Below are 72,089 nucleotides of genomic sequence, written 5' to 3' on the forward strand. Positions count from 1 at the left end.
TGCCTCCCTGTCCAATTAAGTATGTTGCAAACTCACATGTAATTTGCTGTCCACACATAATCCTCCAGTCATGCATCCTCACTCAAATTGTTCAGAGCAGCAACAAAGGAGATTGTAGACACACTAATGCTATTAAATATTTGAAATAAATGTGAGTTGTGTTTGGACCATTACCCTTGTTAACATCTTGGAATCAGATTACAAGACACTTGGTGAGGGAATATCAGCTTTCTAGCCCTTTGTAGAATACCTTGTGAATGTGGTGCGCTCTATAATTCTGAAAAGTTTGGTAAGGGGGAAGTTAAAACAATCTGCAGATAGAGAGGATGAGGCCTAAGAGCTCTAAGCTCCCACAGCTGTTTTAGGTCACACTGAAGTTTGGGTTGAACAGCCGCAGATGAGTCATGTGCAGGTGGAGAAGCATAAACCCAGAACCCTCCTTTGTAGCATATGCCCCCTTCTCAGCTACTTATTTTCTGAAGTAAATGAAGTCACACCAGCTACGTATTTTACTTTGTACAGAAAGGTGTGCTCAGACTGGCGCCCGCATGAGTGCAAAGATAACAGAGGATATCCCCTCAACGAAAAAGGTTGCCATCTTAATGCTCTAACCTTTACTCCCTCCCCCACAGCCTTTGGGGCAGGGGGAGAGACTGAAAGCAGACACTTGACAATAGCAAGATTAAGCTGCAGACCAGAGCCGAAAATCAGAGCTAATCGGTGCAGACTGAGCCCCCCCCCGCCCCACTCCCCCGGCTTTAGCTTCAGGCACCAGGGAAGCGCCCTGGTTTTTCCAGCGGCTTGTGGTTCCTCCCTCCCCTACGCGTGAGGAGCAAAGAGCGTGTTGGGTGCGTTTCAGAGTCACATGTATAGTAGCCCAGCTCCCTGCAAGCCTGGGCCTGCCCCCAGCGGCTCGAGCCTGAGGACGCAGCGTCCCGCCCGCTCCCGCAAGCCCCACGTGGCGCGCCCGCACGGGCCGCTCGCCCCCAGCTAGCGCCCGCCCTGCCCCCTTTATCGCCTCCCGCTCTGACCTACCCGCCAATCCCAACGCGAGACGTGGCCGCTCTGCGCAGACAGGCCACGCCCCTTTCCTCCTCCCCCCCCCACCTCTCCTTTGTCCTCACCCCTCGCCAGGCCCACCCCAGGACTGTTGCAGCTGAAACTAGTGGCAGCTGGTGATTGGTGATCCCCGAGGCAGCCAATCGGAGAGAGGCACCTCAGGCCAGGCGTGGAGGCTGGGCCCAGCCCCCTAAGAGGAAGAGAAAGAAGGGGAGGAAAGGAAAAGGAGAGGTGCAAAGCAAGTCAGGTGGGGGAAGGTGTAATTTTTAGGGTATTGCAAGTACATGCAAGGATGAATGTCAGTAAAGTCTGCCTGTTAGTGCTTCTCCTGGGGCTGGCTCAGCTTGCTATATTAGCAAGATGCCAAGAAGAAGAAGAAGAAGAAGGTGGAGGTGAGTGTGTGATTAGTTCTGCTGTAGTCGATGAGTTTGACTCCGGTCTGAAACTGAAATGGGCTTGTGCTAGAAGGTTGTGGACTGTAAAATTTGAGGGAGGAGGGATTTGTAAAGGGATAACTACTAAATCTGCTGTACCCTGGGAGGGTACTGTTCCACAGATGCTTGAGGTCTCTTGTTGAATTAGGAGGAATAGATTAAAACTCGGGGAGGGGGAGGGAAGCAAGGGCTGGTTGGTAAGCAATTAAAAGAATTTGAGGATGTGTGAAAAGTAAAATGTTAAATAATGATTGAAAATGCAGGAAAAGATATGAGAAAATAAGGGCAGTTAGTGGATCACAGGGGTTAAAGTGTAAAAAAGCCAAAATCTCTGGAAGTTGTAATCCTAAATCCCTGAAGTTAAATAAGGAAAATGCTTGCTAGAGTATCTAAAGACTATTGATTTGCTAATTAGATAAAATTGCCACATCCCTTACAATATTTATGAAACTCATTGATTGCTTTTGACAGACTAGCTTGTGTCCTGTTCTTATTTGCATTGTAGAAACCCAAAGACTGACTGTTCTCTTTTTGTGCAAATATTTTATGCTTTGTTTTGCTTTCTTTATAGATAGGTATTCTGGAACTCATTGCCTTGGGTCTCACATTGACAGTGAAAATTCTATTATAAGGTTAGAAATTCCAAGGGAGAAATTAATCTCAATGCAGAGGGTCAGCATGAGGCCTATGCATTTACTAAAGAGCCAATCCCACAATTGAATGCACTGCACATTGATTTTAATAGCAGTACAAGGGGTGTGTCTGTGCACAGTCAGTTGTAGGCTCAGGGCCTGAGAGCTTTGAGGGATAACAGCTTAGGTGAATACTCTGTGACAGGGTGAATTTCATTTCTAAGACGTGTTCCAGCAAACATGTTTGTGAGTAAAACCTGTTTGCAGGATTGGGCCCTTTTGAGGGAGCGATGCAAAGTAAACATGGTTTTAAAATAAGCCTGAAGGTATAAAATAACTTCTATTTCTTTAGTCTTATTTTGCCAGAGGAAAAAATATATTTTTTAGTCTTTTTATGTTGCTGTAACTAGAACTAACTATTGCACTTGACCTTATGAAGCAAATAAATGGCCTGGAAAACAGCTCCAAATTGAAACGTTAACCTAACATTAACTGGATAATGCCGCGAAATAACTGTTTTTAAATGTGAAGAATTTCTTGCTTCTTAATACGTAACCACTACTTAAATTACTGTTGGTGGTGATTAAATTGTACTCTCCTAAACACACACATTTATTTTCCACTGGTGAACTTGAAATGAATCTAAACCTCTAATCAATAAGTAGTGATGGTGATTAGCCTAATGCAACTTATCTAAAAATTATTACCTTCCAAGTTAAGGAACTACCATCTTAAAAAGAGAGAGCTTTTATAGGAGGTAGAAAAGAATTAACTTCATGAAGTTGTGTGGAACAATCTCTAGGGGTCTTTTTCTCCCTAAACCTTCTCTTGGGCTATATAATGACAGACCTCAAAGCCTAGTTTGATTTAATAAAAATCCATCATAATTTGCTAACTCTGGTGGTTGCTTTCTTCAGTGTTTTACTATTCGTATGGGACTTCTACTTGTCCTAGGCTATGAAAATTATTACTTTGACTTGCAGCTCATTCTTCCTGTCTCCTCCTGCAACGTATAAAATGAAGAGCTAGCATCCTTTAGTATTCACTGTCTCCTTTCACATTAAACATAGCACTCCTTTCAGAATTAAAAGGAACACGGAATACTGAGGATATTTACAAGCTCTATATTCTGAGGTGGCTCTTATTTCAAAAAATAGTCTGTTGCATTTTTGTTTTGCTGAATCTTAAGTGTCTCTATCATCCATGCATGTTTCCTCACTTCCAAAATTAGATGAGACAAAGCTGCTTTGCATTAGAAATAATTTATAGTCTAGATTGGACTGAGGACATGATATAAAATGGTGGGGGTTCTGTTTTTTAGAAACCTTATTCAGACACAAATTAAAACAATAATCTTCTTGATTGTCTTCCAAAATGCTAGGCACTGTATGTAGTTTTGTTGGAGCAGAGATTCTGAGGTAATCATTTGGATCCCAATCTTGCAAATACTTGCTCAGGTGAATAGTCCCATTGAACTTAATGAAAGTACTTGTGTGAAAAATTACTCACCTGCAAAAACATCTACAGGATCAGGGCCTTGGGGGCAACACAATTATTAAGGTTCTCAAGCTTTGCTATATGAGGATCAGGAGAACTTTAATGTGGGAGGGTATATTCTACTCTCTCTGTTTTACTACTACTTTTGAATCAGCAATCAGGAGATACCTTTACTCTTCCTTAGGAAGCTTCTTTAGTATGACATTGTCCATGCTGCTTGGCTGCTCACCTGAACACTTGCTTTGGTCAGCTTTCAGAATACAGCTGTCTTAGAGTTTATTTCCCTGTTACCTGCAGAGGATTTGCTCACAAACATCTCAGGATGATATCCTGGTCCCACTGAAGTTAGTGGGAGCTTTGCCATTATCTTCAATGGGGCCAGAATTTTGCCCTCCATTCGCAGATGACTGGTGCACAGAGTACAGTACCACACTGCCAATATCAAAGACTTTTATATGTAAACTGGAGGTTTATTTTCCTCTGATATGCATTAGTTTAATAGTAATCCATTGCACACCCATAATACCCTTCATCTGTGGACCACAAAGTATTTTACAGTTCTTAATTCTCTCAAAACCCCTGTGAGATAAGTAAGGGATATATTTTCAAACCCTACTTTCACCACTGAAATGCAGACACCTGTCTAGGGATACAGCAGTTAAGTAATGTTACTCTGTATTAACTAAGTTTGTATAGGCAGTGAAGAAGAAGAATACTAAATATAGTTTAAGTTGCAAGGGACCAGAGGGGTGGTTTGGCTATGACCTTTCCTGACGTGAGCTTCTGCTTGGACACATGGGTTAATATTCTTACAGGTGGATTTATCAAGCTCGGTGTTGTGACCGAGTATCTGGGAGTCATAACCACCCTATCCTTCCTAAGCTGTTAAATGGGAGGGTGGTAGCAGGTGGATCCCAGTATGGAAGAGGGAGCACAGGTACAGAAAAGGTTGTGAATGACTTACTGGTTTTATTAAAAGTGCCATAGGCTCTGTAATGATTATAAGTTAGCAGGTCCTTGATTTTTGCATCACATTAGAAGAACATCTAGCACAGGGGTAGGCAAACTACGGGCCAGATCCAGCCCCTCAGGGCTTTGCATCCGGCTTGCGGGATTGCCACCCCCATGGCGCTGCGGGCCCCGCACCGCTCCTGGAAGCTCCCGGCACCATGTCCCTGCAGCCCCTGGAGGGGTGGGGGGGCAGAGAGCTCTGTGCACTGCCCTCGCCTGTGGGTTCCACACCAGAAGCTCCCATTGGTCGCAGATCCCCATTCCTGGCCAATGGGCGTTTCGGGTGTGGAACCCACAGGCAAGGGTAGTGCGCGAAGCCCTCTGCCCCTTCCCCCAGGGGCTGCAGCCACCTGGTACCGGCCGCTTCTGGGTGTGGTGCGGGGCCAGGGCAGGCAGGGAGCCTGCCTTTGGCATGGCGCCACTGCCATCCCAGAGCCGCTCCAGGTAAGCGGCACCAGGCCAGAGCCCACACCCTGAACCCCCCCCCCCTGCCCTGAGCCCCCTGCTGCACCCTGCACCCCTGCCCTGAGCACCCTCCTGCCCGCTGCGCCCCAGCCCCCTGCCCTGAGCCCCGTCGTGCGCCCCCGCACTCCTCCTCCGCCCCAACTCCAAGCTCCTTCCTGCACACCGCAACCCCTCCCACACCCTGCACTCCCCCGCCCCCCCCTCCACACACCAACCCCTGCCCCAGCCCTACAGTCATGGCCCTGCATGCAATTTCCCCACCCAGATGTGGCCCTCATGCCAAAGAGTTTGCTCACCCCTGTTCTAGCATGAGCATCTAAACTGGAAGAACTAGAACATACTACATTATAACTAAGGCTAAATTTTTATCACGGATATTTTTAGTAAAAGTCAGGGACAGGTCACAGGAAATAAACAAAAAAATCACAACAGCCTGTGACCTGTCCCTGACTTTCACTAAAAATATCCCTGACAAAAGGGTTGGTGGGCTCAGTACACAGTGCTGCTGGGGCTTCTGGGTCCCCCACCGATGTGGTGCATAGGAGCTCTGGGGTTGCACTGCCCCTGGGGCTGGGCTGCTGCGGGGTCCCCTCGCCCCAGGCAGCTGGTAGCTGCAGAGTCCCCCAGTGGCTGGGCAGAGGTGGGGGTCTGCTGGCCTCACGCCGCGGCTGGGCAGCTGCACAGGGTCCGCCTGCTGCAGTGGCAGAAAATGTCACAGAGGTCAGCTTCTGAGATCTTAGTTTTAATTAAGGCTGTGATTATGTCACAAAGAATCCTGCACAGGTGAATAAGTTTGTGAGAGATATTTTGTCTTTGATCTAACATTGAGTGTCCTTCCTTCATTTCCTATGCATATTTATTTTGAGGCTGGGCCCAAGCTCCAAAGTTCAGATTTGAATCCAAGACTGAACTGCCTCAGAGTTCAATGAAGTCTGGGTCAGATTCAGGATCTTAGCGATGGAGCCAGCTGTGAAATTTGCATCTAGATCCAAAAATCTTTAGTATTTGGATCCAGGGTTTTGTTGTGGGACCATATGTAACTTTTTAAAAAAACAAAACACTAAATCCTAAATAGGCCCTTCTTCTGATAACTGCCTAATAATGATAAATATGCAAACATTATCTATGTGATCCACCACAGTTATGCAAACTTCCAGCCAGAAATATGCATGAAGATCATCCAAGATGCACCCAGAGCTTGGGATGAATGTTCTGGTATGTTTCTTAAGACCTGTGGCAGGGTTGAAGCAACAAGTTTATTTGCTTGAAATTCCGTCCTCTGTGTGCTCGGTTCCCACTTAAGTGATCAGAAGTTACTCCTATTTATCAGAAGGTAGAGAGAGTTTAATCCTCAGTAATGACTTGTTGAATTTGCTGGTCACTTGGTGTGACTGTTTATGTGAGGTTTTATTTTGAAACAAAATTTGTTGTTTAACTGCCTCATCAATTTCTTTTTCAGGAAGCTTAAAGACAAACATAGACTTAAATTTGATTATAGCTATATCTCTTTTTCCTTCCGCACAGACCTCTGTCTTTATATGCAAATATTTATTTGCTACTTCTGCAATTTGAGCTGTAGTCTCTCAACAGGCTAGCCTCATTCTGTAACTGTCAGGGCACCTGACTCTTAAAAAATTTAAATCTCTAACTTAAAAGTTTCATTTGCTGGGTTGTGTGTGCAGGGGTTGTTTTTGCATCACATCTTTAGCAGGTCATATCCTTCTGAAACTGACAGCAGACTTGAAGGTGGACAGTCTAAGGAGCAATGACACTAGTGAAACTAGAGGCAAAAGTGGATAAACTCTACCACCAGCAAATTATAAGTCTGCGCTTGAAAGTGCAAGAGGTGGATTAATTTAAATCAGTGACTTCTTTTTAATCAGCTTTTCCTTTTGTACTTCAGTTATTTTATAAAGAAAGGTGCATTCTTATTGGTTGATATAACCATTAAAAATGTTGGTTACAACTAAATAGAGCCTTTACATTAGATTTAGTACATCTTTTTGCTACCTAGGAGGGTACACTGACTTAAGCAACTATATAGCTTAATATTTTCAGATTCTTAATTGTACATTTTAGTATGTTAGAAGAGGGTGAATGATGTATTGCTTATTTACTGGATAATTAACTTTATCTTGATTTATGTCCAGCTGCAGTAAGATGGTAACTAGAATTTAATTAAACACAAAAAACAGCATATACAATTTATTTTTATTAAAACATTAAACATTTTGAATACATAAACTTCTCTTATCAAAACATGTTTCACTTTTACAACTAAATGATTTATTAAACTGAGAAATTAACTGTAGTCAGTGAATTAAACTGACTATTTCAGGTCAGTCTGGGAAAAATTTCAAATATGCCCTTGCCTAAGTGAAAGTAACTGGAATATAAGTTCCTACTTGCCTAAGTCTCTTAAAAATGAGTCTCGTAAGTTTCATAGGCTGGCCTATTGTGCCATATTTATAAAGCCTGACCTCAAAAGTTAGATGTTTGTCCTTTTAGTCTTTCTTTATATAGAAAAGCAGCCTTGAACTCAACGTTTTTTATAGAAGCTCATGGGTTCAGCATATTTATTTTTATTTAAATATTTTAAGAGAGATAATAAGTTTAGACCTTAACATATTTTGTATTAAATTCAGATTTCATTTTAAACAGGTTTGTTTTCAAAAAGAAACTTATTATAATTTAAATAGCAAAATCAAAAGAAAATCTGTTGGGGGGAGGGTCATTTTTTATCCACCCTGGATATGATGCTTTTTTTGTTTCTGACAGTGAAGTAAAAGGGGCAAGGGAATGAAGTAGTGTAATATTACTGTCAGCAGTGTAGAATGATCTATGTGGCCTATCAAGGAGTTCTTCTGTAGAAAGCTATGAAGCGTTTTAAGGATACTGAGGTAATTACAGAAGCTGCAGTAAAATTAGACCTCCATTTAATAAACTAGTAGAACTAAGCCTGGACTCCTTATGTGCTTACTTATGCAAAACTTCCATGGTCTTGTGAGTTCATTTTGTGGAGGCTATATTAATTCTGACATTTAACTCTGAATGCTTGACTTTGCAACCTAAAGGGTGATGGGTGGTTGTAAGTAATGGTACACAGCGGGGTCCAGTGACTAGTGACAAGGCTAGGAGTCCTGAACTGACTTCCCATTTCTGCCGCAGAATTTCATTGTGACCTGAAAATCAAGTCTTGAGTGACTTGCTTCAGAAATGATGAGCACCCTCAATACCTGTGGAGACCTGATTTCATAAACTTGTTGCTCACTTGCAGCTCTGTTTACATGTTTACTGGAAACTCAGGGTGCTAAGCCGTTCTAAAAATCCAGTCCTTTGCGCCTCTCTCTCTGTTTCCCTATCTATAAAATGGATATAGTAATACTTTCGAACTCCCAGGAATGCTTTGAGATTTTTTTCATGTTTAAGTGCTTTGGGATCCGTGTGGGGAAATGCTTTGGAAATACGAAGCAATAACATACATTTTTCAAGTGCATTGACTAATTTTTAAATCCGTGTTTGCAGTTGCCGCTTGAGAGCAGGTAAAACAGGAGCAGTGTTGGTTAAAGAAACTTAATCTGCATCCAGATGTCTGCTACTCTATGATAGATAACCTCAGCAAGCCTTCTGGCTCCTTCAAGCACTCATTTCATCAGAAGCTGTGGTATCAGATACCCTTTAAAGCTGAATGTTAATTAAAAGTAACACACACCTACCTGAAATACAAATGGCTTTGGGGCTGAAGGGGAGTTAAAAACAGGAGAAACTTACTGAGCGATGCCACTCTCCCTGCAGTAAAACTTACCTCCTGTGGCCCTAGAAGCTACTGCTCTCTGGTCCAGTCATGCTTTCAGTTACACTGTTGAAAATCCAAGTAACTCCAGAGTACTTCAATGGACATCAGTGGACTTACACCAGCATAACTGAGAAAAGAATGTTGTCCATTATTATTCCCACTCCCTTGCCCGTTAGCCCTCATGTGTTCCTTTAATCCTGGATGCACAAACTCTAGATACAGCCAGAACATTTTCCCAGCTGGGAATCCTGCCCGGAACAGATAAGTTTGGCTAGGCACTTACATGGTTTCTTGTCTTACTACGTGCCAATCTGTTTGTTCACAAGATGACTGGACGTTCACCACGACATGGGTCAGGAAATTAATAATCGTTTTAATAGTGGGGCTCTGCAGTGGCAATACTTTCTCCTGCAGCTAATAAGAGCTTTGGCTTTGTTAGTGCTTGTTCTATTAAATGAACTCACCGAAAGTTCTTTAATAAGGCTTACTTTTTTTTGAATGATATCAGTGTTATCTGTTGCTGGTGTGGTTTGATCCCTCAAGTGGCTTCTTAACAAGAGAGGGAGCATCCTAATTCCAAACCAAGAATGAACATGGCAGTGGAAATAACATGCACAAACGAAAGCTAGGACAACCTTCACCCAGGATTGACTGGCTGCTTTCTTCTCTCTCTCCCTCTCCTCAATATCTGTAGATTTGAGGACTATTTAGTAAGTTCTACTGCCTCACGGTTGCCTCCTAAAACAAAACATTTAAACAAGGGGGAAATGCTTCAGATACATTCACTCTTAAAATAGCACTCTGAATAAACACTGAGTAGTAAAATGATGAAAGCTATAATGTTGTAGCTGGTATATTGCCCATTTATCCTAAAGCTGGCAACAGCATAATCAGCGGGTCAAATTCTACCTCGGTATAAATCCAAGCAAACACTTTAATTTCAATATATATCCAGAGTGGTGATCTGAGTTAGTCTCTTGCTGTCTTCCATCATTAAACGCTGTCAGGTAATTCAAGCTCTTTGTTTGTTCAGATTTGTCTACATTATCACACGGAATTTTACTGCATCTAGGACGTCTAAGGGGATTCCACATGGATGCAGGGGTTTGCACTAGAGCAGAGGTCGGCAACCTGTCAGAAGTGGTGTGCCGAGTCTTCATTTATTCACTCTAATTTAAGGGTTTCGCGTGCCAGTAATACATTTTAACGTTTTTAGAAGGTCTCTTTCTCTAAGTCTATAATAGATAACTCAACTATTGTTGTATGTAAAGTAAATAAGGTTTTTAAAATGTTTAAGAAACTTCATTTAAAATTAAATTAAAATGCAGCGCCTCCCCCCCCCGACCGGTGGCCAGAACCCAGGCAGTGTGAGGGCCACTGAAAATCCGCTCATGTGCCGCCTTTGGCACACATGCCATAGGTTGCCTACCCCTGCGCTAGAGGATCTCAATGCAGGTGCAAGGCCATAATGGGTGCAACACATAGAAAGTCTTTGAAACCATTGTATCTAGATAAAATTTGCAAGGTGGTGGGTTTGGGGTTGTTGGTTTGGTTTTTTTTTTTTTTTAATGTAATGAAAATCTTGTTGTGGATTGAACAATCTCCTGAACTGAGAACCAGAAAGTGAAACTGATTAGTATAATTTCAGTGAGCAAATGCAAGAATAAAATCAGTTTCCCATACTTTGGGAAAAAAATTAAATGAAAACAATTGCATACTCACCCACCACAACCTCGCCATGTGGTATTAAAGACTTAGATCCTAATTTATACATCTTCCATGCCTCACCCTACCTGGCTAGTTCTTTGTGTCCTCTCCCTCTCCGCCCTCCTGCCCCTCCCCAAGGAGGCATACCCCACAGTTTGGGAAATACTGATGTAAATATTCATAATGTCCTTTCTTTTCTCATGTTATATGCTTTGAACAGAAGATCAGTTGTGTTGATATTTAAAGTGTCATCTTCATTGGCATCTGAATTAGCATCTATTAAAATGCCTAGGACACCACACTTCAGAGCTATTTTTCAGGCTCTCTGCAAACGCTGGCAGTCATAGCTGCATCGGTTACATTCTGATCATAGTCTGCAAAGTGTTTCATTTTGTTTTTTACTTTTAAAAAAATATAATTTTTAAACTGACAGTGTTGCTTTATCACTAAACTTGAAACAACCTAACATGAACTGCCCCCCCTCACACTTTTCTAGAATCTGTTACAAAAGAGGAGGAGGAGGATGAAGATGATGACGATGAGGATGATGATGATTCTGAAGTTAAAGAAGAAAATGGTGTTTTAGTTCTGAACGATGCAAACTTCGATACCTTTATTGCAGACAAAGACACCGTGCTGTTGGAGTTCTATGCACCATGGTAGGTTCGAAACTTGCAGCATTTTTATATCCCAAATGGATATGTCCATGGGGTTCAAACCCTCCATTAAATACTTTCTTCAGGAGTCAGTCACATTTATTTTAGTATACAGATTTCAGCTGGGTTTGTGTGATCCACGTATGGCTTTCAGTGGACAGATTTGTCACTTGCAGCTTAATAGCATGCAGATCTACATAGCTAAAATCACAGTGGTCTGGATTGTGCCAGTTAGGCAGAACCTAGAATGAGGTGTGACGTAGAGCAGCATGATTGCAGGGGGAGCACTGGGAGGCATTCTACCCCTGGGAGGTAGAACTCTTCCCCAGCATACTCTAGGAATATGCCTGCAACTGCACCTATGTATGAACTGCAGCCTGTTTCTTCTGACTGCTGGTCACACTGTAAGTAGTCATGGCTCTAGCCGCTTGGGGGACTGTGTAGCCCTGGGGGAGTAGAGACAGAGCTGCTCTGACCACAGCCGTTGCAATTGTGCCTGCCTCTTATGCACATCATGTGGGAGAATAAGGAAGGAGAAGGCCCCTTGCATCCTCCCCACTGCACACACAGGTAAGGTCTGGGCAGAATTCAGCGCAGCGTCAGAAAATAGATAGGAATTCTCAGTTACCCCCTTAATGCATCTGAAGTTGGGACTGAATTGGGAGGCAAAGGGCGCTTCAGATTACCTTAGTATATAGTTGCCTATATTCCAAAGACATGCAGGGGTTCCCCACTGTGAGTAGGTGCAGCCTGGCTTTGCTTCCCTTGGTACTCCATGGCCCTGAGAAGCAGAAAGAAGCCTTAATACAGTGCACTCTGGCCAGCCTTTAATCATCTCCCTCCATTGGGGACTGGGAGCAGGGCTAAGACACTAGTGATTCTCTGGTTGGGGAGCTCCCTGTTCAAGGGTATTATCATGAGGCTATTTCTGCCCACTTTAAGGCGACTTGACATTGGTGGAACAATGTAATAGGGATATGGTATAACTAAAAATTGGCCCCCTTAAGGTTGGCATTTTTAACAGTGTTTTGCTGTACATCTCAGTAGTCTAATTCTGCAGATACTCAATTTACATTGGTGTAACTCCTCTGAGTTACCTTGGATTTATATTGATACAACTGAAAACAGAATTTAGGCCCGTATATTTAATCTAGTGCATTTTACACCACAGACAGAAATAGGCTAAAGGAAAACATGGAGGCAGAAACTGTTTGTTAGCACGATGCTGAGTTAGCACTGCTGCAGGAACCTTTTGCATTGCCTGACTGTTTTTATTTTTTAAACTGTAATTTAACAATGTATTAACATAAAAGCAGCCAAGAAAATTAAATGCAAAACCCTTTTTTTGAGTGAGAAAGATGATCTCTTCTTAGGGTTAAAGTTGAAAATTTGGTCCCAGTTATCATTTAGATGAACCTATCTAGCTTTTTATATTGGCTTCCATCATGTAATATCTGAATAGAATCAGGAAGAGATGAATTCCCACCTTTGTAGCTGGAATCTGCCTGCATTTTTTTTTTTTTTTTTTTTGTAGGGCATAGTTATGTATGTTTTGATGGCCATATCTTTGTAATGGACAAAGATGGAAACGCTTTTTTCTTTTAACTTTTTTCACCTGGCCTTGATGCTAAACAAAACTGATTTAAGATTTTCCTATGGAAATAAGACTAGCTCTCTCTCTGTCATGCAGGCTGTCCCAGCAGCCCCAGCCCCTATATGGATTTCTAGGATGTCCAGACAGAGAGGGTGTGCAATGTTGTCATAGGTGGATGGCACTCTGTTAGGCACCTTTTATTTCTTCTTAGCTGCTGACTGAACATGCTCCATAGTGGTCCCCCACACACGCGTGCTCACACAGTTGTGTTTATTCCCCCCCCCCCCATCATTACCAATGACTTTAGCAAAAGACTTCAGTGGGGTCAGGATTTCAACCAAAGTCTTTAATGATGGTTACATCTATGCCAGGATTCACAGTTCTGTTGTTTCTGCTGTAGCCTTATTCAAATAGTGGTTACAGTCTTTATAATGGAGTGGTTTGGAGGTCGATAGGGGGAGTTGGTTGCCCTTTAACTCAAAAATAGCTGAATGGATCTTGCTTAAACTTTCTGAAACTCCTCTTCAGGCATGGACAACTTCAAATCAAAGCATGAGTGTTTCTTGATATTAAAAACAGAGGGCATAATGAAGACTATGGCTGAAAGTCAGAGTCTCAAGAACTTCCATGTAGCCAGCACTTCTTAATAATCTTACCATTCAAAAGTGCTTAACAATATCAGTTAAATAATATTAATGTAGTTACTGGGTGGGCAAGTACAGCAATAATTTTGGACTCCAAGATAGGAGTATGAGACCTGTCATACTGGATCAGACCATTGATTCAACTAGTGCTCACCACCCTTTGTGCTCTTGCTTCATACAAGAGCCATCCACGGACAACCTGATCACCGAACTTGACTGTTGCAGTCTCTCTACTGGTGGGCCCACACATGCACAGCAGTTTAAGAACTATTTGCTGTTTTGACTGTGGTTTTTCTGTTTGTTTGTGTGTTGTGTGGGTTTTTTCCCTGTCTTTGCTGCAACATTCTAAAACCACTTTGTGTGCAATATAGTTCATTTTTTGTCTCCTTATCCTGCTTCACCTGAAAAAATGTCACCTTTTCTGCACAAGCAACGGCTTGGATTAGCAACTCATGGAGTGGCCTGATCCCTTCCCATCTTATCAAGAGGCAATTCTCACTTCTCTTCCTTACCTCATCTCAACCCATTCATAAGTGACCTTGCAGATCATAAGGATAAGCCTGCTCAAGATTCCTAGATTGTGACCAGGATAAAGAACTTGACATGAGTAAAATGCTGATGGGAAATTTTAGGGGTTTAGTCCTCTGGCTGGTATTAATGGAAATCCTGCCTCTATACTGTGCACTATTATAAATATATATGTAGAGCTTTCCTTTTTCCATAGTGAGGAGGGGCAGTGTTCTAAGTTTAACTATCTTATGGTAACCATTGTGACTGTAAGAACTGGAGAGATTATGTATAGAAGGGGCAAACGTTCCTAAAACAATACAGTTGGACACTCCTATCCTAGATTTGAAATCATAGCAGGAAAAATAACACACTAATTCTGAGGTCCTCTTGTGGAACGCTCTGTGGAAATGCAGAGTAGCAAAATATACCTTCAAGTTCACGTCTCTGATTTTACAGGTGTGGGCACTGCAAGCAGTTTGCTCCAGAATATGAAAAGATAGCCAAAACGCTGAAGGAAAATGACCCTCCCATTCCAGTTGCCAAAATAGATGCTACTGCAGCCACTGCTGTGGCAGGTCGTTTTGAAGTTAGCGGCTATCCAACCATCAAAATTCTGAAGAAGGGGCAGACAGTTGATTATGATGGATCCCGAACAGAAGATGGTAAGCCGTGTTCTCTCTGAGTTCAGTGTAATGAAGCAAATGGAAGGGGGAAGTAGCACCTTACTGCTTATAAGTGGAGCTTTTTAAACACGCTGATCCATTTGTACGATCTGTTCCTGAGTGCACAGAACCTTCCTTTCAGCTGAATTTTAAATGGAGGAATGTTAAGGCCAAGATAAGGGGGTGGGGGTGTGTGTGTGTGGTGTTTGTTTTTTTTTAAGGGTATTTTGAACAGCTTCATGTTACAGTATGACTTCACCAGGTATTGGGTGTCACTGATACCCAAAGGATTCTCTCTCCCCTCTCCTCCCCTCCCCCCGCTTTACTAATGTACAGCAGTTTGGCTGTTAAAGTGATACTCTTTCATGCTCTGAGAGAGGCCAGCTAACAGTAGTATCAGTATTGATATATTGGCAATGGCTGTGAAGCCGCTACTTATTTGACGCTTAAGGAGATTATACTGTACTTCTCTCCAGGCTGAGATAAAAGCTGGCTCTTCCAGAGCTGCCGTTCCAAAATGTTCAGTAAGAAAAGGAGACACTGAAATAACTTGTTACAATGTACTGTATTTGCGCTCTGTAAACCTGGAGGAGCATGAATTAAAATACTGACATTTTGTTTATTGTTTGAATTTCTGTGGGGTCCATTAACAAAGAAGTAGGGGACAAAAGGAGCTCAAACAAGTAAGGGTATACCTAGGATTAGAATTCAGGAGTTCCTTGGTCCTAGCCATCTGCTCAATCCAAGATAATACTCGGTCACTAATGTCTCAAATTCTTGGTGATCTCAAATCTTCCTCTTAGACTGACGCTATAGCACTAGGAAAGATACGGATGGCATGGATATGCAAAATTACAAACTTTTGTATTCAATTGTCTTTCAGCAATTGTGACTAAAGTTAGAGAGGTTTCGGATCCAAATTGGACCCCTCCACCAGAAGCTACACTGGTGTTGACCAAAGATAACTTTGATGAAGAAGTGAATGATGCTGACATAATGCTGGTGGAGTTCTATGCCCCATGGTAAGACAGAATGCGAATTTCTCTTCTTTCACAGATGTGGCATGGCTGTAAAACTGGAAGGGAGGGGCAGCTGGGGGCTCCCACCTGTCGAATTTCATTTTCCTATAAACCTATCCCTTCTTAAAATGGCTTGCTTGCTTACTTGACTGCATTCTTAGAATGGTATTCTGTTTTGAATGAGTTGTGTATTTAAATGGGAATACTCATAGATACTAAGGTCAGAAGGGACCATTATGATCATCTAGTCCAACCTCCTGCACAACGCAGGCCACAGAATCTCACCCACCCACTCCTGCGAAAAACCTCTCACCTATGTCTGAGCTATTGAAGTCCTCAAATCGTGGTTTAAAGACTTCAAGGAGCAGAGAATCCTCCAGCAAGTGACCTGTGCCCCATGCTACAGAGGAAGGCGAAAAACCTCCAGGGCCTCTTCCAATCTGCCCTGGAGGAAAATTCCTTCCCCACCCCAAATATGGCGATCGGCTAAACCCTGAGCATATGGGCAAGATTCACCAGCCAGATACCCAGGAAAGAATTTTCTGTAGTAACTCAGATCTCACCCCATCTAGCATCCCATCACAGGCCATTGGGCCTATTTACTATGAATATTTAAAGATCAATTAATTACCAAAATCATGTTATCCCATCATACCATCTCCTCCATAAACTTATCAAATTTAATCTTAAAGCCAGATAGGTCTTTTGCCCCCACTGCTTCCCTTGGAAGGCTATTCCAAAACTTCACTGCTCTGATGGTTAAAACCTTATACTGAACTCGATATTTTAAAGAGCTCTTCCTCATGAAAGTTGGGGGGAGCATAGTCACATAGACCTGGGTATATTGCATAGTGTTTGACTCCACTATAGCATGATTCATTTCTGACCTTTATCACCCCGTTATTCCAGTCCTGAGCTTCTGTTGAGGATAAAGTTAGCTGCTATTTGTTGGGGTTTGTGGCTTGTTTTGGGGGTTTTTTTCCCTCCCCACAAGCTCTGACAAAATCATCGGTCACTTTAAACTCAAAACTTAGTCCATTGCTGAGATTTAGTTCTCAGCAGGTGAAAAGCTAGAGGAGTAACTCTCTGTGCAACTTATCCTCCCTGAGATATACCATGTTTAATAGGCTGAGGGCATGTTGTGATATGGTTAAAGCCAGGTCAGTTACAGCCTTAATTAAGAAAGCACCTCTCTGAAGGAGAATTTTTTCACCAGGGGAAAAAATTAAGAATGTCTACATCCCTACTTATTTTCCATTCTGGAAATGTGAATTTACCCACTTCATATGCTTGGAAAGTAAGAAGCCACATACTAGATATTATTACCTATAAAATACACACACACACCCCCCGCTTGTTTTTTCTTTAGGTGTGGACATTGCAAAAGGCTCGCTCCAGAGTATGAGAAAGCTGCCCAGGAGCTCAGCAAACGCACACCCCCAATTCCTCTAGCTAAAGTGGATGCCATTGCTGAAACAGATCTCGCAAAGAAGTTTGACGTCTCTGGCTATCCAACTCTGAAAATCTTCCGCAAGGGCAAGCCTTTTGACTACAATGGCCCACGAGAAAAATATGGTAACAGGTCTTACTATTTTGAGTTAGAATTGGGGGGGTGGGGCGGAAGGATGAACCACAAACACTTCGAAAAAGTCTTGTGTACATTCAGCTGTTGGCGTAGCTGGAGAGAGAGAGGCATGGAAAACTGCATTCTCTCCTTTGCCTAGGCTAACAGGATTGACTGAATCTCTTAGAGCCCTAGGTCTTCTCTCTAGGGCCCTACCAAATTCACGGCCATGAAGAACGCGTCACGGACCATGAAATCTGGTCTCCCCCCATGACATCTGTTCTTTTCTGTGCTTTTACCCCATGCTGTACAGATGTCATGGTGGAGACCAGCGTTTCTCAAATTGGGGAGTCCTGACCCAAAAGGGAGTTGCGGGGGTGGGTGTCTCAAGGTTATTTTAAGAGGGTCGCAGTATTGCCACCCTGGCTTCTGGGCGGCCTGAGAGCGGCGGCTGTTGGCCGGGCACCTAGCTCTGAAGGCAGCACCCCACCACCAGCAGCGCAGAAGTAAAAGTAGCAGTACCACACACACACACACACACACACACCTACGATAACTTTGCGACCTCCCCACCACAACTCTTTTTTGGGTCAGGACCCCTCCAATTACAACACCCTGAAATTTCAGATTGAAATAGCTGAAATCATGAAATTTACGATTTTTTAAAATCCTCTGACTATGAAATTGACCAAAATGGAGCATGAATTTGGTAGGGCCCTGCTTATAGCCCCTTTTCACGTGGGAGACCAGTCAAACCAGTTTACAAAAACAAGAAGTTATATATAGGTGACACAGCAGTGCCAGTACGGGCAACCATTCCACTGCACTGATATGTGTGTCACTTAAGTGCTGACAGGGTTAAGTGCTGTTCTTAACCAGATTAAAACCCAGGAGGAATTCAAGTCAGCATTTTCAGCATTGTGTTTTGGATGCTCAGTTTCAAATAAACGGGGCTTGGATTTTCAGAAGAGCCAAATAATCGCAACACCAATTGAATTTGGTGGAAGTAGCAGTTGCTCAGCTCTTCTGAGAAGCAGTCCTAAATTGAACACCTGAAACGAGAGAGCCTAAATCTTGATCAGTTAGCGTTTTTGTTGCTGTAGTGCATCTGTTCAGAAAGCTTGATCTCCAACTGAAATGCGGTTTTTACAAGATTGAAATTGCCACAGACGCACAATACCTGAATCTTGCTTTCAAGTAAATCTTCTGAATAACCCTTTTTTGTGTTTGTCCCAGGTATTGTTGATTACATGATTGATCAGGCTGGTCCTCCATCCAAACAGATTCAGGCTACCAAACAGGTACAAGAATTTCTGAAGGATGGTGATGATGTCATAATCATTGGCATCTTTAATGGAGAGATGGACAAAGCCTACCAGCTGTATCAAGATGCTGGTAAACTATATTTTTCAAATACTAAGCTAAAAGCATTTCTGTGTTCTCCCATGGACTGCCTAGCCAGGAGTGTTCACCTATTTCTGCTGAGTTTAATTTTTATTTTAGCTTTTCAGTTTACCTTTAATCCTTAGGAAACTAGCTAACATCTCAGGTAGAGGTCTTCTGAGGACTAGCTATTTCATAATACTTTGGGACAACTCTGGCGTGCGTTGTGCCGGGAAGGAGGGAGGATTTCTGTCTGCTGGTAGCTGATGTACTCTAAGACTCTTGAGAGAGACCAATCCTGACCTCTCTGCTCCCCTGCCTGCCCTCCTGACATCTGCTGCCTCCCTCCTGACTGTTCCAGATGACATTTGCCTCACACTTCCTTGAGTAGGAAGTCAACAGGAAGAAGCCGGCTGTATGGCTGCAAAAGGAGGTCAGGCCAGGTGTGGGAGAAGAACTGACGCAGAACCAGCAGTACAAGTGTGTGGAGAGGCAAGGCTGGTAGCTGAGAGGCAGTTAATGAATTGGGGTGTATGAACACCGGGTGGGGGCAGTGGGGCGCAGAGGAAGCTCAAAGCCAGAGTGGTGGGAAGGATCTTCTTTTCCGTCCACTGAGGAAAATAAGCTTGGAGAAGAGGGGGCTCTATCTTGTTGTCTGGGAATGGGGAAGTATTGAGGATGGGTGTGCCTCTTTCCAGTCCCTCAGTGCAGATCATTGACAATCCAGTTACTCCTGCCCATTGCTCTGGGAAGAGTGCAGTGTTTAAATATACAAGAGGCCAAACATTACTGCCTCCCTCCCTTTGGGGGAGGAAGGCTGGACACAGATCATTTGAACCAGTCAGTGCCCCTCTTGGCATCCACCAAAGGGGGATAGAGAGCAGCAAGATATTCCCTCTTTCCTTTCCCAATGGCAAAGCATACTTGTTAGCTCTTACTGCTCTGATCACCTGCATGGCAGTACAGTTTCACAATTAATCTGGCCATTCCAACACAGCAAACTGTTGCACAGTCCCACATTTAGGAGAGAGCCAGAAACATTACTTTGAAAGGTGCATATTCCAAAATATATTAAAATAAATATTGTAAAGCAGCTATTTGAAGTTGCTCAGGGTTTTGGAATACTAGAATAAATTTCAGGGGAGATAGATTGGCGGGCAGAGTTCAAGTGAGGCGCAGTCCAAGGTGCATGCTAAATTTGTCTCCAGATTCTCACCTGTCGGTGGAAATACAGTAATACCTGAGGCGGTATAAAATTCTAAAAGTTTAGTCTCTAAGGTGCCACTACTTTCCAAATCATGGGGTAAGGGAAGAATTTCTTTAAACTAGAGTTAAAGGATTTTAATCTTTGGCTATGTCTACACTGCCCTGAAGCTTGGATTACCGAGGGGGGGTGGAGGGCGGGGTACCAAAATGCTGTGTTGTAACTCCTGTGTGGATGCTCATAGACTCTGAGGTCAGAAGGGACCATCATGATCATCTAGTCTGACCTCTGGCACATTGCAGGCCACCCACTCCTGTAATAGGTCCCTAATCTCTGGTTGAGCTACTGAAGTCCTCCAGTCATGGTTTAAAGACTTCAAGTTACAGAGAATTCACCATTTACACTAGTTTAGTTTAAACCTGCTCTGGGCATGAAGTAAAAGTGTCATAAATATAAAGGGAAGGGTAACCACCTTTCTGTATACAGTGCTATAAAATCCCTCCTGGCCAGAGGCAACATCCTGTTACCTGTAAAGGGTTAAGCTCAGCTAACCTGGCTGGCACCTGACCCAAAGGACCAATAAGGGGACAAGATACTTTCAAATCTTGTGGGGGGAAGGCTTTTGTTTGTGCTCTTCGTTTGCGTGTTTGTTCTCTCTTGGGATTGAGAGAGACAGACAGAAATCCATCTTCTTCAACCCATCCTAATCCAAGTCTCCAATATTGCAACCAGTATAGGTAAGCCAGGCAAGGCGGATTAGTTTCTTTTGTTTTATGTGAATTTTCCCTGTGTTAAGAGGGAGGTTTATTCCTGTTCTCTGTAACTTTAAGGTTTTGCCCAAAGCGGGATCCTCTGTTTTGAATCTGATTACCCTGTAAAGTATTTTCCATCCTGATTTTACAGAGGTGATTCTTTTACCTTTTCTTTAATTAAAATCCTTCTTTTAAGAATCTGGCTGATTTTTCCATTGTTCCAAGATCCAGGGGTTTGGGTCTTTGATGATTTTGTAACCAATTGGTTAGGATATTATGCTCAAGCCTCCCCAGGAAAGGGGGTGTGTAGGGTTTGGGGGGATATTTTGGGGGAAGACGTCTCCAAGTGGTCTCTTTCCCTGTTCTTTGTTTAAAACTCTTGGTGGTGGCAGCGTACTGTTCAAGGACAAGGCAAAGTTTGTACCTTGGGGAAGTTTTAACCTAAGCTGGTAAGAATAAGCTTAGGGGGGTCTTTCATGCGGGTCCCCACATCTGTACCCTAGAGTTCAGAGTGGGGAAGGAACCCTGACAACACTAGTTTAGTTTAAACCTGCTGTGGGCATGAAATAAAAGATTCCTAGTCTGCATTAATGTAATCCTGTTTGAAGAGGATTAAGTGAATGCAAACTAGGAACCTCTAAATTAGTGCCTGTAGCATCCACACGAGGGAGTTACAGTGCAGCACTTTGGTACACATCGTAGTCCAAACTGAAAGGCTGTGTCAACAAGCCCTTGGGTGCAGTGTCTTTTAGTTGCTAATTATTTCTCTTCCCCTCCCCCCCCCCTTTAATTTCTCAGCTAATGGTTTAAGAGAAGATTACAAGTTTCACCACACCTTCAGCAGTGAGATCGCAAAATTCTTGAAAGTGACTCCTGGAAAACTGGTGGTCATGCAACCTGAAAAATTTCAGTCAAAACACGAGCCCAAAATGAATATTTTGGATCTTAAAGTGAGTAGTTTTCCAGGCTATTAGGAAAAATGAAGTCTGCTTGCTTGATTACAAGTATGTATGAAGACTCTGCTCATTCATATACATGAGCAGTTCATATCCTCAAATTGGAGTTTAATAGTCCAGTAAATGTAGATATTTCCTTAAGATTATAAGGGCCTGATCCAAGCCCCACTGAAGCCAATGGAAATCTTTCCACGGACTTAAGTGGGCTTTGGATCAGACCCTAACTGTTTGGTTTGGTTTTGATTTTAGTTACAGTGGGCCTGATTTGTCCTTGCTCTGGTTTTATGCTGGTGTGACTCCACTGAGTTCAGTGGAGTTACTCCTTCTCTCACTTAAGCGAGTGAGAATGGAACCAGCTTTTTTTGCCTCCTAAAATGGCATGAAATCACTCTAATTGTGCCTTTTCCACCTCCAAAGGCTTCATGAGGCCACACCAAAGGCATAAGCTACTTCTCCTGTTCAAGGACCTCAGAGATTTATTGTGCATGTTTTATATACAAAATACATCTGTATGATAATAGTTTAAAAAAAAAACCCCAAAAAACAAGTTCATTTTACATTTCTAAGTGCAGCACTCTTTTATTTTAAACAGGATTCTACTGATGGGTCTGAAATAAAGGATCACGTGGCAAAACATGCTTTGCCACTCGTTGGTCATCGCAAGACCTCCAATGATGCTAAGAGATATGCTAAGCGTCCTCTAGTGGTTATCTACTATACTGTAGACTTTAGTTTTGATTATCGTGTTGGTGAGTTTAACTCTTGTGAGCGTCCCCCAAAATAATTGCCTTTGGGGAAGAGAGAAATTGCTAATCCTTTTGTGTTCTGATGATTTCAGCTACCCAGTACTGGAGAAGCAAAGTCTTAGAGGTGGCCAAAGACTTCCCTGAATATACTTTTGCCATTTCTGATGAGGAGGATTATTCTTCTGAAATAAAGGATCTGGGGCTGATTGACAGTGGGGAAGATATTAACGCTGCAATCCTGGATGAGGGTGGCAAGAAATATGCCATGGAACCAGAGGAGTTTGATTCTGATGTGCTCAAGGAATTCATTTTGGCATTCAAAAAAGGTAAAACCCCCAAAACACAGGGTTGGTGGTCTCTGGGGATGGTGAAGGGACTGCACACATGGGGGCAGGTTGTGTTTTTGTTTTGGTGGTGTTTGGGTATTTTTTTGTCCTGTTCTTCCCCACCACAACCCTCCTCCTGGATCTGTTTCTGAGATTGTGGCCACAATATAAAGTTATACACAGCCTCAAAACAAAACTCTGTGTTAGACAGGTGATAGCTGTCTCTTGCCCCCTTCTTGCATTTGTATCTTGGTTAACTTTCAGGTTTCAGAGTAGCAGCCGTGTTAGTCTGTATCCGCAAAAAAAGAAAAGGTGCCACAAGTATTCCTTTTCTTTTTTTGGTTAACTTTGTGTTGCTCAGACGACACAATGGCATCTAGACAATTCTAGCTATGTACTAACACACGGTCAGTCACTTGAAAGGGTTGGTAAGCCCCAAATTTTCTTATATTTGCTCATGAAATATGTATGTTCAAATGACAGCAGTCCTTTATTCATATTCATTGCTAGTATAATGAACCAGTATGTGTCTATTAATATGGTGATGAACACCAATATAAGAAAGGAGAAGATTTTATCAAGGAAATGGATTTCACTGTCCATATTCCACCAGCTTCTTATATTAAAAATTAACTAGCTAACCCAGGTTTCAAACAGAGAATAAATTTTATTCAGATGGTGAAGATCACATCTTCCCTTGTTTGAATGGTGCAACTACACTCCTTGCTGGCCACCAATGGTTGAAATCAGGATTTATCCTCAGAATATTAAAGCCTCTCTCTGGAGGAGATTTAATTCAGTCTAATGGTGGCCTCTTTTGTTGACTTCGCTTTTTGTTTCTTTTCTAGGAAAACTGAAACCTATTGTGAAATCCCAGCCAGTACCAAAAAATAACAAAGGGCCTGTGAAGACTGTGGTGGGTAAAACATTCGACACCATAGTAATGGATCCAAAGACTGATGTCCTAATAGAGTTCTATGCTCCCTGGTGTGGACACTGCAAGCAGCTGGAACCTGTGTACACTGAGCTGGGTAAAAAATACAAGAACCAGAAAAACCTAGTCATTGCCAAGATGGATGCTACTGCCAATGATATGACAGATGATCACTACAAAGTGGAAGGATTCCCCACCATCTATTTTGCTCCCAGCAACAACAAAAAGAACCCTATTAAATTTGAAGGCGGGAATAGAGACTTAGAGCATTTGAGTAAATTTGTAGAGGAACATGCAACCAAACTAACCAGGACAAAAGAAGAGCTTTAGATGAGATGAGGGTGGAGAAAGAATTGTTTGTACTTTATAGGTAAAGCAAGTTACTCACAAAATTTGTTGAGGGAACAATTCTGCAGTTTGAGCAAAGGGGATTCTTGGGCAGAAAAAACATTGCAGTATCTGATTTTTGTATTACAAAAAAATCATTCTGGACACTGAACTTCTGTCCGACATGAATGTCTTTAGGCTAGTTATAATTTTGATCTTTGGAGGAAAAATACAGTCTTTATTTTTTGTGACTGCCTTTGAGCTTGATTATTTTTTTGATTTACAGTGCAGTTTGGTTTTGGGTATTTTTTTATCTCTAAGATTTATCCAAAAAAAAAAAATCTGCCAAACAGGCTTGTATCTGCCTCTTCGTGTTTGTTGGGGTTTTTAAGTTCTTTCTCTATTTGAATTTGAACAGCTGTTTCATGTGGCTGTATCACTTTCTGTCTTCGAGGATGAGAAGGGAATTTTAAAATGGAGACCATTGTCTTATCAAGATCAGATGCAAACAACAAAGGTGCTAACTCAATGTGATTCTGCACCTGTCTGCTTTTGCTTTGTGTGTTGTTTTAGGATTACACTTCAAAAACATGAGGCTGTATCTGTTTATCAGTGGCTTCCTCCCCCACCCTTCACTCCTTTTCTCCTGTATTGAATATACTCTTAAAAAGTGAAGTGTAATGCTTGAAGTAGGAGTATATGATGATGTGTGTTGCTTACTATTGTAGTGCAGTCTAGAGAGAGGCTTTAATATTTTGAGACTAAACCCTGATTTCAACCTTTGGTGGGGCCAGCCAGAAGTGTAGTTGCACCAGTTCAAACAAGAGAAGATGTGATCTTTACCAGCTGAAAAAACTTACCTCTGTTTGAAACCTTGGCTAGCTAGCTAGTTAATTTTTAATACAACAAGCTAGTGGAATGTGGCCAGTGAAACCATTTCCTTGATAGAATCTTCTCCTTTCTTATATTGGTGTTCATCACCATATTAATAGACACATACTGGTGGGTTTCAGCATTATGGGCTTTTGTTCATAGTGGTCTTTTAAAGAAAATGGACAGATTCCCTTTATGTAACAATGCACTCTTATATGCCTATCTGCAGTGGGTTGCCACAGAACTAACTGCAGCTGCTGTGGACAGTTTTTCAGGTTCTCAGTCCTAAAATTCTTGAAAGTGCTCCTCAACTTTGCATGTGCAGGTTTAGATGTGTGTCCTGATTTATTTTTTAAAGTGCTCAGCATTCTTTGGAAAAAACAGGCTGCAGGTGTCTAATGTTAAACATCCAAAATTATTTTTAAAAAACAAAACTTAAAAATCTGGCCTGAGTAATTTTTAGAAGGTGGCTCTTCTGGGAATACCACAGAGCTAATTAACCCCCCCCCCCAAAAAGGGGGGAGGGCAAGGGGGCAGGTGTGTTGAAGCTCAAGAAGTATATCTGTACTAGTGACCCTTCTCCTTATTTGTGGTTCAAATGTTTGGGTGCCATGTAGACTCTTAAAAATCCATATAATCCACCCAGAAAACAGACCAGAGTTTAGTGAATGATTGTTCAAAGGTTGGGCTGAAAAAGGGAAAGAATGGTGGGAAGAGGAGGCTGGCAATACAGAGTCTTGAGAGGCATAGGGGCTGGAGCACCCACAGGGAAAAATTGGTGGGTGCTCTGCACCCACCGGCAGCCAAGCTCCCCTCCCTGCCCCACCTCACCTCCACCTCCTCCCCTGAGCGTGCCATGTCCCTGCTTCTCCGCCTACCTCCCAGTGCTTGCCGCCGCAAAACAGCTGTTTCGTGGCAAGCTCCGGGAGGGAGGGTGAAGGAGCGAGAATGTGGTGTGCTCGGGGAGGGGGAGGGGCTGGGATTTGAGGAAGGGGTTGGAATGGGACAGGGAAGGGGCAGAGTTGGGGCAGGGATTTTGGGGAAGGGGTTGGAATGGGACGGGGCAGGGGCAGAGTGGGGGTCAAGCACCCACTGGCGCCAGCAGAAATCGGCGTCAATGTTGACAGGGACCTTTTGGCTTGCTTACTTTAAAGAAAGCTGCCCAAATCTCAGGTTTAATAGTTTTCCTAAATGATACTGATGAAAGCCAATTAAGGGGCAATTGCCCATTGTGATTTGGAACAAAGAAGCTTCTGTCATGCAATTTCTGACTCTCTCTTGTATCCTTTTTCCAATGCCAGACCCTGTGCTTGATTTTTGATTTTTCCCCCCCTTTGTTATATTGGAGGGAGGATTGTAAAAACCCCGGATTGTAATGTGCTTGAAACAAGTGCCCTTTATAGGAAGTAAGTTTTAAAAATAAAATCTCTAGGAGCACTGTATCTCCTCTCTTCTCAGAGGTTTAATATTGCAGCTTGCTCCATATAAGGTATTTCCCCACAGAAAACTCTCAGTATAACACTGTTTACAGGCAGATCTTCGATCCTAGCAATGTTGTTCTCTACCATTGGCTATAATGACCCTTATACCCCCCAACTTTTCCTTCATAACTCGTTTGTTAATTCTCCACAATGTCTGAAAGAAAACTAAGATCTGCTGTAACATGCAGATTCGTGCTCCTATCTTATTCCCTCTGTGCTCTCTTATTGGAGCAATATGACACTCCACTGCCTGTTTTGGGCTATTCATTATACTCATGTTATTCCTGAGCTGTCAGCATACCTAGGCAAAAATGAATATCTCATTGTTCGTGTAACAGGAGTTTTATATTCCACCTGACTTCCTTTTATTAAAGAACTGAATTGAAGCTAGTGAACACAGATTGTGCTGCTGGGATGTATTCAGATACTGCAGTGATGATCACAGGACAAGAACCTATATAGAATATTCTTGTTCAAATATTGTGGGCTGTTGAGTGGCCTTCAACTCCTATTTATCAGAACTAAAGGTGCTCGCCACCCCACACACAATCAGGTCTGAGTCACAGCTTTTAGGTACTATGATCACTTCCTAATAGGCCGCCGTGACTATTCCCTTTCTTATACTGTAAAGTGAAGGAGGTTGTCATAGGCGGAAAAGAGACCTGAGAGATTCATAATACAAGCGTGGAGATGGCTTTTGTAGAAGGCCGTGCTTGTAAAATGTGAAAGATACAACCCTTTGAACTCTAGTGTCACACCAGAAATCGTGTTAGTTGTGGGCCCTCCTAATGTCCCCTGATGCCACCCTGCCACTGTTGCAACTCTGGCAGGAACACGCTCTCTCCTGTGTGAAAAGGTAGGTCATTCTCTATTCCCACTGTGTGTTCCTGATTACTGCCAGTTGTGATGTGAGCACCTGGGTATTCGAAGCAGGACTGCAATCTTACACTTACTGTACAAGCTGATAATATTTGGTCAAGTAAGCCCTTCTGGGCTTCAGGATGTGTGATAGAAGAAAATTAAGTAGGGAACCCTCTATCTCTTCCCCACCCTCTTGAGTCGTTCAGTCTCTACATGCAAATGGACACAGATTTTTTTTCTTTGCTCGGTTCTTAAATATTTCAGCTTGTCTGAACTGACAAACTCTCTTATTCTTGCCGAACAAATAGTATTGGTCAGCTTATTGGGTTTTTTTTATGCCATCCAGCAAGATTTACTAGTTGAAAGCCCCTTCAGCTCTTATTCCAAAACAAATCCATTTTAATTATCTGTTAAGAGCCAGCAAGGAAAATAGGGACTAATCCCCTGTTTATAACTGGAAGGGTGAAACTGCAACACTTGTCATTCAGGCCTAAGGCTTCTTTCCTTTTGTGCCTTTACAGTCCCTCTGAACAGACAAAATAGGTTGAATTTTGTTCAAAAGTAAATAAGTAGTTTGTTAAAATTTAAAAAATTGGTGACCCAGGAAAGGTGGTTACGCTGAGCCACTTGGAGTCACTATAGGTTATATGCTTAAGTTAGCTATAAAAAATGAGGTAAAAGTAAATACCTCGGAGCAATCTGAGGGAGTTTTTCATAGCACAAGGAGCTGATGTTTAAACTCGCCATCAGCTGGACAGAAAGAGGGCTCCTAGAAGTCCAGCTGGTGATCACTTGAAATCATCTCGGACTATGGGTGACTATATTTGAAATGTCCTAAACTTAATTGCATGTGTGCATGCTTAATATCTAATAAATAGTAGTTTTAAATAAGAGAGCACACTTGCTTTTATCAATCAGATGGAATTGCTGAGTTCCCACTGATTTATTCCTGGCACTGCCTTCAGAGCATCAGGTAAGTTACTACTGCTTTGGGTTCTGAAAACCCCGGATAACAGATTTGGCAAGCCAGGAGTGGTGGAGAGGAAGGGGACGATTGATACAAATGGTTTGTGTGTTTGGCATAGGGGAGGAGGACACAGAGCAGGGTTGCAAACCTGTATTTTTCTGTGGTGTTGTCCCGACTTGATGTACAGGTACATTCCATTACTGATTCAGGGCTCAGGCTAATAAGCCTGGTTGATTGAGAAAATATGTCAGAAGGACAGATCATCTGGAAAGTTAGATAGTGTTGGAACACAGCTTGATTGATTTTTTTTTTTTTTTTGTACAGAAGCATGGTAATGGTTTTTGTCAGTCTGGAGCCTTTATCAGTCCCAGAACGTTCCATATAGCTCTGGAAGCAATGGGAAACCTAGGTTAGTGTGAGAATGTGGGGGGCGGCAACAGTTTTGGCTGAGTTGCCAAAGGAGTCCCAGGATAAGACCAAGGCAGGTCACAGCGAATGTAAGAGACAAAGCTGTGCTCTCAGAGCCATGTTGGGAGAGCTAAAGGGAATAGTGGCTAGGATCAGAGGGAGTTGTAGCCTAGGAGGGGGGAGGCAAGTCAGAGGATCTTGACTTGTACCCTCATTATGAGTATGAGAGGGATGGTCCCCGTGAGTTTCCTTTTCCTTTGGACTCTTCTGGGCAGTCCCTGTATGGTTCCTTGATTGAAACAGTGGAAGAGCTGCAGATACCCACACCTGCAGCCCCCTTGGTCAGAAAGATTGGCCATCAAGGGGGTAACCAGGGAGGGGAAGAATGGGTAGGGATTAGAGCCACAGGGAAATTGATTGGTCCATTAAAATGGAGCACGGCCTTGGAATGGATGGCAAGGATAGCTGGCACCCCCGTCTCACTTCAGTGGATGTGGCAGCAACTCCCATTCTCTGAGCCAGGATAGGGTCGAGGGGTACGGGTTCACTGATGCTTTGGCCCACGGAGCCCAACTTCTAGATTTGTTGTTGCTGTCTTTTGTTTGACTTAGGTTTTTGTTTCTTCCTAAATTATTATTCCCACACACACCATTTTCCCCTGTTCCTCTTGCCCCCTTTCTTCCCCCTTCTGCTGCTTCTCTTCTCTCTCTCCTCTTTTTCCCCCTTCTGCTTCTCTCTCCCCACTTAGCTGCCCACCCCCCCACCACCTCTGCTGTTTTTCTTCTTGTGTGTTTTTGTTTTGAAAGGGTTAATGCCACAGCTGAAAGTATTTTACTGTCCTTGAAGATAGGGTTGCCAAGCAATAAGACTGCTTGGAAGCAGTTTTGACAAAAGCAGTAATTAAAAGAAGAATTGGGCCCATTGCTGTTTATTTCACAGCCATAAGGATCTGTGGCTCTGCATGAACCAATCTCATTTAAAGCAAGAGCCCTCCCATTTAAGATTTTAAAGGAAGGCAAGGGTTAAAGAGAAAAGAAGAAGGGAGACAAGCCCTACAAAAGCTGGGGCAGAGTCCATATCCCTAGTATGTGGAAATTTGGAGAGAGGCTGTTGTAACTTAATTCTGGGATACAGCTTGAAACCAAACCTGCTAGAACAATTTAACCCCTGCACAATCAGACTGTGTAGAAGCTTGAGTCCAAGGCAATGTGACCCTGACTGGCTACTGGGAGATGTCTATCTGTTTTATTGGGAGTGGTGAGCATTAGATGCTTGGTGTGTGTATTCTGTTACTATATTGACATGTACGTTTTTCTGTTCACTGTGTGAAGGTTCTTCCACCGGGAATAGGCATGTGTCCTGAGCCCATGGAGGGCGGAGCCCGGAGCCCCAAATTACGACCATAAATTGCTTAGGCAATCTAGGTTATTTAGACTGAATTGACAGAACCAGACACATAGTTGGACTGAATACAAAGCAAAGGTTTGAAACCTAGTGGCAGACATCAAAAAAGAGGACCAGGAAGGGTGGGGGCTAGCTGAGGAGCTCACCCTCCTTACTAACCACGTATTAGAATGAGGTCCGTCCCCAGGGGGACAGGATGCCTTCCAGGGAAAGGAAGAACTTTAGTCCACTTATAAGGGGTTTAAAGAATACTGTAATGGCATGAAGCCGAAAGCAGAGAAAGATATGATAAAGGCAGCATTAGGGAAAGCTGTCAGTAATCTTTCAAGTTTAGTGTTCATCCAGAAAAAGTAGCCGTGTTGCAGGGATTGTACTTGGTGGCTAAGTCTTTACCAGCAAAATGCAACACTTAAGAAATGTAATGCAAAAAGCATAAGAATTAGCTCAGTGATGCTATAAAAACACAGCACTCTAAGAGAATGGAAGGTTTAAGATTACAAAACCATGTTGCCAGTGAAACTTTAAAAGCTATGGCAGCAAAGAATGGTATAAAGCTAAGATACGATAAAATTGATGCAGAAATCCAAGTTACGGCCCTGATCCTCAATCCCAGAAGCAGTATAGGTATCCAAAGGAGGCAGAAGCCAACCTGAAAGAAACAATTGATGGGCTTTTGAGCCAAAGGGTTTTTAGTAGAACAATCAAGCTGCCCTCTGGCCCATCCTTAAAATTGATGGCAGGACTTGGAGGCTGGGTAGGTGGAGGGTCCGCTGCAGCTCCGCACAGCTGGCTGGACTCCACACTAGCCTGACCAGGGGATGGGCCTCAGGAGAAAGGCGGTGGGGTCTGCCCTGGTGAAAAGTTGACAGGCCAGTCCATCCCCCCCCGCCCCACCACCACCACCCTTTCAAAAAGTGGGAAGGCCCTGGTCTCCCCTGGTTCCAGCGCCACTGGCTGGACCTTATGTCTCCAAACTTTAGAGAGAGAATTTGCCCCCTGTGAAGAGGAGATTTTGGCACTAGTTTGGGCATTTACAGCATTGAAAATAAATGGTGCGATTGTCCCCTGTGTTGCTGAAAACTGCCCACTCCCTAGTGAAATATGCCCTAAGCAAATCAGGGCTAGTGAATTTGCTGAGCATAAATGGGCGATCAAAACACAGTTAAAAGTTAGAGGCCCCCCCCCACAGGGAAAAAGGGGGAGGGGGAAAAAAGGGACTTAGGCCCAGATGGGGTCCAAGTACAAGTTAATAAGTTTAGTTAAATGTTTAAATTTATGCTTAAATCTATACATCCCGCTATATAGGGAGGAAAGAAGTTTTGTTTTGCTCATTGTTTTAGGATTGTTAAGTGTGTGGATGCTGAAAGACCTTAGAGATGATGCATTCCTGTGGGCTGTTTTGACTGGCATTTGGATTGCTGGCCTACTCCTCTGATGGTGTGAATCCAGAATCTGTTGTGCCCACAGTGTGGGAAAACTTCCTGAGGATGACAGTGGTGTGCAAAGTGAATGACTTAGTGGAAACTGATGTTGACCCTGGTGACTTGGTGGCCTCCTGGAATTGGTTAAATATCAATGAGACACAAGTAACCCCACCCAAGACAGCCCTTCATTGTGGCATCTGCAGCTGTATCTGCTGCTGGAAGGAAAAAAGCAACACCGACATGGGACTTCGAGACTGCAAATTGGTGACAAACTCTAGTTTAAATTTGAGTTATTTTTCCACCTGTAAACCCTTTTGTGTTCATTTATGAACTGGCATCCCCAAGTGGACAGCACCAGGGGAATAGACAATTCATTTTAGGCTGAAAAATGTCCCTTTTGTACCCGAACATTGGGCAGGGAAGTCTGGGGGAGGCAAGACTACAGATAGTGACACCAGGAGGGGAATGGGAGGTTCTTTTGCCTTGCGCTTGGAAGGCCCTGGGTCCTCAGAAAAAAATATTTAAAAAATGTTTGAATAATAGGGTGGTTAAAGAGTGCTTAGGTAAAAGTTACTAATATATAGCCCACTATAACAGAAAAATGGCTCCTTCAAAAACCCCATAAAATAAAAAATGTAAATTCTGAAACCACCTGTAATTTAATCAAAGCATATGTGGTTCAAATGAATATTAAAAAAAAATAGTCAAATTATGGTCAGTATGTAAATATACAATAAAAACAATAAAATGTATTTAAAAAAGGTATTGTGAACCTGACCTTAGCAGACATCTCGGCAATAGAACCCCATTGTGGAAAGTTTGTCCAACGATTATATAAGGACTGAAGGAATTAAATAAAGCTTTATAATATTCCCAAACCCCACAAAAACTGGGGGGGAGGGAATATTTTGGGAGCAATTGATACTGGGGTAAAAGTTCTTAATAGTATAAATTAAAAAATGGTTATAAATAAAATAAATGCCATGGAGCGATACCTAAAAAATTTAGCCATGCCTCTGAGGGTATCCTTAAATCAGCTAAGCTGCATACAGGTTATTTAGACTGAATTGACAGAACCAGACACATAGTTGGACAGAATACAAAGCAAAGGTTTGAAACCTAGTGGCAGACATCAAAAAAGAGGACCAGGAAGGGTGGGGGCTAGCTGAGGAGCTCACCCTCCTTACTAACCAGGTATTAGAATGAGGTCCGTCCCCAGGGGGACAGGATGCCTTCCAGGGAAAGGAAGAACTTTTAAAGGAATAAAAGCAATCCTAAATAAAGGATCACCTCTGCCTCTTGCAGGCTGTTGGTGCCCTCCAGAGTAATGTTTCTTGACACTGACATGCATGCAAATGTAAATTATTAAATAATAATTATTTGAAAGGGTATAAGCAGAATAGTCCCATTGAAAATTGGGAGCGTTATTTAAAAAAAAATCCACCAAGAGATTAAAAAAGCTGTGCAATCCTGGTTTTGAAAAAATGGTAAACTTTACCATAATACAGTGATTTCTTTAAATCCTATGTTTGTTTTACTAATGTCTGATGCAGAAATAATGGGTCTTCCCATTGTAGCCTTAAACCTCAACATTAGTCAAATAGTAATGAAGCCCATGGATTACAGGTTACCGGTAACCAAAAAAAAAAGGCCCTGGGATTAAAAAAAGCCTACTTAAAATAATGTAAAATTAAAAATAAATTTCCACAAATATCTTACAGCCATAAAAATGTATATTTAAAAATAATTGTAAAAAACGTTATGCTATTAACCCATTTGTTAATCAGTCTGGAATTGTGAACGTGGGTGTTTGTGTGAGTGTGGACGGTGCTCAGGTCAGTGGGAGAGCTTCTCCGCCGCCATAGCTACCGTTGCTCAGGGGGGCTGGAGTAATTAAGCTTAGAGTGCCACAGCTGCGTTGGTGCAGCTGCGCTGCTGTAAACTTTCTCGTGTAGCTGTAGCCTCAAGGTGTTTGGGGGGATTTATTTATTTATTTATTTAAAACCAATTTAGCTAAACTGCTGCAAAACTCTATGTGGATGCTCTTAAATCAGTTGTAAAATGGCTTATACTGAAATTTGCTTACGTCAATTCCTTACAAAAAATAACTTGAATGCACCTAACTTGGATCCCTGGGCTCCTCAAAGCCCCCCTCCCCCCAGCCCATGGAACGAACATCTTCCCCCAACCGTCAGTGGATGTCAGATGTGCACCCCTGCTCTTTCCCACGAACAAAGATGATCCCACGTGCCAATGCAGGGATGAATAAGAGAACACTCCTCACTCCCTTGCACAGCCACATCTTGCCCATAATTCTAAAATGCATTTTATACCTGTTTTAGGAATCCCATGGAGTTCCTAAGACCTGTAGAAACCAGCATGTAGACTTTTGAAGACTACACTACACAGTTGTCAGTTTCTTGAATTATTGTCATGCATACTTCCTTCATTAGCACTGGAGCTTCCATGCTAGGGCACCTTACTTTATACAAAAGTACCATGTTACATGGGCCTTTGCAGTATGCACTGTTTCAACGTGTTTAGTCATCTGAGCAACCTCTGGGTTAATGATAAAATTTAAATTACATTTTCACTGCATATGCTGGATAACACTGCTTAAGTTGAACCTCTTGAGAGATGAAGGTCCATTGCCATTCTCCAGTTTGCACTCTGCAAGATGAAATATGGGCAATGACTTTATTCTTTGAATTATTGAGGATACTTAGGATTGAAAGGTGGAGAAATTAGCTTTCAGAAATGTCGCTACAATATAGCGTGGTTGCAGAAAGGAAGTATGAGATAAAGTTGCATTTTACCCAGCAAGGCAAGGATGCAGGAAGCTTCATCACACTTTCGCTATTAGTGATCCAGTCCATTAGAAATAAAGTTTCAACTGAATTTTTACGTACTTTAGTTCTGAAGAGCCTCGTGCCTCTTCACCATTGCTGCTTACTATGCATTTCAACCTGATTTTGACTGATACATGCTCACTTTGTCAAAACTATATAAATCAATCTGAAATTCTGTGTCCTTATAGAATTATCTGAGATCCCATAAGATCAAAGCCCAAGGTGATATAGCTACACTGTCAAGGTTCCTCCCCCACTCTGAACTCTAGGGTACAGATGTGGGGACCTGCATGAAAACCTCCTAAGCTTACTTTTACCAGCTTAGGTTAAAACTTCCCCAAGGTACTAATTAATTTTATCCTTTGTCCTTGGAATATCCACTGCCACCACCAAACTCTAACTGGGTTTACTGGGAAACATAGTTTGGACACGTCTTTCCCCCCCAAAATCCTCCGAACCCTTGCACCCCACTTCCTGGGAAAGGTTTGGTAAAAATCCTCACCAATTTGCATAGTGACCACAGACCCAAACCCTTGGATCTGAGAACAATGAAAAAGCATTGTTTTCTTACAAGAAGACTTTTAATAGAAATAGAAGTAAAGAAATCACCTCTGTAAAATCAGGATGGTAGATATTTTACAGGGTAATTAGATTCAAAACATAGAGAATCCCTCTAGGCAAAACCTTAAGTTACAAAAACAACACACAGACAGAAATAGTCATTCTATTCAGCACAGTTCCTTTTCTCAGCCATTTAAAGAAATCACAATCTAACACATACCTAGCTAGATTACTTACTAAAAGTTCTAAGACTCCATTCCTGGTCTATCCCCGCCAAAAGCAGCGTACCAACAGACACAGACCCTTTGTTTCTCTCCCTCCTCCCAGCTTTTGAAAGTATCTTGTCTCCTCATTGGTCATTTTGGTCAGGTGCCAGCAGGTTACCTTTAGCTTCTTAACCCTTTACAGGTGAGAGGATTTTTCCTCTGGCCAGGAGGGATTTTAAAGGGGTTTACCCTTCCCTTTATATTTATGACATACACATAGGGAAAACAGAGCAGCCGGGCATAGTAAAGGCAAATTATGATCTAAATGGTCTTACATTTATAAGTTTTAAGGCCAGAAGGGACCATTAGATCATCTCGTCTGATCACCTATGTATCACAGGCTACAGAAGTGAGCTATAGCTCACGAAAGCTTATGCTCAAATAAATTGGTTAGTCTCTAAGGTGCCACAAGTACTCCTTTTCTTTTTGAGAATTTCATCCAGTTACTCCTCTCTGAAGCCTAATAATTTGTGTTTGACTAAAGTACATCATCTAAAAAGGCACCCACTCGATATTTGCTACATGACCCTACCACTGCTGACACTGCAACAGTCTTTATGGACGTGTCCTTGTGTCTCTTTGATTTCAGTAAAGTTGACGATATCCCCGGTGGCATTAGTAACAGTATTTAGCAAATTTCTGTTTGGGGAACTCAGTTGTCTCATCTGTCACAGTAAATGTCTCATACACTTCCTATGGTTATTCCCAAGAACAGTGGTGAAGTGTGTTGCAATATAGGTTTTTGGGGTTTTTTTAATTGTTTGATTTTTTGCTGTGGCAAGAAGATATAACAACTAATGGTCACCTAGAACTACACTAAAATAACTAGGTTACAGCATAGCACGCCACCACCAGGCGAAACTCCATAGATACCTTAGTAATAGATTTGCTTCCATTTGTTTCCAGCCCCTTCCAAATGAACAGAAGGAAAAATCTCTGTTTGCACACAAGTGAGTACTTCAGATTCCAGTCCATAGAAGGCATTGGTTTGTACATTAGCCAGTTCATTACACTATATAAGCAGACTTGCTTAATCCAATCACCTTTTCCACTTTTCTGCCAGGTTGCCTTTAAAATTCAGTGACTGTGGTCGGTTAACTGATTGGATTCAGACGCTATATAACAGGCTATTTGCCTAACAGTTTAAATCAAGGAGACAATAGGTTCCGCTCAATCTCTTCTTTTAGTCACTGTGACAATCAGAGTCCAGACACCGTAGGGGGAGAACAGGTTTAAACAGCCAAAAATGAGCAGTTAAAACCAACTGTTTGCAGACTTTATTGTTGCACTATAAAAGTATATTGCCTAAGGTCTTTTATAAGCCTGTAATGTTCTGACCTGATGGTCATTATGAGATATGTACACAGACTGTGGATATAAATTTATATATTTGTGTATATAGAAGACTGAGCTCAATCTGTGCTACTTGAGCTCAGTCTTCTATATACACAAATATATAAATTTTATATAAAAACTTGAGCTACACCTTGCACGTGGGGCGGCACAATCTAAAGGGGAGGACATGTGATTGCCCCATAGGTCTCCTCTGCCCAGTGACACCCCCTTCCACCCTGCTCCCAGCCCAGGGCCGCCATGCTCTCCCTGCCCCACCAGAGCTACCTGCAGGGTCAGCGGGGTGGGGGCTCTGTCCTTCTCCCGCTGCTCCTGCCCCGGGGCCTGTTCGGCCGCTCTCCCTGTCAGCGCCTAGGCAGGGAGCAGTAGGGAGAAGCTGGCCGATCTGGGTCATTGCTCTGTGCTGCCTGAGAGAGAACCTGGCTGGGTAGGTGGCGGCAGCAGCTGCCCGCTCCCCACCTGGACCTGGCTGCTGAGGACAGTGGCTGAGTGAGCTGGAAATGTGCTGGGTGGGGGGAACCTCCAGCTTGCTCAGCCCCTGTCCCCAGCAGCTGGGCCCTGGCAGGGAGTGGGCTGTCTCCTCCCCAGCCGAGCTCTCACAGGCAGCTGCCACGCTGCAGCGACCCAGAGCGGCCAGCATGAGAAGTGACTGGTCCTGTCCCTTTAGGATGGCCACATTTCTATTTGCAGAGAAATAGAGGTGTGGGAGGGGGCTCCGGGCTGAGGCAGGGGGTTGGAGTGTGAGAGGGGGCTCTGGGCTGGGGGGTGCGGGCTCCTGGGTGGGGCCAGAAATGGGGGTTCAGGGTGCTGAAGGGGGGTCTGGGATGGGGCAAAGGGTTGGGGTGAGGGCTCTGGGGTGGGGCTGGAGATGAGGGGTTTGGGGTGCAGGAGAGGGCTCCTGACTGGGGTGGGGGTTGGAGTGTGGGAGGGGGATCCAGGCTAGGGCAGACAGTTGGGGTGTGGGAGGGGGGAAGGGTTCTATCTGGGGGGGGTGGGCTCTGGGGTGGGGCTAGGGTTTAGGGTGCAGGAGGGGGTTCTGGGCTGGGGCAGGGGGTTGGGGGTGCAGGCTCTGGGCAGTGCTTACCTCAGGAGGGTCCCGGGAAGCTGCCAGCATCTTCCTCAGGCTCCTAAATGGAAGTGGAGCTACATGGCTCTGCACACTGAGCAGAGCTGCCAGCGTCCCTTTTCAACTCGGCGTTCCAGTCAGAAACCGGACACCTGGCAACCCTATGCCTCTTCCACTCCCTGCCCAGACCCAGCTGCCAGGGACAGGGGCCGAGCATGTGGCAGGTCAGGGGACAGCTGCAGCAGGACAGGGACAGAGCCTCCTTCATGGCAGGCCAAGCAGAAATCTGGGGGTCACTTGACCCTGACTGCTCCCCTTACGCATTACGGATGAGCAGTCTAGCAGGGAGGGGCACCTCCCACGTCAGGTGTTTACATGAAACCAGCTTCAAGTAACTATCCATTGTCCAGCCCAGGAAAAAAGACAATGATGGGGTATGGGAACGAAAGGAAAGTCACTGAGACAACTCGAAATTGAACAGAGCATCACAACGTCAAGCCAACAGGGAATTCCCCAATCTGAATAAACATGAGTCACGATGGACTGAGAGGAAAAATAAAAAGCCCTTTAAAAGTAGAGCTGAAGCTGATGGGGGGGGGAGGATATTCAGAACTTGGGGAACAATCTCAAGGCAGGAAGCTGTTTGTGAACACTAGATCCCTCTCATACGTAGGGGGGTATGCTCGAAAACTGTTTTAAGGCAATAGGCAACTTTTATTAGTAAAAGGATTTTATCTAATATGGACGTGTAAAGCCTGAGGTTGCATCTTGATTATTTTCTGTGCATCTTGTATAGCTTTGCTTTCCCTTCCTATTTCGTCTTTGATTCTGTGGTTTTTCTGTTAAATAAACATTTTGTGTATTTCCATCCCATGCACATTTCTAGTGTGCAAACTGTGTGGAATGTGCATCCCCCAGTAAGCTGGTATCTGGGGGGCTGGTTTCACGCCAACTGAGGTGAGAAATCAGAGGGGAACAGTCCAAGCGTCTGGTCATTAAGAACTTGATGAAGATGGATTTGGGGAGACCTGAGACTGGAAGGGCTGTTGGTATTACCCTGGAAAGAGTAATTGAGCTGGTAAGACCAGGGTGAAACTGTACGCTTGTGGGCAGGCTACTGGTCGCAGGGATCTGAACCACAGCTGCACAGCACAAAGGCCCCCATGGTTACAGGGCAGGGACAGAACCCCTTGGTGGTCTGCGTGGTCCCCAAAATGTCACATTCCCCTCCTTCCTCGCCTCACATATCACACTGCCATGCTATACCAATTGGTCTTCTCCCACATCTCATGTTCTTTCCATTCCAAACCATAGTGCAATGCAATGTGATGGGTACCTTAGACTCTTATCTGTTTTCAGGACTCTTGTAATGATATCATAGAGTAAATAATCCATGCACTACTAGAAGATAACCAAACAAAGAAAGCGGTGGTAAAGATCAAAAAGGCTTGTTTTCTTTGATAACAATAATGTGACAACAAATGTCAGTGGTGCATAACCCACAGTCATGTCAACATTTCTTTTATGTCTAACAATACATCTTGATTTTGCCAATGTTTAGGTCTCTCAAATAACAAGTATGGGCAACTTATTGAAACCTGCATCAATAAGTATTATTAAACATTTATATTGCAACAGTGCCAAGAAGCCTCTGCCTGAGGAGAATCCATTGGGCTATGCACTGTACAATTACAAAGTAAGTGATCATCTCTGCCCCAAAGACAAGATATAATTGGTGGATGAGACAAAGAATCAGGTGGAGAGGGCCAGGGAAACAAAAATAATGTCTTAGCCAGTCATTAAGAGACATCACAACTCATCATCTACATAACTATTATCAGATGTTGTAGCTAGATCTATAAAAGTGTGTGGTAGCACTAAAATGTACAAGACTTTAATCAAGGGATATGTTGAAGAGAGAAAAATCATTCAGTTTGAGGTTACAGACATAATTGTGTGGTTGTCCCAATAAATTTGAAAGCCCACTTCCTAATGTTAAGATTTTTCTCTTTTCAGACTATCCCTGACCAAATATATATGTACATTTGTGATCACACAGTGTTATAGATGTTGGCAAAACAAAAGTGCTTTTTTTTTTGAGGATTGCAAAAAAATAGGCAGTTTTATGTAAGTTTAAAGGTGCCATTAAACATGGAAACAAGGTGGGTTTTTATGTTTTGCAATGCACATGCTCATAAAACAGATTAAGTTTATCATGTGCAACACTTATAATTTCTTCACACTTTACAAAACAGGTTTGAAGCATAATCATATAAAATGATTGTACATGACATTTACATTAGAAACATGTATTACAATAGCTATGGCTTCCATAAGCCTGTTCCTGTTCATCCCTTAACCAAAAGCTGCCCCATAGTTGGGACATCTTCCTTGCCTCACAGCAAGACAGAGCAGAATTCCCAAAGTGCATTGCTAAACACAAGACAAGTGCGTCTACAACAGGCAAACACAGCCGCATTAAGCTGAGGTGCTTCACAAACTGTACTCAGGTTACCTCAAAGAGTTAGCCACTTTGGGACAGATGCACTCACAAATATAAAATATAATTGTGCTGTGGGCGCATTTGTGGTTTAACAAACAAACAAAAGAGGAGTTACTCACTTCTGTTCCCTTCTATTTAAAAACAATCGCTGTCTTCTGAGACTATCTTTTTAGTTTTTAAATTCAATGTGATATGAACAGCCCTGGAGAATAGGGCCCTGTCTACAATAGAAACACAATCATGTCATGGTTAGGATGCAATTGTCCCCGATCCAAATACAACAGAACATTTCCATATGCCATCAGGCTATTCAGAAATATTTAGCAGATTATATTCCTTTTTTCACAGCCAGCAGGCAGGGTTGAGTAAACTGAACTATTTTGCTTTGGCTGGAAGTCTTATTGTAATTTATTGATCTACTTAATAAAAATAAAATACAGGGCAAATTGAGATTATAGGTACTATTTTAAGGTTTTGATAATAAAACTGAAAGCTCAATTTTTAAATCACATCACATTTTCTGTTTCTGTTTTGACTGAATGAAATGTAAATAGCATTAAGAAAGCAAATATTTAACAACCCTAGATACAAAAGACTAGTCAAGTGCAGTAGTGGGAAGGGGGGAAAGAGAGAACAAGGAGATCAATCTGTAACTGACTGTGAACAATCAATTGAGATAACCCACTACCTTCGGACCAGCCAAGACAAAATACTGCCTAAGCAGGTATTTAAAGCTCGTGTATGCCAATTTCTTTCTTATTATAGTTAACTCAAAGTTATATTAGTGTAATGCTATGCTTACAACAGCGCTCATATATTTCTTATTGTCATAGGTGAGAAGGACATGAGAGCAAAGAAAAGGAAAACTGCAGGAAGAAAACAACATCGGTTGGGAAATCAGATCTTCACAGCTGCATGCTGGGAAACCGGTATGCAAACTACAAGTAACCCGTTCAAACGGCTCTGCCGACAAGCCTGCCTGGGCTTTGTGCGTGCTGCCCAATCAGATCTCTTACTGCGTGCATTTCTAGCCCAGGGCGTGCACAAGAATAAATGAACTGCCGCTGTGCGTGGGAAGCCGAGCGCGGAGTTTATATGTCATACTATCTTTAGCCAACAGGTGGCGCTGCTCTCCCAGGAGAGCGATTGCCCCGAGCCACAGGCTGGCTCCCCGCTCGGAAACAGCGGGTTTTGCATAAAGCTTCAAGCTGTTGCCATATCCCCTTTCACAAAGCAGCCAACAAGGGGTGGGGGGGGGGATCCAATTCTTCAAATAAGCTGGAGGGGCATCAGAGGGACATTTGTCCATCTGGGTGAATTTGGGGGCATTTTAATGAGAATTAATGAGAATTAATGAGAATTTAATTTTAATCTCTATTATCGGGAGCTCAATAGGGTTAGGATTTGGATAGTGACCCATGACCAAAGCTATTGGTGGGTCTATGGCTCAACTCCCTGGTTCAGCATTTGGCTCAGCCTAGCTGCAGGGTTTACTGGATAAGGACAACATGAGACCCATTGCCTACTACCCCTTCCTGGACTTCAGGTAAGTCTGTGTACTCAGGGGACATCTCCCCCCTTTCTTTTTCTAGGGCATATGGCCAGGGGCCCCTGGCTTCTCTCTCTCTCCATTAGGCAGCTTGTGACTTTTCCACTTTGTCCTTGCTTTGGGGGTGGTGGAAGGTTGGAGGCTTCCCCTTTCAGCCTGTGTTCCCCAACCACTACCTCCTTGCAGTCATTGACAGCTATCACAATTTTATCAAGAGTCTCCTGACATTTGGCATTTTCCCCTAAAGCCTCAGCTCCCGGAGTCATGTGAATATATGCAGGCTTGGCAGAACTGATTTATATATATATATATAAATGTCAATGGATAACATCCACATTTCTTTTTAAGCATTTTTTAAATTTTTATTTATTTAAATAAATAGTTACAGGATTTTTTCTGGGGGGTGTGTGTCGGACAATAAAGTATTTAATGACAATATAACTTGAGATTCGAAAAGTTAAAGCTTTGTAACCACTAAAACTCAAATTATCAACATTACATGTCAAAATATACAAAGTAAATATCCTTAAATCGAACGAAGTTTGTAAGCCACGTTTTTCTTACTTTGCCTATTTGTAAATTTCCATTCTTATCAACAGAATATTTTTCATTGTTTTTGTGCATATGGTGAAATTGATGTTTACAACATTTACCAATAAAAATCTAATCCTTCCAAAGCCTAAATACATAAGAATCGCTGCCTAAAAACAAAAAAAAGTCTTTAGCTGTCATAGTTGCAGAGAAAAACTTGAAAATGTGATTTGAGTGAATGCTAAAGAGTCAAAAAAATGGAAAGTAAACAAGAACTCAAAATTAAAACATAAAAAACTAATGATATTTAAGACAATCTTACTGTTTTTGGAGGGGATGATTTATGAATATTTGGAGTTGGCCACACTGCATCTGTAGCTCACGAAAGCTCATGCTCAAATAAATTGGTTAGTCTCTAAGGTGCCACAAGTCCTCCTTTTCTTTTTTCACACTGCATCTCGTAATCCAACATGCCAATGTACCTCATCCCCTCCACCCTCTCCCCCCAGTAACCCCTTCAAATACCAACAGGACATCCTTGCTGGAGAGAGGTGTTTGTTTATTCTGACATTAAAAAAAATTACACACATTAAAAAAGCCCACTTAAACCAATGAGCTGGTGCTTCATATACTGTATATAATCGGGGTAGGGACTAGTAAAGAGTAAACTTAAAAATACATCAGTAGTAGAAGCATCAAAGACATCTCAGTGTGATATAAAAAGGACGCAAGCAGTAACATTACTCTAGTGAGCAATTATAAGAGATACAACTCTAAACTTAAAGATGACAACACAAGATAGGAGCTTGAAGTTAGGAATAAAGGGAGAAGAAAAAAGTTACCCTAAAAATATGAGATGTAATGTAATCAGTCCAAGTCTTTAGTGGGTTTTAGGCAGCTGCTGTATAATGAGATAATATTGCTTTGTAAGTATTTTTGCTATATGTGCACTTCACATGATTGGCAAGAATACCATTATTTGCAGGTATTTTAATTGCCAGGAAATCTAATAGCGTACTCATGGTCTGTGGTCCACTAGCAGAAAATTAAATTTGCAATAGTCTGTCCAACACTGAAAGATTGCAAAATATGTAAGAGTCATCCATTTTTATGCTTTCTAAAAAAACCCATAGTTAGTCTGAGTAACTCTGAATGCAAATTATCCATATCAGTCACAGATTTTTAAAAGTGGATTTTTGACACAACCAGAGATACACAATAGTGTTTTTTTAATCAAGAGTTATCCTCCAGATGGATAGTAACAGCTCCTGTAGGCACCATAGTCTTTTGTGCCAATTCAGCTGCTTGTGTACACAAATGAAGACCTATTCTGAAACCAACTTCCAAATAAGTCTTCTTTCCACCTAATGAAAATGAAGCAGGTCCCATTTCAGGCTCAATATCTCAAATTGAGAGAGTCACACCAGGCTTTTGGGTTTCAAACAAAAATATCCTTTTGCAGGAATGATTTTTTTTATTTAATTACTTTCCAGCAGCCTCATTTGTTAATCTCTAAGGTGCCCAAGTACTCCTTTTCTTTTAGCAAAAACAAAGTCTGAGCACATCTCCTGAGTCCTGTCTCCAGCCACTTCAACTCAGAATCAACATACAAAACAGAATACACACCCGAGCCTCAGATTCATTCAGCCAACTGAATGTCCCTACCGAGTAGGGTGACCATCTGTCCTGTTTTTAAAGGGACTGTCCCATTTTTGGGGACTTTTTCTTATATTGGCACCTATTACCACCCACCCCGGTCCCGTTTTTTCTCAGTTGCTATCTGATAACCCTACTACAGAGGGACAGCTAGGCTCAGGTGTGGAGGGTAAAATAGGGCCCAGCTGGGGCCACCCCTCCTGCAGCATTCCCTAGGCCCAAAACAGTGCAGGAAAGACCCCACACATCAAACGCTGTCGGGCCATTAGGACCCAGGTGGTACTTCCTTCAGTTCCTCCATCACATAGCCTTAGGGGAAAGTGCAGAGAAGAGCCAGCCAGAGTCTCCAGTTGGTAGGCACAGAAGCATACAAAGTAGGGACTTCTGGACATTCAGAGACCTTGCCACAGTTTCATCTAGATTTTTTCTGCCCCACGCTGATTGCTCCAACCCTCCCCCTTGCTCACAGTCTCTGTCACGTCATCTTAACACCTCACCTACCCCTCTTACTCTCTTCTCCCCTGCTCTTCCCTTTTCTTTCTGTTTAGCTGATCGCTTTCTGAGTAAACCCACCAAAACCAACAACAAACAATTGGGGCACTAACATGCTGTTTGCTACTGTCCGATTGTTCACTCTCCTTGTGTACTTGTGGCACCTTAGAGACTAACCAATTTATTTGAGCATAAGCTTTCGTGAGCTACAGCTCACTTCATCAGATGCATACTGTGGAAAGTATAGAAGATCTTTTTATACACACATGCTTTTCTTTTTGCGAATACAGACTAACACGGCTGTTACTCTGAAACCTCTCCTTGTGTGTTCTACCCATTCCCTGACCTGGTGTCTGTCTTCTCTACTCAGACTGTCAACTCTTCCAGCCAGGGACCATCTGCTCCTCTGTTTCTACAGTGCCAAGAACAATGGGGGTCCCTTTTTTGGCTGGTCCTTAGGCAATACCATAAAAAGCATGGTTAACAATAAGAAGATCCCTGCTAAGGAGAGCCTCATTTATTAGAAGACTAGGCCCCATCTGTTTTCCACCCCAGTCCTGATCTGATCACAACTGCCTTCCCTGCTCCCATAATCAGTGTAATGAGAGGAAAGCAGTTGTGCTAAATTGACCCCAGCTAGTAGCTACCTTTATTTCCATTGGGACTGTGATTAATAAAGGAAGGTTTTTTTCTGGACTTAGGGAGTTTTTCCTCAGATTTTCTACAGGCCTGTATATGCTCATTTCTACTGAGGATTTAGTTTTTACAAAATAAGAGGTTGCTTTTTAAAGTCAAGAACATCAACCCTATTGAATGCCTCCTGTTTGGTTGGGCTTCTCTATAAAGCTGTTTGAAGCTTTTCAAAATGCCTTGTTGCAGCATAGATCCTAGAGAAAACATGACATGGCAAAAGGCTCTGTAATGGCTTTTGTGAACTCAGTTTTAGGGGCCCATTCCAGTTCCTACAGGTCGAGTCCCAGTGTTAAAAACCACAATTATCAACTGACCAGTTGTGAGCAAACTTAGAATAAACACCAGAAAGTGAAAGAGCACAGAACTATTCTCTCTCAAACCTAGAAGTGGCCCCTCTAGGTCAGGAGGAGTAAGGCACAATTATGCATAGGTAGAGAGGAGCCAGGAACCTTGCAGGCAGTGATTAAAGTTGATTGTAACAAGAAGGGGAACTCACCACACTGCCCAAAGGGGAGGGGGAACTGTGGAAAAGCACTGTTTACCCAAGATAGGGAGAGTGGAGGAAGACCTGAATTCATCCCACTGCTTGTCCTGCCACGATCCATGCTATACCTGTTCCATGAATATAAGACTTCAGTATCCAGGGCTGTTAATTCAGTACATATCAACAGGGCTCTGCCCAGAACATGGGGATCAAATAAAGCAGCACATTTCCACAGCACTAAAACTTTGCTTAAAACTTGGAGCGAAAATTAAGGTAAACCTATGAATTCTTCAAGAGCGACCTCTAGTATATTTGTTTCAAAGTCCTGGTTAGGAATGTTGAGGGGGAATATTCCCTGGAAAAATGCCTCTTCTACTTTGGTGTTTTATGTATCTATTTTTTTAAGTTTTTCTCAGGTTGAAGAAACCCTTAAGTAAATTAATTGCTAGGAACTATAATAAATTGGTAAGGCTTAAAGATCAGTGCTAAATTGTTTGGGCAGGTTACCGCCAGTGGTGTTTTGACTTCATTTGGGAGAAGGAACTGCAGTGCCCTTATACCTCCAAAATTTAAATATTCATGATAGATCTTTATCATGATTTCCAGAGATTAGTCTGCAATAAAAGACTTGATCCCAGGAATCAGGGTGCTGATCTCCTAAACTGGTTTTGGTATCAGTTATTCTCCCTTTGTCCCATGGACGGTATTGATGTATTTCAGGAAAGTCATTGTTTTTTAATCTTTGTTTTTCATCACTACATATTGAATAAGCTTTAAGTTGTGGGTTTGTTTGTTAGTTTTTAACTTGTTTATGAGAGGGTCATGGTTGTTTTCTTCCTGGAATCAATTAAAGGAAACCAAATATGGTCAGAGTTTGTAGCTTGCCCTCTAGCTATACAATAGCCCTTTCCCCATGGTAGAATTTATTGACTACTTAGAGTCTAGTGTTCTGTTGCTGGTGACTGTGGAAAGTTTTGCAAGTGAATTGAGTTCATCCTTTTTAAATTCTATTTGACTTTTTCATAAGGATGAGGTTTGCATTTCTGTGAGTATGTTTTACTATACTGTTTCAGTAGCAGTTAAGTTTCAGTCAGCATGTGCAGTAGGTCTCCATTTTGGTTTTTATAGTTTTGGACAGCTGGGTCTAGATCTTCAGCTAGTGTAAACTGCATAGCTCCATTAACTTCAATTATTACCTATTATTTGCATTAAAAAAGTACCTGAAGGCCTCCGTCAAGATCAGGACCCCACTGCTAGGTACAGAACAAACTTATGGTAAGTGACAGTCCCAGGGCCTGAAGAGTTTACAGTCAATGAAGCTATGCTCATTTACATCGGAGGATGTCCTTAGGTAATACACCAGGTTGGAATGTGGATTTTCTGCATGGAGTGATATATTACTGGTCCCAGCCCTGGCTTCTGTATACACGAGACATAATCCTCTCAGTTGTCTAGAGAATAAAAATCCATATGAAAAATATTCTCTCCCCACATCTTTTTTTAAAAAGAAAGTGCATACCCTCCTCTCTCAGCCCCCCTGCCAAAATAGATACATTTTTAAAATGATCTTTATATCTTTCTTTTTAAAAAAAGATGTGGGGAGAGAATATTTTTCATATGGATTTTTATTCTCTAGACAACTGAGAGGATTATGTCTCATGTATACAGAAGCCAAGGCTGTGATCAGTAATATATGAGATATAATGATCAGGGCATAACTTTTTCCTGTACAAGGTTTGAGTGTCAGTTTTAAGAGAGGTAACTTTTGGTACCTGTTTTCATATTGTTATTACAATCTGATTTTCTGGAGGAGAAAGAAGTGTGAGTCCATTTACTGTGACTAATCTCAGAGCAGCAGCCGTGTTAGTCCCTCAGGTGCCACAAGTACTCCTGTTCTTTTTGCGGATACAGACTAACAAATTTATTTGAGCACAAGCTTTTGTGAGCTACATGCATCTGATGAAGTGAGCTGTGCTGTGCTCAAATAAATTTGTTAGTCTCTATGGTGCCACAAGTCCTCCTTTTTTTGTTACTACTCTGTTTTTCTTTTGCCTGTTGTGCTGAAACCACTTTCCAGAGGATTAGTTTCATTTTTTTTCCTTTTGGGAATGAATTAAAATGACTTTATTTTTTGTGGATTAGTTCTATAGTTGAACAATTCTAACTTTTCTCTTTAGGCAGCTCATCCTGAAGAAATGCCTCAGGTCTTTGAAGTGGACTTGACGATACTTTGTAGTTACCATTATTATTTGTAACAATGAACAGTCAAGCAAATAATTTATTATTAAATTATTTTTTAAAACAAACACTAGTGAAAGGATAAAACTTTCAGATAGTTTACTATATATAAATGTTTCTTCTTCTCTTAGCAAAAGGTTTCCCATTTGTTTCAATATTTGTTCATTTTTTTGGCTCAAGTATGTATACATTTCTTTCCAAACTACTGTGTGCATCATGGAATATGCACCAATAATGATGCAGTAAGAGGAAAAGGAGTACTTGTGGCACCTTAGAGACTAACAAATTTATTAGAGCGTAAACTTTCGTGGGCTACAGCCCACTTCATCGGACGCATAGAATGGAACATATAGTAAGAAGATTATAGACACACATACAGAGAAGGTGGAAGTTGCCATACAAACTGTAAGAGGCTAATTAATTAAGCTGAGCTATTCTCAGCAGGAGAAAAAAACTTTTGTAGTGATAATCAAGATCGCCCATTTAGACGGTTGACAAGAAGGTGTGAGGATACTTAACATAGGGAAATAGAGTCAATATGTGTAATGACCCAACCACTCCCAATCTCTATTCAAACCCATCAGAGCACAGTGAATGCTATTCCTATCTAGGAGCCCTAATGCTGCCCCACCTGGGGAAAGAAGCAAAGCGTCAGCATAATCACAGAACTTCAGTCTCCAGGCCCCAAACCCCTTCCCTTGGCTTTTCCCTGCCCCCATTACACAGCTGAGCCGCACTGATACCCAAGCTGAAACGTATGCATGCTGGTTGTGGCCTCCCCAACCTGTATACCCTAGTGCCATGGAACCACAGACATTCCTCTGCCAGAAGGTCTTTTACATCGGTGGAATAAGAGACAGGATTGGGCCCATAATAAGGCTCAGACAGAATATTGGCTCCTTTTCTACCTCCACATGATTCGTGCACTCACTGCCCCCTGCCATGTACATTGGCCAAACCGGACAGGCATTAAAACATATAAGCAAGATTCACAGTTTTGATAGGTTATGACCAGTAAAACCCTATCTACCTACTTACCTCTCTACGTTTTTTTAATACCTCCTCCATCTCTGTAGTACCTGATGACCTTCCATAATGTATATGACTACATTCACTGACATTCTCATAGCCTATTCATAGTCGTCATAGTCATTCCTTCTACACTTAGTCGATCTGCAGTTTAAGCTTGAGGATCAGAGCTTCATTCAAACTTGTTGGGATATATCTGGCACTGATGTAAATAAAAGTTTTGGCTAATGAGGGTTCAGACCATTGAGATTTTGCCATATTATCTTGGGGTGAAATACACCCTGGTGCCAACGGCCCAAACAAGACCCGCTGTACCTCCCAAGTCCCAGGGTGGGATTATGTGAGGATAGCCTCTGGCTAAGTGGCTGTGTAGTGGTTCTCTGTACCTCTTGCACTCCACAGGGAGTGCTTATGTCAGCCCCACGCAGGTCAGAGCATAAGGCAGCAATAGAGCAGGCCAGGGGTCCTGTGCTTACTTCGTGCATCCAGTGACGCTAACACCCCATGCAAGCAGTACAGGCTGTTATTCTAGCCCATAAGTAGGAACCGTGTCAGCAAGGTTGGGTTTTTGCAGTCCCCTGTCTTGACCTCAGGATGTGGATTTTGCTACTACCAATCCCTTACATATTTTACTTGGATAAAGCTCAGTTATCATGGCTTTATGAACATATAGTGAATTTCACCCTGTGCAATCCCTAGGATCTCAGTGTCACCAGTTATTCAGTTTCCTCTTGAGATATGCTAAAAACCTTGTTTAGAAGAACTATAAAGAAGAGCTGGCCATCAATCTCCTACTAATCTGGCTGAGAAACAGTAACGTCAGACACCCAAGCATCTTTGAATTCTGCTGTGAACACTTGATCTTGCTGGTAAAGAATTGCAGAGAGCTACTGCATATAATCACTGTCTCATGATTTGAGACTGAAGTAGCATATAATAGTCTCTGTCAGTTGCCATGACACAGAAATGAATATGGATGTCACCTCAGGGGAGAAACTAAGTGCATTATTTCCACTCCAATCATAGTGCTAAATATTCATTTCCTCATAGGGAAAAAGAATAGAATTGATGCTGTCATAGTTTCTTTTGCTGTGATGTAAATATGTTGACTCTCCAAAGAAGAATACCTGGCAGAACAGCTCCTGCATTGTTAAACTCTGGATGGGGACATAATTTCACAAAACAAGGCAGAGCCATCCTGAAAGGGTAGCTGGTCCTTTACATTACCTTCACAATAGCTTGGCTGCCTGTTAGTAGGGGGCACTTTCACACTGTTCCCAGGGGCATGCACAAGGTGCAGCAAGCAGGGGCACGGGCCCCCGCAATAATCCGTGAGGGCACAGAACTCCTCCAGGGCCACAGAAAGGAGAGTGGGCTTCTTCGGCCCTGGGGCTGCGGTGCGGGCACAGAACATGCCCCTCCAAAAGCGGTCAAATTTAAATTCCTGCGCATGCCCCTGGTTGTTCCAAAACAGTCAACATACACTTCATACGTTCAGTAACTCATTCCCTTCCCAGACACTGGCTTTATTAACACAAAATAAGCAACATCAGCAGCAGATTTGGGTGGCTATGATGTAGCCATGGTGGTGTGTAGAAGGGACTTCTATCCTGAACAGTCTATCCTAGATGGTCTTCCTTTGACAGAGACCGTATGAAAGAATTTAGGCTTCTTAAATCTCTCAAAATTGCATCTTCCAACCTCATTTGTGATCTGCCTTGTGCTCTACTTCCTTCAACCTCAGCTCTATAAACCTTCAGTAAAAGCGTACCTTCTGCTCTAAACATTGGACGTGACCCCATGTTAGGATATAGATATTCAGGCCTGTCTCTAAAGGCTTATACTCTAAAAATTTAGGTGTATTCTTATCACTTGGCTAGCTATAGAGGTATAAAAGAAAGAATCAAAATCACTGTCTGCCAGTGTAAGGTCCTTCTCTTACTGTGACAGTTTGAGGCCCTGTTCTTAGGCTAAGGCCTTTGGCTAAGCAACAGAGGCAGCCATAAGCTGGGAAGCAAACGGTCACATCCTCACATTCCAAACTAGTCACACTGAAATAAGGTGCTATTCGGCTGTTAGGAATACAATCCTGTCCTGATAGTGCCTATCGCCTCCAGAGAAAGGGAAGTGCCTAGAAAATGTAAAAGGAAACTTAGTTTGATAGCATCCTGTCTGGCAAGAACTCACTTATCAATAGCTGGGATGTGAAATCCTCACTTACGTATTGTTTTGTTGTTATAGTTCCCACTTTGCTATTGTTTGTCTGTATAATCTCTGTCCGGTTCTGTGATTGTTCCTGTCTGCTGTATAATTAATTTTGCTGGGTGTAAACTAATTAAGGTGGTGGGATATAATTGGTTACATAATCCTGTTACAATATGTTAGGATTGGTTAGTTAAATTTCAGGAAAATGATTGGTTAAGGTATAGCTAAGCAGAACTCAAGTTTTACTATATAGTCTGCCGTCAATCAGGAAGTGAGTGAGTGAGTGAGTGGGTGTGTGTGGGGGGGGGATGGGAACAGGGAATGGGGGTGGGGAAATTGGAATCATGTTTTGCTAAGGGCAGGAATGGGAACAGGGACACAGGTGTGAGGCTCTGTGGTGTCAGAGCTAGGAAGGGGGACACTAAGGAAGGAAACTGGAATCGTGCTCGCTGGAAGTTCACCCCAATAAACATCAAATTGTTTGCACCTTTGGACTTCGGGTATTGTTGCTCTCTGTTCATGCGAGAAGGACCAGGGAAGTAAGTGGGTGAAGGAATAAGCCCCCTAACACACCACCCTTGCAGTCATCTTGTTCACAGTTGCCAGGATTGTCTATGTATCTCCTTATGTGAAGCAAAAAAAAACCCAACCTGTATTTTGAGAATATGCTATTACTTTTGACACTGAAAACTGTTTAGTTTCCTATCCTCAGCTGTTTTTAATGGCCATGTGTCTGCTCCATAGAAAAGGGTTGTCATCACTACTGCATTGAACACTCATATCTTACTTAAACGTAGTGACATTTCAGCCAAAGCCATCTCCGCAGGGTTGTCTCTTTCCTAGGGTTTCTCCTTCTACTAGATTCCAGTAACCAGAAGGGAAACGCCTTCCTCCTTTATGTCCATGGTGAGTTGAAGAGCTGCACCTTCCCTAGTGAGACAGAAGGAGTCAGTATCTCCCTGCAGGTTTCCAACTCTTGATAACAGGATACTTCAGCAGAAGAACAAAACAAACCAGCAGCCTAGGGAGCCCAGCAGTGCCAACATGATGATTATTCTTATGCTCCAGTCGCATGTGGTTACCCATTGCTCCGTGGTGGTGACCCCTTGCTCCATGGTGGTGACAGCTCCCCTGTATTAGAGCCCTGGCTGGGGACAAGGCAGATTCCCCTCTCCTCTACTTAGCAGAAAACCTCTACCCACTCTTTCTCTAATTCCCTGCACAAATACACACACCAGCTCTGGGATATGTTACCTATCTAGTATCCTCACACAGATCACAGTGGTATTGAACACGTCCTCCCCAGAGCTAACATGACATCAGAGGTTGGAGGATATGGGGAGAGAAAAGGTTACATACTGTACTTTTTCCCCCACCCACAAAAAACAAAGCTGATACTCTCCCAATCTGGCTGTGGGGGTAGGGAAACTGTATCAGAAGCAGGGCTTCTGGACAATGGCAGAATCAGGACTCCTGGGTTTGAACCAAATTGGGTATATTTGCTGCTGGTGGATTTTACCGATTACAGTTCAGTACTAGAGAGGTATTTGGGCACTACAGCAAAGACAACTACATAATACTTAGATCAGTTAATACCAGCTCCATTACTTACTGTACATACGGGCTTAGTGATTAGAGATCTTAAACAACGTGTTATTTTTACTTCTTTATTTTACAATAGAGCATTTCAGTTCCCCTTTAAGCAAATATTAGACAATGGATTTTACCAGCCCTCCTTTTGTACACGTCTGGCCAGATGTATGTTTGTGTGAGTCTGCATGGAATGCAGATAACTAATTTTTCAGGGTCCTCCAGATTAGCTTTGACAAGAGCAGATAAATACAGGTGTGTAACAATACAAATGGAGAGGACGAATGAGGTCAAAAGAAAGTATTTTTGATTGGCATATGCATGCATTTGTGTATCCCAATCCAGATGGAGAACGGGATGAGCGTATATCATCACATGGAATTCACTGAGAGAGACTCTGTCACAGTCACAGGGCTAGCTGCACTTCTGTCCCCTTCCTGGCATCTCCCACACCCCTTCACCTTTTGTGCCTTTTCCCCTCCTGGGGTGGAATTCCACAATTCTCCCACTCTTAGGCTGGGCCTGGGGCTACAGTACTTTGTGCTTACTCAGCAGGTGTGATTGTCTTTTAGCACAGCACAAGCGCTGACTTTTCAGCTTTCCACGGGAGTGCTCCGCCCCCACTCCACCTCTTCTCCCAAGGCCCAGCCTTGCTCTGCCTCTTTCCTCCCCAAGGCCCCACCCTCACTCCACCTCTTCCTGCCCTCGCTCCTCCCCTTCCCCCCCCCCCAGTGCCTCCTGCAGAAAAGCTAATTAGCGGCGAGCAGGAGATGCTGTATGGGGGGAGAGGAGCTGACTGGCAGGGGCCACCAAACAGCTGATCAGGTGGTGGGTGCTGACCCACTGTTTTTTTTCCGTGGGTGCTCCAGCCCCCGAGCAACCACAGAGTCAGCGCCTATGGTGTTTGGTACCTGCAGTTCTTTTCTTCAGGCATCTGTGACGAGTAGCAAATAGAGTGACCAAACAGCCTTCTTAAACCCAAGTATTGTTTGTTTTGCAGTAGGAACACAGCAGTTAGAGAGATGATTTTAGAACAACATGCAGACTGTATGCATAGCTAGCTTATCTAAAGGCTTACCATAACCTACCTGATGGTAACCTAGGCAGGCCTAACTTCTTCAGACAATCCATCCATTGCTTTAGTCTGGTTCCCCCAAACTCTAACAGATACAGCGACTTCTTGCAATACCCTTGGGAGATCTTATTGAATTAGGTTTAAGTATCTTTGCAGCCTATTGTATTAAGTTAATGGTTTATGTATAACTGTGGGCCTGGATTGTATGTAACTTAGTAAAAGGACTATTTTGAACAATGTGTCAGACAAGAATGGACTTTTGAAACAAAAAGTGCTAAATGGTTTTCCTGGGGACTATCTCAGAGGTGAATGCAAATACCCAGCCTTTTGAAACTATGCCTTGAGGAATGAGTTACTGTCTGCTTATCACCTGTAACATGAGGTCAAGATAAAAGGTCCAAGCTGCATAAAAGAAAGATGAACAATTTGTGATAACTTTGGTTCTGAATCTGAGACAGTTACAAACTTGCAACCACAGGGAAAACCTAGCTGTGGGTTTTGAAGGACTAACACCTACCAGAGCCCAAAGTTGGAGCTGGTGTGACCGCTAGTAATAGTTTTAGCATGTGTGTAGGTTCTTTCATTGTTTTAAATATGTCTTCTCGATAATACTTTCACCTTAACAATAAATATTTTTGGTTATAAAGAGCTGTGTAGCACAGCCTCTGGAGAGAAAGCAAAGCACAGATACTGGCCTTTTAAACAGTCTGGCTTGCTGGGAATATCACAGTGTAGACAGGGAACTTTGGAAATATCCTGGTCAGGAGGGAGAGAGCTATGGGTCTCTGTCCAAAAGAGGTAATGGCTGGGAGCTGGAAGTCTAAAAGGGGGTGCCCTTGGTGACCTGTGGACAGGGAATATAGGTGCAGTTGCCCTGAATTGTGACAAATGCCCCAAACAACCTCTCTACCCCCCTTGAGAGAGACCCTTTCTAAACTGCCAGCATTCCTTTGTTCTTCTGTGTTCCCAGGCTTTGGAACTGTCCAGACAAAACTAGCTTTGCAGGTTTTCTAGGGGAGGAGGTAAAATCTTCAAATTAACTGTCCGGGCATTATCCCTTAACAACCCTCACGTGTTTGCTGAAAGGTGGTTTATCTTGAGCCATTCTTTCACTTCCTGCCTGTTTTTCCTTACAGCCCCCTATTAAACGAAACCAATATATTCAGACCGGGCACATCCCGGCGATCAGGTCAACATACAGTATTCATAAATTATTGCAGAGCTTCTCCAGTTACCTCACCATCTCAGCTAGAACATTCGTGTGTACCTGGCATGTTTTTAGTCAAACAAATATGGAATGGCATCTCCAAAAGGAAAGAATTAGAAAGGAAGTGAAAGCAGCTCATGGAAATTGAGTATCGAAGTACTGAAAACTGAAAGAGTGAGGGCTAGAGCCTGAGTTTAGTTGTACTCACTGAAGTAAGTGGGGTTACTCTGGCTTAATACAGTTATACCAGAGAACAGAATCTCAACTACACATTGCTTTTAATAGGATCTTCCATTAATTAAAGAATAAAGTTTTATTCATAACACTTTCTTACATGAAGGCTTCTGAGTATTAAAGAGAGTCCTGAATTGAAAAATTTGGATCCAGAGTTGAACTCCCAAAATTTAGGGTAGTTTATAATCCTGGGGTTTATTTTAGCACCTTTCAGAAATAGGGGAGCTACAAAATTCAGATCAGGAGCTGGCTCTAAATATTAAAATCTGGTGATATTTAGGACTGGGTTTTAGGTCAGGCCCATTACTAATGAACAAACAAGTGTAATGAATAACAAAAGCATACTGAATATCATGTCAGAAAAGTAGCACAAGGCCCAATAACCAAACAGATCCTAGAACTGCTGCAACAAATCACCATCACTTGAAACTCCTGTTGTGTTGGTTGTTACCTTTGTCATCCAGTATTGCTGATTCTTATGATTTTTATGATCCCTTGGATGAAATTTTGTGTTTTTCTTACAGACCCAAATCCTGGAGGCAAGCAATTATGAGAATCTCCGGGTACTTTTATTTTTTTTAAATAATGAAAGTTTTCAGCTTTTATGATTATAGAAAAAAGCTTAAAACATGACTTAAGTGCACTCTAAAGGTGCAGATGCCAAAACAAACCAAAAGAATACCAAATGTATTATTTTTAAGCCAATATCATTGTTTTTTGGCATCCCGTCTCGTGATTTTTGAACAATTGGTGTTAGCAATAAGAAGTGAATACATTTAAGAAGGTAATACAAATAATACCATATGGTTTATCTAACCAATGTAGAAGTAACTGTGAATTTTACAATCAAATAGTTAAAAAAAAATTTAGTGAATGTTTGAATATCCGTGGTAAAATATGCTTATGCAAGTATTTGTGATACAACATTTGGAGTGCTGAAACGTTCACAGAATGCAAATGATATGGTTTTGTCTACATTCAAACGTAGATGATGCCTAGGGGCAAAATACCTAAGGTTGCTGATTGACAACAATGCATAACACAAAACCACAGGGAGAAAGAAAGAAAAAAAGTATCCCACCCCACTCCACCCCCAAAAAGTGTAAAGCTATATACACCACCTTCTCATACAGGTTTCAGAGTAGCAGCTGTGTTAGTCTGTATCTGCAAAAAGGAAAGGAGTACTTGTGGCATCTTAGAGACTAACAAATTTATTTGAGCATAAGCTTTTGTGAGCTACAGCTCACTTCTCATACAGACTCTCAAATACACTGTCCATGACCCTTGCAATTCAACCTACCTCAAGTATAATAATCAAGGTCATACCCAAACAACCGTATTTTAACACAATTTTTAACTATCAAGCCAGTAACCATGATGTTGACCACAACTGTGTGATAGTAGAGATGGTTGAAATGTTTTGAATATGACAAAAAAATAAAAAAATCAGTTTTCAAACTATGCAATGGTTTCTTCTATGGAAGAAAGCCTTCATAAAATTATTTTTTTTGACCAATTCTAGTATTCAGGATAGTGCAGCCTTTTCAGCTTACTGTGATCATTTCCTCTACCCCATCAAACTAAGCTGGTACCCAACCCCTGTATGGAATCAATCAGGTAAGCTCGACATAACAGACTTAGGTGGGGCATATGCAAGGCATATCGGGTGACCAGACAGCAAGTGTGAAAAATCGGGACGGGGGTTGGGGGTAATAGGAGCCTATATAAGAAAAAGACCCCAAAATCGTGATTGTCCCTATAAAATCAGGACATCTGGTCACCCTAAGTGCACAGGACCTTGGTGCAGATCTACTTTGGGATGAACTTCACCCCAGGTGTCGGTTTTAAAGAAGGGTTGGTTTGTTTGTTTGTTTGAGTCCATGTTTAAATTTTCAGATGGCTTTAGTGATTTACTAAACTCAGTCACAGAAATGTGAGTTCTTCACAGGATTAGCAGAACATTAAACTGAGATACCTCCAGGGATGAATGGTAAATAAAGGTCTCCATGATGGTGAAGGAGGCAAAGAGTAAAATTAGAAAATACAAGCCGGCCAGACAGTTCTAAAGCTGCCTGAACCTTGGAAGCAAATCAATTAAAAACTTGTATTAATCTGATAATAAATGCATATAATCAACAACAACAATGAAAATAGTTTAGTGTCATGTTACCAGCACGAGCCTGAAAATTGTGCATCAGCAAACTTCAAGGGCTGGAAGAAAAACTACTGGAGATTAGAGTAAGAAAATCAATGATAAACTATTTATGCCTAGAGATCCCTATTCAACAATGGTAGCCAGTATGGATATATAAAGATGACACTGCTCAACAGAAGAGTGAATTTGACAAGGATATATAACACACACAAACAAATATGGAACAGATAGATGCTGAATATATATCCTGGTAGAGTCCTAAAAAGGATTCTCTTAAAGTCTTTTTAAAGAGACTTACTTTAAAAATGTGTGTTCAAAGGATTACTTGGAGAATGCAGCAAACAGTAGGGAAAGTGGCTGGAATAGAGGAACATAAAAGATTAGCTTCTAAAGGAATAAAGGAGGAGAAAATTAAAGGGACACCCTAGATGAAAGGGATGAAATACAACATACGCTGTAAAATAACTGAAACAATTAACTCCTCTGAATAGGATGATGAATAATGCAATACAGAGGTGCTGGCTTTCTAATGTGCCGGTGGGTGCTCGACCCCCACTCCGCTCCAGGCCCCGCCCTCACTCCACTCCTTCCCCAAGGCCCACCTTCACCCTGCCTCATTCTGCCCCCTCCCCTGAGCACACACCACCTTCACTCTTCTCCCTCAGTGCCTCCTACACGCTGGGAGACGCTGGTGGGGACGGAGCAGAACAGAGGGGCTGCACCCACCTTTTCTTTTTAACACGGGCATTCTAGCCCTGGAGCACGCACGGAGTTGGTGCCTATGATGCAATAAGATTCCCTCATTAGAAATTGTATAGATTATTATTAAACATATATATATCTAGTACTATACATTTAGACAGCACAAAAGTCTTGTTACGGATAAGAGATGGTCCCTTCCCCAAAGAATTTTTCCATTATGTTGCACCAGCTAAACTGTGCAAGGCACTGTACAAAACATAAAATACACTGCCCCTGCCCTGAAGAGTTTCCAGTCTAACCTTAGACGCAAAATTTCCCTGAAGACTTAATTCAAGACATAACATTAAACGCAGCACTTAGACATACTGTTATAACAAGCTGGGAAGAGTAAGAAACAAAGGAGGAGAAGTTGGGTGTTGGGAAGGGGAGGGTTAGGGGCCATAAAAAGGGTAAGGATTGGAAGAGGGTGATGGGAAGTAGAAGTGGATAAGGACGATGATGCAAAGTCAAAGTGAGGAGTTAATCAGTGAAATCATGCACAGAAATCACTTGATGCAAGAAAATGGGAAGAATACGATAACTAAGGGTAGGATCACCCCACCATTATAAAACACAAGGTGCAAGGGGGCAGAGAGGAAAGAAAACTCCATGCAGATCCGTTCACAGAGTATTTCCCAAACTCCTCCAGCAGCAGAGGCGGGCACACATTACAGCCCACTGTCCCGGTGATTAAAGTAGATTGAAACAGGAGCAGAAGCTGTCACACACCTGCATAGGAGGCAGGGGAGTGCTGCTTACCCAAGTAGGGATGGAGCAGGGGGAGATTCCCCCTGCTTTGCCTTATTGATGCCTTGCACATCCCCCAAAACCATCAGATCACCCAGGATTTGCCCAGATTTCAGAGAATCCACTTGCTCACAAAGGTGCTGTGCCTTTGGTTCTGGGATGCTCTGACCTCCTTCTGCCTCGCTGGCAGCATGTATCCAATGGAGCTGTGCTGCCCAGGTTTCTTCTGACAGCTTGTGCCACCCAGTCCAGGCCTAACTTTTGACCATCCTCTGGATACCCAGTCCGCTCTTCTTTCCTTTTCCTCAATGGAGAGAAGAGACCTCTGTGCAAAGACAGACAGACACACACAGACACTGTAGTACATGAAAAATCTGGACCTATGTGAGGTAGGTAAAATAAATGATCAAATCCAGGGTTGGGAGTGAGGTGATTTCACAGTTATAAAAAAAGTGATGGAAATGTTGCTAGGTTATTGAATTCATAATGGATCAAGACCCTTGTAACATTCTGACAATTTTTTTTCACCTGTTACCCAGGATTCTAGTGGAGAGAGGTCCCTGGGAGTGTTCCCACATAGATGAACATGATTTGTTGGGGAAGAGTCAACATGGCTTTCGTAAAGGGAAATCATGCCTCACCAGTGTACTAGAATTCTTTGAGGGGGGTCAACAAGCATGTGGACAAGGGGGATCCAGTGGACATAGTTCACTTAGATTTTCAGAAAGCCTTGGATAAGGTCCCTCGCCAAAGGCTCATAACCAAAGTAAGCTGTTGTCATAAATATAAAGGGAAGGGTAAACCCCTTTGAAATCCCTCCTGGCCAGGGGAAAGCTCCTCTCACCTGTAAAGGGTTAAGAAGCTAAAGGTAACCTCACTGGCACCTGACCAAAATGACCAATGAGGAGACAAGATACTTTCAAAAGCTGGGAGGAGGGAGAGAAACAAAGGGTCTGTGTGTCTGTCTATATGCTGTTTTCTGCCGGGGATAGACCAGGAATGGAGTCTTAGAACTTTTAGTAAGTAATCTAGCTAGGCATGTGTTAGATTATGATTTCTTTAAATGGCTGAGAAAAGAATTGTGCTGAATAGAATAACTAATTCTGTCTGTGTATCTTTTTTGTAACTTAAGGTTTTGCCTAGAGGGGTTCTCTATGTTTTTGAATCTAATTACCCTGTAAGATATCTACCATCCTGATTTTACAGGGGGGATTTCTTTATTTCTATTTACTTCTATTTTTATTAAAAGTCTTCTTGTAAGAAAACTGAATGCTTTTTCATTGTTCTCAGATCCAAGGGTTTGGGTCTGTGGTCACCTATGCAAATTGGTGAGGTTTTCTATCCAACATTTCCCAGGAAAGGGGGGATGCAAGTGTTGGGAGGATTGTTCATTGTTCTTAAGATCCAAGGGTCTGGGTCTGTAGTCACCTGTGCAGATTGGTGAGGCTTTTTACCAAACCTTGTCCAGGAAGTGGGGTGCAAGGTTTTGGGAAGTATTTTGGGGGGAAAGATGCGTCCAAACAGCTCTTCCCCAGTAACCAGTATTAGTTTGGTGGTGGTAGCGGCCAATCCAAGGACAACGGGTGGAATATTTTGTACCTTGGGGAAGTTTTGACCTAAGCTGGTAAAGATAAGCTTAGGAGGTTTTTCATGGAGGTCCCCACATCTGTACCCTAGAGTTTAGAGTGGGGGAGGAACCTTGACAGCTGTTATGGGATATGAGGGAAGGTCCTCTCATGGATCAGTAACTGGTTTAAAAAATAGGAAACAAAGGGTAGCAATAGGTCCGTTTTCAGATTGTGAGAGGTAAATAGTGGTGCCCACCAAGGGTCTGGATTGGGACCAGTATTATTCAACATATTCATAAATGATCTGGAAAAAGGAATAAACGGTGAGGTGACAAAATTTGCAGATGATACTAAACTACTCAAGATTGTAACTCTTCGCAGTCTGGTTTGGACTGAACTAAGAGATCTTACTAACCTGGGTGACTGGGCAACAAAATGGCAAATGTAATTCAATGTTGATAAATGAAAAGTAATGCACATTGGAAAACATAATCCCAAGTATACATACAAAATGATGGGGTCTAAATTAGCTGTTACCACTCAAGAAAGAAATCCTGGAGTCATTGTGGATAGTTCTCTGAAAACATCTACTCAATATGCAGCGACAGTCAAAAAATGTAACAGAATGTTGGGAATCATTAAGAAAGGGATAGATAATAAGACAGAAAATGTAATATTGCCTTTATAGAAATCCATGGTACACCCACATCTTGAATACTGTGTACGGATCTGGTCACCCCATCTCAAAAGAAGATATACTGGAATAGAAAAAGGTACAGAAAGAGGCAACAAAAATAATTAGGGGTATGGAACAGCTTCTTGTGGCCTACATCAGAGGCATCAGGCCAGGGTGTATTTAAAATAATAATAAAAATAAGTAAAATCAAGATTAAAAAGTAAGTTAATTGACTTTTAAAAATGTTAGTTCTATGTTGCTATTTTTTTTTATTCCTGTTTGAGAGTCTTAATTTTTTTAAATGGATGTTTTGTGCTTGTTTCTTTAATACGTTTCCTAATTGTTAGTAGAATTTCAGATTTCATAGATTCATCAATTATAAATCCAGAAGGAACCATTCTGATCTAGTCTGACCTCCTGTATAACACACACTCTAGCACTTCCCCAAAATAATTCCTAGAGCATATTTTATAGAAAAACATCCACTCTTGGTTTAAAAATTGCTGGTGATGGAAAATCCACCAGAACCCTTAATAAGTTGTTCCCGTGGTTAATTATCCTGATGTCTTCTGGAATTTCCCCAGTATTCCAAGATTTATTAAAAATTAATATCAGCGAGCCAGGGACTTCCTCAGCCAGTTCTTCCAGGATTCTGGATTGAAGTTATCTGGGCCTGCTGATTTAAAAAAGTTTTATCCCTAATAGATGCTGTTTAACATCCTCTTTGGTTACTAATGGACTGGAAAGTATTTCATCAGCCTCATGTGATACAAGTCTATTATCCTGTTGTTTTCCAAATACAGAACAAAACTATTCATTGAACACTTCTGCCATTTCTGCATTAAAATTTTTACCATCTAGCAACTGGCCAGAGAGTGCCTCGGCCAGGGCAAAGGTGTAGGGCTGATGTAATAGAAAAAACATCTCTACGAAGTTTCACACTTAGAATTGCACGTCTATGCTGAAATAGAAAAGTCCAAGGCCTTATTAAAATCTGTATCATGAGAACAACACAAACTCAAACACTAAATTGATAGCAAATAGCCCGGGCTATATTTGCAACCTACACCGCCTTCCCCAGGCATTGAGTCAAGAATGTTGAAGTGCTCCAACCAGGCTATACTGGTCCATCAGGATTTGAAGTCAGTGGGACTTGTGCCCATAAGTCATGTAGATGCCTAAATTTAGTCTTACTTTAGGTTCCTGTTTTTGAAAATGTTGACCTGTGTGTATTAAAACATGTTCACAATAACTTTGTCACTTCAAAACAAAACTGTTTCAGTGTAAACAATGAAAAGTTATTTAGACTTTTACCACATAAACAAATATTTTATATGACTAAGAGAATGGTTTTTAGTGAATAACTACTTTAGCCCCATATGCTATAAACACTTATGCTGCAAAAACATGCTTAACTTTAAGCACCAGGAGGCCCATTGGAGTCAATTCATACAAGTAAAGTTACATATCTGCTTAAATGTTTGTAGGATTGGGGCCTTAATTTTCAATATTTTGTGTTCTTGCTGATAGCAGTTTTGTATCATTTAAAATATGAAACCGTACCAGTAGTGTGCAGTGTTGTTGTAGCCGTGTTGGTGACAGGCTACTAGAAAGACAAGGAGGGTGAAGATAAAATATCTTTTATTGGACCAACTTCTATTGATGAGAGAGAAGTTTTTGAGCTTACACAGAGCTCTTCTTCAGGTCTGGGGAAACTAACCCAAAGTGTCACTGCTGAATACAAGATTTGAACAGACTGTTTAGCATAAGGTAGTTAACGCGTATTTCAAGGGATCATTCATGATGACTGGTTAACACCCCACCAGTCATAGGGAGGAAAGGAAGGGTGGGAGAAGCAGCTAGTGGGATTGTTAGTGGAGACACTGTATTTATAGCTTATTGCAACAGTCTGTAACCCATGTATGCATCCGATGAAGTGAGCTGTAGCTCACGAAAGCTCACGCTCAGATAAATTGGTTAGTCTCTAAGGTGCCACAAGTCCTCCTTTTCTTTTTGGGGATACAGACTAACAGGGCTGTTACTCTGTAACCCACTAACAACGCCCCCCTCCTCTTCCCCTCTAAGACTTGAACAGTGTTAATGGGCCACTTCACCTTGAATGGTCCCTTGAAATATGTGTTAACTGTTTATGCTAAACTCTCTGTTCAAATCTTGTATTTAGCAATGACACTTTGAGGGAATGTCTAAAGCTGGGGCTAGCTCATGCCAGCTGACTTGGGCTCATGGGGCTTGGGCTGTGGGGCAGGGTCCTAGAACCTTGGCTCCAGCCCAAGCCTGGAAGTCGACACTGCAGTGGAAGCCCCGCAGCCCAGGCCCTGGGAGTCCAAGTCAACTGGCATGGACTAGCCGCAGGTGCCTAGTTTCAGTGTAGACATACCCTGAGTTAGGGCATGGCTACACTTGCAGATGTAGAGGGCTTTGAGTTAAACCCACCTTCGGAGATTGCAGTAGGGAAAGCGCTGCAGTCTGTGCACACTGACAGCTGCAAGCGCACTGGCATGGCCACGTTTGCGGCACTTGCAGTGGCATTGGGAGTGGTGCATTATGGGCAGCTATCCCACAGAGCACCTTTTCCCATTCTGGTGCTGTGGCTTGTGGGAAGGGTGCGGGGGGTGCGGGGCATTCTGGGTCCTGTCCCAATGCTCTGTGATGCATCGGTTTGCATCCCAGCAATCCCTATGCTTCCATCCACATTTGGCGCCATCTTTCAACGTTTTTTGTACTGCGCGCTCTGTCTTCCCTTTCGGTCTGCGGGAATGGAGCCCGAACTGCTGACGAGTATACTGACGAGTCTCGCCAGCACATCATGTTTGGCAGTCGAGTTACTCCTTATGATCCAAAGTGACAGTGAGGGCTCCAACGATGATATCGACTCGAGTAACGCATATGACACGAGTTTGCTTGTGGCATTCACGGACATGCTCACCACCGTGGAATGGCGCTTTGGGGCTCAGGAAACAAACACTAAATGGTGGGATCACATCGTCGTGCAAGTCTGGATAATGAGCAATGGCTGCAGAACTTTTGGATGAGAAAAGCCACTTTCATGGGACTGTGTGAGGAGCTCGCCCCCACCCTTTGGTGCAAGGACACGAGATTGAGAGCTGCCCTGACGGTGGAGAAGCGGGTGGCTATTGCAGTCTGGAAGCTGGCAACTCCAGACAGCTATCAATCGGTCGCTAACCAGTTTGGAGTGGGAAAGTCGACCGTTGGAATCATGTTGATGCAAGTTTGCAGGGCCATTAATCGCATCCTGCTCAGAAGAACCGTGACTCTGGGTAACGTGCATGACATTGTGGATGGCTTTGCACAAATGGGTTTCCCTAACTGTGGAGGGCAATAGATGGCACACATATTCCAATTCTGGCACCAGCCCACCTAGCCTTCGAGTACGTTAATCGGAAGGGGTATTTCTCTATGATTCTCCAGGCGCTTGTGCATCACCGTGGGCGTTTCATTGACATTAACGCAGGCTGGCGCGGAAAGGCGCATGATGCACGCATCTTTTGGAACACTGGCCTGTTCAGGAAGTTGCAAGCCAGGACTTTTTTCCCAGACCAGAAGATCACCATGGGGGAAGTCGAAATGCCCATTGTGATCCTTTGAGACCCCGCTTACCCTTTAATGCCATGGTTCATGAAACCCTACACAGGGAGCCTTGACAGCAGCAAGGAGTGGTTCACCAACAGGCTGAACCAGTGGAGAATGACTGTAGAGTGTGCTTTTGGCCATTTAAAGGGCCGCTGGTGCTCTCTGTATGGGAAGCTGGACCTGGCTGATGACAGCATCCCCGCGGTTATATCCGCGTGCTGTACCCTCCATAACATTTGTAAAGGGAAGGGTGAATGATTCATTCAGGCATGGAACTCGGAGGTTCAACACCTGGAGGCTGAATTTGAACAGCCAGAGAACAGGGCTATTAGAGGTGCCCAGCGCAGGGCTGCAAGGATTAGGGTTGCCTTGAGGGAGCAATTTGAGGCTGAAAGCCACCAGTAACGTCTGGTGCCCTGCACGGGAGTGAAGTGCAGTAGTTCCAATGTTAGTAGGAATCTGTGTTTGCTACGCTGACTTCCAATGCCTGTTTCTTTTTTGGGATAAGGTATCTTTTCCTTTATGCAATAATAAAGAATGTTTTCAAAGCCAAAAAGTCCATTTCTTGAAAAGAAACACAACTGCTTGGGAAACAGGGCAAGGGGGAGGGGTGGGGAATGGTAGAATCACAGATTTGCATATGTCCTGTTATCATACTCAGCCTTCCTGTCTGCAATGGTGTGCAATGAGTGCTGCACTTCAGGATGGCTATACTGCATAGTGATGTTATACCAATAAAATAAAAACCAGCAGGATCTTATTAAAGGGGAAAAGGCAAAATACCACATTTATTGTGAATACAGAAAGAATCATAGTAAGCAGTTAGTTATAGCTATAACATTCCATTCAATTTCATATTTATTCACACATTCATTCATATACACACACACACATACAGGTTCTGCAAGGTTGTTATCATAGTTACCAGCCTTAGAGTTGCTCATGCCAAGCCACTGGCCAGGTGGCCTGGACATGAGGAGGCAGCAGGGCCTTGTCAGATGCTCATCTGATGCTCCTGGAAGTTGGTTTGCAGAATCAGACCCCAAAGTTCTCACTTTCCAGAGTCCATTTTTATAGGAATTTCTTCCTATGCCAGTCTATGGGAATTGCTTCATCATGCTGTTGCTGAATCAATCAGCAGATGGCACATTCCTGACGGCTCCGTGCTGCCAGATGTTATCTTGTTCTTTGGTTCTCCCATTCTTGAGGCTGTTGGGTGGATTCCAGTCTGCCCTCCGGGGGGGGGGGGGGGTCCTCTGGTTATTTCCACTTGTCGCCTTCTTCAGCCAATGACATTGGATTCTTAGGCTGGCACCTCCCTGATCATTCAGTTATTATCCACACTAAGCATCCATCCACATACATCCTCTGTCTCTATTTTAATCACAATTGTTAACAAAGCGAGATGAATATAACAAAAGGGCGGGGAGTCTCTGGGTGCTGTTTCTGTTGTTACAGAGTATTGCTTTGAGTCTCTCTCTGTGTGAGTAGTTGTTGTTACAAAGAATTGCTTTGAGAACAGACTCTGTCTTAGAATGTACTAATACAATTAGCAGCTTTCAATTTTCACACCTAGAGGGAGAGAAACAGTACTAAAAACCAAGAGACCTCTTAATTAGTAATACCCTGGAATTTAAACTATGGGGAATCAAACTCATTTGTGATTTTAATACAGAACTTCTTTAATATGATCCAACAGTGATGGGGGTTGAGTGCCGTGGGTAAGAGTCATAGTTTTCAGGGCTGGGTGGTGGAAGCTACAGGTGTTGGAGGCAGCTGATGGCGGTAAGAACCTGGATGCCAACATCATTCAACCCAACATCAGTCAAAACCCAACATCATTCAACTTAGTATCTAAAAGGAAGAGGAGCCATCAGAAAATGTGGGAACACAAAAGCAGTAGACATTTAAGATGATCAAAATGGGGAAAATAGAATTAACTTTGCACAGAGATATTGCTGTACTTGTGTTTTATTCATTACTTTCTCCTGTGATCATCCAACCTTATGCTTTCAATATACATGAGTGTTTCTCAAACTGGGGTCCCCAAGGGAACTCCAGGGCGTCTACAGACACCACTGATCAATTCCTCCTTCTCCCTCCCTCGACTCCTCCACCTCCCTCTTTCTCCCAGAGCCTACTGAAGCCAAACTGGAAAATTTTAGGTCGGGGTGGGCAAACTTTTTGGCCCTAGGGCCACATCGGGGTTGCAAAAGTGTATGGAGGGCCAGGTAGGGAAGGCTGTGCCCCCGCAAAGAGCCTGGCCCCAGCCCCCTATCCACCCCCTCCCACTTCCCAACCCCTAACTGCCCCTGTCAGAACCCCCGACGCATCCAACCCCCCCTGCTCCTTGTCCCCTGACTGCCCACTCCCGAGATCCCCCCGCCCCAACCGCCCCCCCGGGACTCCATCCCCTATCCAACCCCTCAGCTCCCTGTCCCCTGACTGCCCCCCAGGATCCCTTATCCCTTATCCAACCCCCCGCTCCCCACCCCCTTACCATGCCTCTCAGAGCGGCAGGACTGGCTTTTTAGAAAGCCTGGGAGGTGGGCGGGCGCAAGCCCCACTGCCTGCACGGGCGTTGTAGCTGTGGGGGTGGGAGGGAAGCAGGGGAGGGGCCGGGGGCTAGCCTGCCCAGCCGAGAGCTCAAGGGCCAGGCAGGACGGTCCTGCGGGCCATAGTTTGCCCACCTCTATTTTAGGTGCTAAAAGTCCAGCGGTACAGCAGGACTAAGGCAGGCTCCCTGCCTGCCCTGACTCCGAGTGAGTCCTGGAAGTGGCGGGCATGTCCCTGCGGACCCTGGGGGGAGTGGGGTCTCCACGCACTGCCCCCGCCCCGAGCGCAGACTCCACAGTTCCCATTGGCCAGGAACTGCAGCCAGTGGGAGTTGTGGGGGCAGTTCCTACGGGCAGGGGCAGCGCACAGAGACCTCCTGGCCCCCCTGCCTAGGAGCCACGGCCAGAGAGATGTGCTAGTCACTTTTGGGAGCCACCTGAGGTAAGCACCACTCGGCGGGAGTCCGCACCCCATCCCTCACCCCAACCCCCTGCCCCAGCTCTTCCTGCACCCAAACTCCCTCCCAGACCTGCACCCTGCACCCTTCCTGCACCCACACCCAAACTGCCTCCCAGAGGTCGCACCCCCTCCTGTACCCCAAACCGCTACCCCAGCCTTGTGAAAGTGAATGAGGGTGGGGGAGAGTGAGTGATGAAGGGATGAAGTGAGCAGGGGGCAGGAAGAATTGAGGTGGGGCCTTGGGGCAAGGGGTGGAGTGGAGGCAGGACTTGGGGCTGAATGGGGGGGCAGTTGGGGGGTCCCCAACATTTTAAAATAAAAATGGGGGTCCTCGGGTTTGAGAACCACTGATATACATCACATCATTGAAAATGCCAAGCATCAAAAGCAAAAGACTAGTCAAGTGAAGCAGTGGGAGTGGAGAAAGAACAAAGAAATCTGTAACTGACTGTGATCAATTAATTATAATTTCCACTGCAATCGGACCAGCCAGAAGGTACAGTGGTCACACTAAGTATATATAGTCCTGAAATTATTATATTTTTCTCTTATGGTAGTTTTTCAGATAGCCAATTTAGATTATAATATCTTTATATCATTCATTTCAAATGTAATATAATAAATATATTTAAAATGTAAATGCATTTATTTTCATGTGAAGTCCTAGGTTTGCAATAACTGGCTGTGCTGCATTATGGGTAAGTGATATGTAAATTAGCACAGCAAAGTATAAATGTAAGATTGCAAAAGAGGGGCTCAAATTCATGCCTTTAGGCTTTTAAATTCAGTGAAGCAACCTAATTTCAATTATAGAGACACTAAAGGGTGTTGCTCCCAGACTGTCTGAAAAATATAGTTTTTTACCTAACAAATGAAAAGTTTAGAATCAATCATATGTGGATTAACACAGCCGAAAGTTTGCACTTCTGCATTCAGGAGACATCCAGGGACATATACATATTGTGCATCTTATAACACAGCAAATTCCTTTGTTTATACAGAGCAGGAGAAGCGTAGGGGAAGCTTTTCACCAGGAATTGCTTACTGCTGTACAACTGATCAGCATGTGAACTGAGGAGGAGGGGAGAAGGATAATAATGTCTCTGGCTCCGACAGAATTCATCCCCTCTCTGGCTATTGGAAAGCCATTCCTGCCAGGCATAATTTCAATCTCTGGTTAATAAAGTGTTAGTCTGTATTCGCAAAAAGAAAAGGAGGACTTGTGGCACCTTAGAGACTAACCAATTTATTTGAGCATAAGCTTTTGTGAGCTACAGCAGCCGATGAAGTGAGCTGTAGCTCAGGAAAGCTCATGCTCAAATAAATTGGTTAGTCTCTAAGGTGCCACAAGTCCTCCTTTTCTTTTTGGTTAATAAAGATGCTTCAAAGTAGCACTTTTAAAATTATTTATTTTGCTACTGGAGTAAGCCAAATTGCATCAAAAATAATATTTAGAGAGCTCTTTTAAGGGAGGACACCCCCAAGTCTATTGCCTAAGGGACATGATAACAGTTTTCAAGTACATAAAAGGTTGGTATGAGGAGGAGGGAGAAAATTTATTCTTTTTAACCTCTGAGGATAGGGCAAGAAGCAATGGGCTTAAATTGCAGCAAGGGCGGTTTAGGTTGGCCATTAGGAAAAACTTCCTAACTCTCAGGTTATAATTGCCTAGGGAGGTTGTAGAATCGCTGTTATTGCAGATTTTTAAGAGGAGACAAACACCTGCTAGGAATGGTCTAGATAATATTTAGGGTATGTCTATACTGACACTCCCAGCAAAACTTTTGTCATTCGGGGTGTTAAAAAATCACACACTCCCTGAACAACAAAAGTTTTACCAATTAAAAGCACTGGTGTGAACAGCTTTTTGTCAGCTGGAGCGCTCTCCTGCCGACAAAGCCGGTGCCGCTCGTGGGGGGGTGGAAATTTTTTGTCGGCAGGAGGGAGCGGCACGGCTGTAGCAGCACAGCCATGTCGCTAAAAGCCTCATAGTGTAGCCATCGCCTTAGTCCTGCCTTGACTGCAGGGGACTGGACTAGATGACCTCTCAAGGTCCCTTCCAGTCTTACGATTCTATGTTTAGTCCCTCAGCCGTTGGACGTTACTCAGTTTGAACCCTCTTGCTGCGATGCAAATCCTTCTATTTGTCATTCTCCCAGTGCTTCCAGAAAACACCACTCTGGCAGTTAGGTGAATTTTGACAGGATCTGCTAAATCCCAAACAATCTTCATTCTTTCTTATATGGAACTTTATTTTAGTTGCAAGCTCAAATCAAAACAAAGCCGTTTGGTTTTACGCAAACCTATTTATTTTTTTTAAAAAGAGCCAGGTTCTAATCTCAGTTACATCAGAGAATCTCCACAGAATTCAGTGGAGTTATTTTGGATTTACAACAGTGTAACTGAGATCAGAATTTAACCCAAAAATATTTGAAATATTTCTTTAAGCTTCTTACAAGACACTCTGCCCCTTGGACTCCTCATCTCTTCTTTGTGCTGGAATAGGTTCATATCATATAGGCTCATATAAACCTGCCTTTTTCACTTGAAAAGAAAACAAACAAAAATATGTTTGAGAGGAAAAAGCTGTGCAGCTTGTGTATAGGCTCATCTAGCTAAATCCCTCTCCCTTTCAGATGCTTGTTTCAGGACTCAGTCCTTGAAAGATGCCAAGTGCCCCCAATTCTCCTCAAAGTCAGCTGGGATTGAGAGTTCTCAGCATCTTGCAAGGTTGGACCCTCAATCAGTAGACTTTAGAGCAACACCCCATCCTCAAAGCAAAATGCTCCCACAGTCCAATTTTCCTCTTTCACTCATCAAGTCCCTGACCCATTCATCCCAAAATTGTTCCCCGTTTTCTCTCCTACTTCACTACATCCCCACCCACCTTTGTTCATTGTCATTAATCCTTAATACTATCTGCCTACCTTAGATTGCAAACATTTTAGGGAGGAGACATTGTCCTCTTATGTGGCAGGAGCCAATTTCAGCCCTGAAGAAAGCAAATTTGACCTCAATGGGTTGTATTTGTATCTAATATTTCCAAGGTCTGTGGTGTGCCTGATGGGTGTAAAACCTATGGTGCTATACCTATGGTGCTAGCCCAAATAAGTACATTCACAAATTAAGTTCTTGTACTATCAAGCCAAATAGGCTCAGAACTAAAACTGGCTGAAAAATTTCCAGTGGAACAATCTTCCATCAGAAAATGCCATTGCCTTAAAATCCAAACTGTCTGTGGGACAGTGTTGATTTCAACAAATTTTTCTTTTGAGAAAGAACATTGAAATGCAGTTTCAAATCTTTCAACCGTATCAGAATAAAACATTTTGATTTTTTATTTGAAATTAATTCATATTGTGAGGTTTATTTTATTTTATGTTATATGGTCAATTATATTATTTAAAATAAAAATGGAACAAAACATTTGTATTTGATTAAATTGAATGTTTCAATGGACCTAAAACAATCTTTCCCCAAAAATGTCATTTAACGGAAAATTTCAAAATCAGAACAAAACAAATGTCGAAATTGCAGAATTTCCATTTCCTGCACAGCTCTACTTAGAAATAGTCTCGCTCCCTGCCTCCACTCTTGGTACCTGTAAATTCCTTTAAAGAGCTCGTAACAGGAGCCTTCCTTCTCTTTCTTCCACCCTATAACCTCAACTTTCTATCCAATCCAGTCCTGAAACTGCCAGTTCTTCTATCCACCATCTTTCTGCTGAGCTAGGCCATTCCAGTTAGTGGTAACACAATGTTTTTTTGCTTGGAGGAAGAGGCAACCCAAAAAGCAAATTAGATTCAGGGTGGCCTTGATCTAGAAAACTATTAGGCTTTGTGGAAGGTGACTATGCTGTTTCCCTAGGGGAGCAAGTCTGCTGCCTTCATGTGACACCCCCCATGAGGAACGAAAAGCAAACCAAAAATACACAAAATGCAAAATCAGAGCTAAAGGATCTCTTTATCTAGTTCTGATACTTATGCTAGATCAGTGTTTCTCAACCTTTTTGATACCAGGGACCGGTTTGCTGCCTTTTTAAATTGTGTCAGAGAAATCTCAGCGACTGGCGCCAGTTCACAGGCGGTCATTGAGAAACACTGTACTAGATGATACTATAGATATTTTTCCAACAGTTCAAGTATTATTATTAGTAGTAGTTGTAAATGATGATTTAGTTGGGGATTGGTCCTGCTTTGAGCAGGGGGTTGGATAGATGACCTCCTGAGGTCTCTTCCAACCCTAATATTCTATGATTCTATTAAATGCATTTCTCAAAGCACTCATCCCCATAGCACTGAATCATTAATGGGCATGCAGCATACTCCAGAATGCCACAGATTTAGAAGGTGATCGGATACCGTGATGATGAGATGATGAAGCCATTGCATTTTCTGAGGGAAGTGGAGTTTGGAAAGAAAAATGTCCATAGTGTGAAAGTCCTACAGCCTCTGTTTGGACCAGCTAAAAGTTCCCAGTCACTGGCGATGGGGAGTCATGAACTCTCTTGCCATAGCTACAGCAAGGTGGGTTGAGGGAAGTCCTATAGCTGAATGCCTAGGGCACTTTCACTGTGCACAATGGTGGCAGAGACATTGGAAGTATTATCCTCCCCCAGCCTGGCACAAGGGGCATCTTATTGGATTTGGAAACTACACAGTGATACTAAATTCAGCCAAGTTTGTGCAGTCACAATGA

The 72,089-nt window shown here is 42.8% G+C and overlaps 1 protein-coding gene across 1 annotated transcript; it reads left to right on the forward strand.

Moving 5' to 3' along the window:
- The first annotated feature begins 1,129 nt into the window (after nt 1-1,129).
- Nucleotides 1,130-25,432, forward strand: PDIA4 (protein disulfide isomerase family A member 4). The gene is made up of 10 exons (XM_073332767.1): nt 1,130-1,451; nt 11,098-11,260; nt 14,462-14,667; nt 15,551-15,689; nt 17,056-17,261; nt 18,487-18,645; nt 21,388-21,539; nt 22,138-22,294; nt 22,384-22,617; nt 23,466-25,432. The coding sequence occupies exons 1-10, from the start codon at nt 1,352-1,354 to the stop codon at nt 23,879-23,881; spliced, it is 1,932 nt and encodes a 643-aa protein (XP_073188868.1). The 5' UTR covers nt 1,130-1,351; the 3' UTR covers nt 23,882-25,432.
- The last annotated feature ends 46,657 nt before the right edge of the window (nt 25,433-72,089 follow it).

Source organism: Lepidochelys kempii, chromosome 2, assembly GCF_965140265.1.
Source record: "Lepidochelys kempii isolate rLepKem1 chromosome 2, rLepKem1.hap2, whole genome shotgun sequence".
NCBI classification, from domain to species: Eukaryota; Metazoa; Chordata; order Testudines; family Cheloniidae; genus Lepidochelys; species Lepidochelys kempii.

What these genes read in the sequence shown, in the direction of transcription:
- PDIA4 (XM_073332767.1), top strand. Translation starts at nt 1,352, where the DNA reads ATGAATGTCAGTAAAGTCTGCCTGTTAGTGCTTCTCCTGGGGCTGGCT. An exon ending in TTGGAGTTCTATGCACCATG is followed by an intron (nt 11,261 to 14,461) that starts GTAGGTTCGAAA and finishes CTGATTTTACAG; the next exon opens with GTGTGGGCACTGCAAGCAGT. An exon ending in CCAGCTGTATCAAGATGCTG is followed by an intron (nt 18,646 to 21,387) that starts GTAAACTATATT and finishes TTAATTTCTCAG; the next exon opens with CTAATGGTTTAAGAGAAGAT.